The following is a 72089-nucleotide window of genomic DNA, read 5'->3' as shown; positions in this document are numbered from 1 at the left end:
TCCGGGACTTGGAGGTGACGATCGAAGGTCATGCTTTTCGAATTTCTGTGGTAGTCCTCCAGTTGAACGCTCAAGGGGCATACCCACTACTGCTAGGATGACCATGGCTAAGGACTGCCCATATCAAATAGAACTGGCAGAAAAACAATATTACGTTCCGAAGAGGGAAAACAAGAGTAAGAGTACCCACACAACCGCAAGCAGGCCCCGGCAAAGACGTAACCCCACTATATGCCGAAAGCGTGAACCTGTTGGCAGGACTGGCCGATGAGGAGGTGGATCGCCACCTTGAAGAGATCCCGAGGATAGTCCCTCTGTTCAAAGTGGACGTAGTAGAAGTGGTATCTCCATACATTGTGCAAACGGAAGAGGCCATGGAGGAACCGGATAAGGATGCACTCCAGGAACTGCGACAAGCACAAGAGACCTTGGAACGGGAAATGGCGGTATCCCAACGAGTAAAGGCGTCCCAACTAGAAGAAGTAAATTTGGGTGCTAGAGAGGAAGCGCGTCCGATACACGTGGCCAAGGAGATGTCACCGGAAGACAAATCGGCAATGATAGCATTATTAAGAGAATTCTGGGACGTATTCGCCTAGTCCTATGAAGATATGCGGGGAGTTGACCCCCATCTCTATCAACACCAGATTCACCTCAGCAAGGACGCTAAGCCGGTGGCACAACGACGCTATCGGATGAACCCAAACTACACGGCAAGAGTAAAGGAGGAAATTGACATGCTACTCAGGGTTGGCTTTATTCGGCCGGTGAAGAAAGCCACTTGGGTAAGTCCAATTGTCATAGTGCTGAAGAAGAACGACAAGATCCGTGTCTGCGTGGATTACCGGAAATTGAACGCGGCAATGGTTACCGACGCATTTCCGCTTCCGTTTACGGATGGAGTTTTAGATGCGATAGCCAGGCACGAGGTTTATAGCTTCCTCTATCAAGAAAAGACGGCGTTCGTGACAAAATGGGGAGTCTTCGTAGTAGTTGTAATGATGTTCGAACTCAAGATCGTGCCAACAACCTTTCAGAGGATTATTATGGAAGTATTTGGAGAATTCATACCATCATTTATGCAGGTATTCCTGGATGACTTCGCGGTATATAGCCGAAAAGGGGAACACCTCGACCATCTCAGGTTATGCTTGGAAAAGTGCAGAGGATACCGGTTAAGCTTAAACCTGACAAAATGTGTCTTCGGTGTGACCAGCGGCACAGTGTTGGGCCATATTGTTAGCAAGGAAGGGATTGTCGAGGACCCGGATAAGGTCAAGGCTATTTTGCAAGCACCGGCACCGTCAACCGCCAAGGCTTTAAGCCGGTTCTTAGGACAAATCCGGTGGCATAGCTGGATGCTCTGATACTTGGCAGACCTTGCCATGCCACTACACGCAGTTGTACACTGGACACCGTTTAAATGGACGGATCAAGAGGACAAGGCTTACCGCGCACTTAAGGTAATATTGTCGCAAGCACCAGTGGTACAACCCCCGGATTGGTCAAAAGAGTTCCATGTCTTCATGGATGCGTCGGATACCGCAATCGACAGCGTACTCATGCAACTTACTGAACCTAAGTGATACCGGCCGGTGTACTACACTAGCCAGAAGCTGTCAAAGGGAGAGTGAAATTATTCCACTACGGAAAGAGAAGCCCTAGGAATGATATACAGTGTCACCAAATACCACCATTATTTGTTGGGCCGCAAGTTTTCATTCCATGTAGACCATTCAGCGCTTTTATACGTGGTCTCAAAGGCATCACTCACCGGCAAGTTGGCCTAGTGGATATTATTATTACAAGAATTTGAATATGAGATCTATCACCGGCCGGGTATACAACATGCGGTTGCCGATTACTTGAGCCAGTTAGAATCCAGAAAGACCGGTGACAATGTTCAAGATGAATTTCTGGATGCCGCATTGTTTAAAATTACAGCAGAAACCGTGGTAGATGGGACAGTCGCGGACGAGGACAAATGGCTAATGAATATGCACCAGTTCTTAAGCACTGGACTACCCCCAGACGGGATGAACCGGGATGAACGTAAACGGTTGGCGGTGCAAAGCTGACACTTTTGTCTTGTGTAGGATACACTGTATCATAAAGCGACGGACGGCATATGGCGGCGAGCGGTCCGGAGTGATGAAAAGGACATCATTTTACGGGAAGCGCATTGTGGGGCCGTCGGAGGACATTATGCCAGAGAAGCTACGACAAGGAAAATATGGCACAACGGCTTATGGTGGCCAACGACACTAAAGGACTTGGTTCGATATACGAAGAAATGTGATCTGTGTCAAAGAATGGGCCAGCCAACGGAACAAGCACGCGTGCCGCACCAGCCAATACTACCGCTAGAGCCATTCTAGAAATGGGGGTTGGACTTCGTTGGACCATTCAAGCCACCGACAATGCGAACTGGCAACAGGTACATAATTGTCGACACAAATTACTGTACAAAATGGGTGGAAGCCAAGGCACTACGTGACAATACCGCAGCGTCGACGACAAAGTTCCTCTACGAGTACATCTGGTGCCGGTATGGATGTCCAATCGAATTCATCAACGACCAAGGTGGACACTTCCTCGGCCAAGTGGTGGAAAGCTGAACAACATTTTATGCAGTCGTACACAAGCGAAGCACCCCTTATTACCCGCAAACCAATGGATTGGCCCAATCCACCAATAAAACTCTCCAGAACATTCTCCGAAAGATTGTCAATGAGAACCGAAATGATTGGGATACAAAACTGCACCGCGCGTTATGGGCTTACCAGACGGCATACAAAACAAGTATCCGGACAACACCATTCCAGTTTGTGTTTGGTCTTGAAGAGGTGATGCCAATTGAATTCCAGATTCCAAGCTTACGGATAGCGGCTGAGCGAGAAGGAGTCGGAAAAAATCCAGTTAGCAGCACTATGCGAGCTAGAGGAGCATCAAATAGCGAGCCTAATACAGATGGAACTCAAGCAACAACGAAGGAAAGCATTCATCGACCGCCACTGGAAGGGTAACGAGAAGATGTTTGGAATCGGCAAGCCGGTACTAGTGTTCCAGACCCGGATGGGCAAGATGACGAGGAAGCTACGGTTCCGGTGGACCGGACCATATTGGATAACCAGAACTAGAAAAAAAAAAGAGAGAAAAAAAAAACGAAAAAAAGATCATCATGTGTCCCACAGTTGCTATTATAGTACATGACGTGCATGGGCGGGAATCGAGAAAGGCGCCAAGCATGGGAACACGAAACCTCCGCCTCGTAGAGTCTCTTTCATTTTGCGAACACAAAGCACTGAGCACACAAAGGACAATACAAGTAAGCAGACGGACGCAAGAAGAAAATACAAGCACATCGGCCCTACCCACCCCCGCAGAACTAGACGACGAGATGGAACCTATGGCACTTTCCGAAACAACCAAGAAATGGTACAACCAACATGGGTTAGGAGGTTTCCTAAGGATAGCAGAGGCACCGCCGCACGACGAATCAGAAGAAGTTGTGTAGAAAATTGACACGGAAGTCATAACGGAGGAAGCCATCTACGCTCTAATCGGACTGTCAGAAGGGCACATCTACTCCATCGAGAACCCTTCTCTTGAAACACTAACCAAGTTTTTTGACAAGTATTCCCTCGCTAGTAAGGCTCACTGGACACAGGGCGGCAAGGACCCCCTGTTTCAGAGAAGTGGCACGTTGTCGTGTGAATCTTCACACACTATATAAAAAAATAATTAAATAATTATTATAGATTAGATTAGTAGCTTACTATAGAAAGATGGATATACTCAAGAGCTTCAAAACATATTTTACTATATACAAAATGGAGAAATACATATCAAGTTATATGAAAATGAAGTTTGAGAAGATAGGGAAATTAGAACTATCCCACATAGATAGGAAACTTAAGGCCCTAGCTATATAAGCACCTTGAGCTCCCTCATTTTTCATTTGTGCTAAGAACACTTTGGCCACTTTGTCTCAATGGATGATGGTGGCCATGTTCCCAAAATCCAGAAACTGGCCGGTAAGCAAAATTCGGAAACCGGTCGGTATGCAAATCGGAAACCGGCCGGTAAGCAAATTCGGAAACTGGCCGATAAGCAAACTAGAAACCGGCTGGTTAGCAAATCCGGAAACCGGCTGGTAACCAAAATTGGAAACTGGAAACCGGCCGATAAGCAAAACCGAAAACTGACCGGTAAGCAAAACAGGAACCAGTCAGCAAGCAAACCGGAATCAGAACCGGTCGGCAATCAAACCGAAATCGGCCGACAAGCAAAATCGGAACCAGAACCAACCGGTGAGGGATTCGACGATTGGGCGGAACCGGCTACCGGACGAGGTTGGACACGGACGGACAGAAGATTGGATCATGCAACAAACTAAAATAAAGTGAAGAGAATTAAAGTAAAGGCCATGTGGACGCAAGCAACTAAAGTTGGAGTGCATGCAAAAAGTAAAGGTCATGTGGATAGTCGCATGCAACTAAAAATAGATACAACTAAAAGAAAAAGCTAAGCAACTAAAAGTAGAGGCCATGCAACAAAAAGTGGACATGTAGATGATCAAGGGAGAACTCCATATAAAATTCCATTTTTTTTCCTACACTCATCCTCTCTCCATATATTATTTTCTTTTCCTTCTTACCTCCCTTATCTTATCGAAGCCATAACACTCATAAACTATAATTTTCCCTAGGAAAGCCATAACACTAAAAAACCCTAAATTTCCTTACGGAACTCAAAACCCTAATTTCCTTACAGAAGCCATATCTCTCAAGTAAACCCTAATTTCCTAATCAAAGCCATACAACTCAAAAACCCTAATTTTTGAATTGAAGCTAAAAACCCTAATATTCTAATTAAATTCATATCTCATTTCTTCTAATCTATTACTCTAGCCATCTCCATTAGCAAACTTTTTGTAATCCCAATCTTGGGATTAATTGTAATCTTTCTTTCTACTTGTTAATGAAATTTGTTAATCTTTCTCATTTTGGTTAATTCTTAGTACATAAATACACAAATTTGATATCCTCTAGTCAAAGGCCCCGAGGTCTTGCCTCAACGTTCACGTATCCTCGTCGTATTTTCGCGACATCTTTGGTGAACCCGATGTGAAACGAGGCAGTAGGAAGATATCTTCCGGTCGGAGGCCCCGGGGTCTTGCCTCAAAGTTCACGTGTCCTTGTCGTATTTTCGCGACAACGTGTCCTCCACGAGTATGGGTTCGTGTACCCCCGACCCCCAGCAATGCCAAAGAACAAAGTCGGGTTCATCATTGCTACATACACAGGGGTGCAAGTGGATTGGTCGATTGCTTGCGAAGGGTGATAGAATTAGTGCAGAACAACAAGAAATTATGATGGTCGTGGCTCAATGGTTGACTCTTTTGGTGCCACCGGTGGAGCCGGTAAGGACTAAGAAGTGGGTTCGAGTAACCGAGACCACGCCCAACAAGATTTGGATGGAAATGAAACTAGACTTAGTATAAAGCCATTTCATTGTAGAACATGTTTGTTATTTTACTAGAACTATTTAGCTTAAGCTCTATTTTTATTTTATTTTATTTTTACTTTCGATGAATGGGTAAATATCCCATTTTGTTGTAAACCAATTGTCTCATGGGCCAATTCTGGCCTTAGAAGACGTTAATATTTCTTTCTTTCTTTCTTTCTTTCTCTCTCTCATTCTGTCTTCTTGATCTTGCCTTCACCTGCTAACTCGGTGATCTTCATCTCAATGTGTTGTTTATGTTTCCACATTGATGATCTTAGACTCCAACACATTCCAACCATGATGAGCTACAATTGCGCATATGCTACGAATAGTAGTCATATGGCAGGTTGGCGCAAAGGTCTCGTCAAAATCAATGCCATTTTCTTGGGCATAACCTTTCGCAACAAGCCTAGCCTTATACCTGTCAACTTTTCTATCATGTTTACGCTTCAACTTATATGCCCACTTAGTGCCAATAGCCTTCTTGCCAAGAGGCAAGTCACATAAAGACCATGTACCAATCTTCATAATAGCCTCATATTCTGATTGCATAACATCCATCCAATTTTTTGATTTTTGTGCTACATCAAAAGAAACTAGCTCATTCTCATCAAAAGATTAGACAAACATAACATAACAATCTGATGCAAAAGAAACATTATGAGAACGTCAACGAGTATGGTATGACAAAGGAATATCTAATTTGCTATCTTGCAAAAGTATGCAACAACCATTTAGTGCCTCCTCTACATCATCATGTAAGTCTGCATCAGAAATGTAATAATCTACATCATTATGAGTAGCTTCCAAAGGTTGAGAAGGTGCCTCAATTGGGCCAACACTTAACTATCCACTTGTAAAAAGAGGCAAAAAAGTGTCATACACATATCTGGAGATAACTAATGTCTCCTTAGTACATGAAAGCAATGGTTGAACTGCATCCTCCACAAAACAATGTCACAGCTAACCAGAATGCATTTAGTCTATAGATGATACAAACGATAGCCAAGTTTACTTTCAAAGCTGTATCCAACAAAAATACATTTCATTGCTTTATCATCCAATTTTTTGCGTTGTTGTTTAGCACTAATGCATATGCCAAACAACTAAAAACACGCAAATGAGCAACATATGGCTTGCGGCCATGCCAGGCCTCATATGGAGTGATAGAGTGCAATGATTTAGAGGACATTTGTTAAGTACATATGTTGCATACATGACAACCTTAAGCTAGAAACTATGTAGTAAAGCCTGACTTTTGATCATACACCTCGCCATTTCCATGAGTGACTTGTTCTTTCTTTCAGCAACTCCATTTTTTTGAGGTATATATGGCACTATACACTGATGTTTTATCCCATGTTCAGCTAGAAATGCATTAAAATCAAAATACATATATTCCCCCCCTCGATCAGAATTGAGGGTGCCCATTTTACATGTTGACAAATTTTCGGCCAAAGGTAGAAACTATTTGAAGCACAGAAACACTTCGGACGTTACCTTCAATGGATATACCCATGCATGACTACAAAATTCATCAATGAAAGTCAAGAAGTAAAGACAGTTCCCAAGAGAATGTGTTTGGATAGGACCACAGACATTACTATGAACAAGCTACAATTTCTACTAACTCTAACTGAACCATCTTGGCTAATGTTGAATCTCACAACAAACTTTAAATCTTGATCCCTGGCACAAACAAAGCATTTGACAAGGTGAAAGAAATACAATGAATAATAGTCAAAATGGTCTTACCAACACCCATAACTAGATACGATGGGTTGTTGGTGCGTGTGACAATATTCTCTATAGGGGCAGGCTCCAATGAAGTGAAGAAATTGCGTTGTGAGATAATATGTTTGGTTGCTCCACTGTTGACGTACCAAACATCTGATTTGACAACAGACATACATTGTTCAAGTGAAGATGGGTCAAAACTGCAAATAGTAGTAAATCCCCAATCTTCATTCTACACAAGATTTGCAAACTTTGTTTTCGGTGCAGAGACTTTTGCAACAACCAGTCCTGCTTGTTTTTCTTTGGCTCTTGTGCAGCCAATTTTGGATCATTTTCTTTATAGTATTTGCAAAACTATTTTTGTTTCTGCTCTTGTTTTTTTTCATTCACTTGTGAAGTATTAGCAAATCTCTGCTTGTTAGCAGATGAGTTCCATTTACCTTTGCCCTTCTAACTAGCTAGGAAAGCTTCATCTGCAACATGCATAATAGACCTATTTTGCCTAGACTGATCTTCCTATAACAAAACAGAAACTAACTCCTCGAACGATAAGGCATTGGGATTACCTTTCATCATTAAACAAAGGGTATCTAGAAGCAAAACTCTTATATGAATCAGGACGACCATTTAGAACTGTCTACAAAAGTGAATTATCTGGTATCATTTCATCAACAAAAATTAATTGTTCCTTTAAATCTTTGATTTTTGTAAGAAAATTGTCCATAGAATCACCTTCGTTCATGTGCTCACTCTCCAACTGTATTTGGAGATAAGCAACACAAGCCTCATTTCTTGTCTGGTACAAAGTGGTAAGAGTATCGCAAGCATCCTTTGCTGTCTTGCAAGAGCGAATATGGGGAATAGTGGCATGTTTCACAAACAAAGCTATCAAAGCATGTGCTTGAGCATCTTTGTGATCCCAACGAAGTTGCTCTGCATTTGGTACAATAGAAATTGCATCATGAGCATGAGTAGGATGATCAACATCCTCAACAGAATCAATACCATTAGTGTTTGTGTTCACAACAACAGGACATTTTTCAACCCCATAAACCACATCCCAGAACCCTTTTGCTACTAATACATGACACATCATATAAGCCCAAAGAGGGTAATTTGTTCCATCCAATTTATCGTCGACAACAAGCATCCGAAATACATCATTGCCCTTAGCCATGGCCATTGACTAAACATGTTTTGATGCAAAAAATGGACTACGGAATGAATAAAAAGGAATAATGTACCTCTTTGACTTGGAAAATGAACCAATGAAGAGAAAAGGAAGCAAATCTAATTTTTGTGCAGCAACCGCACATAAGAGGGTTGTAGGAAGGTCGTAGAAAACTCAAGGAGACTTATAGTAGGATTAAATCGGTGTGAAGCAAAAAAACGCATCTGAAACCACACACAAAGGAAGAAAACATGTAGAAACTTGTTTTACAGCAGCAGAAAAATGCCACCACATATGGCACACACGGACTGCAAATGGGGGTCGTCACCTTGTTGTTCACTCATTGCGTTGCTGCTCAAACGTCGGTTAGTTGCTATGATACCATTGTTGGGTTCTCGTTTTGAATCACAAAAACTTCCCCACTTTAGGGTTATGCGAGTATCTATAGACAAGGGGAAAAAACATCCTAAAGAGAGAAAAAATACCCCTATAGTCCTAAGTGTGTTCGCACACATCACTACCGAAATATATCAACAAAATCCCCCTTGGGAGTGATGCGGTGAACAAGGAGCTAGCACTCATTGTTAAGGAAGTGCCAAGTTATGTGGACAGAGATCAATCCACAAATGGAAGTAGGTTGAGGCCTAGCCCTTGTACATATGATATCTCATGTATTTCTTCCTAACTAATGGATAGCATATTTTTTTGGAAAAAAAAACAAGTTAGCCCTCTATAAACTTGGAGTCTCCAATATAGTATGCATCATTCACTATTTACTCGGAAAAATACTTAGCTTTGTAACTTTTGATCTATGCATTTCTGTTTTACATATCTTTGTATCTTTTGCTTTCGTCATAAGTTCTAATTACAAATTAAATTTGACTTCATTTTGTTTCTTATTACTATGGGAGACTATATATAAAGTGAGGAATCGAATTGGAAAAAACGTGTTCACAATGTGCATATCAATACTGATAGAAATTTTCCTTATATCTATATTATTTTATGTGCTTAAAATGTCTGAATACAATCTTATGCTTTGGTTCTTAGAATCATGGTAAAGGTATGATAACTAATTTTCTACGTCTTTCACGTAATTACAAAAGTATTTTTTTTTGTGAAAGACGCAAGTTCGAAAACCTTAAAGTACTCAGCTTCCAATTTCAACCCCTTTTGTGCTCGATCTTGTGTGATTTGAAACCAACATGGGCCAAAAGTGACCATTTTAACAAAATTGGTAATAAGTGCGCAATCTTTTTGTAGCCTAAGAACAAATCGCCTCTACCACCCAAATGATGACCTTTGCATAAACCATCTAAAACTAGAAATTACCTCATGGTCATTTAACTATAAAAGACAAAAATTAGGGATTTGTTTTGGGGGCTAGAATTTTTTTGGTACCCTTCAATTTTCTATGAAAGAAATTAAAGAGTTCCTTTACTAATCTAAGTAGTTAAAGAGTTGTTAGTTAAGTGAAATTTCTATTAATTGTGCTTCTTGATCAATTAGGGTTTTTGTATAATTAGATCAACAATTTCTTTTGACAAATCTCAAAACAAATCATCTTGAGACGAATCATCCATATAAAGATGAATCAAAAGGTGAAGAATAAATATAAAGGGACAAGAATAGAAAGCATACAAGACTCTTCACTATTGCTATCTTTTGTCCTCCTATCTTAATTGGATAAAGTGTCTTTGATAATAGAACAACAAAGATCATAGGTTTTAGGTAACTTGGGCTGAAAGTGATCATTTTTGCAAAAGTATTCATTTTCCTACCTTAAGAATGAATCATCTATAACATTCTAAAGGTGATTTGACTTTAGTGCAGCCTAAGGATGAATGTGTCTAGCATCCCAAAGACAAATGTAAAGGTGAAAAGTATAAGGAAACGGACAAGCAAGATGGAAATATACAAGTTGTCTATCTTGCAAATAACACTAATGTCTTAGGCTTGAGGACCAGAAGTAAAATCTCTTGTAAAATTGGTAAAGTTTTTATTTTTTCACCTTAAAGATGAACAATTTGTTTAGCACCCTAGCAATGAATCATCTCCAACATGTAAAGATAAAGTGCCCATAAACGGGTGAAATATTTAAAGCTTGGGCCAATGATAATTCGTTTAGATGGTCAACTTCGTTTAGATGGTCGACACCATGGTCATACCTTATGGATTTCTAATAAATGAATTAACTAGTAGTAACAAGGGAAGACCTTTCAAACCAAGTGGAGAGTATCGAGAATTGAGGAATGAGATAATGTTGTTGGTGTGCAAATTCTACCTTGAAGATATGATCTACAAATATAGTTGCATTAAGAAAATGGAAACACTTCGGCTCAAGGTATACATGACATTAAGTAGACATTGTCATGTCATGGCATGTGCACAAAGAAAAACACACAAGATAGTTAGTTTCACACTCAATCAAAAAAACTAGAGAATGGTGGGTGTAGCTTAAGAGGGAATGGGTGGTAAATCCACTAGGAGCAAGTTGAACAAGGAAAAGGGGGATGCCGCCAATGCTTCAAACACACTTTTATTGATGTACCAACTGGAGCACCTCTCATCAATATGATCCACCCAATCTTTCTTATATGCCTACACATAACAATGAATGTAGTCCTTATTACCATGGCTTACCCTTTCCACTTGACCATCTATTTGGGGATAATCCATGGACTCGAAAATTCAGAGTTGTGTGCCTAGCAATTTGTGAATCCCTATCCAACGCGATAATTATAGGCATGCCAAGATATTTAAATACATTTTTGAAGAACAATTTGGCAACTTAGAGTGTTGTGAGAGGTGGTTTTGCTCATATGAAGTGAGCTTGTTTAGAGATTGGATGATCACCATGATATCCATGCTTACCACATCCCATGGTTGAGTAGGTATTGATATGGGTTGTAGTAAGCCATACGGTCATCCACACTGAGCTTTGACTCGTTGACATGTCAAACATGATTGGATGCAACCTTTTACATCCAACTCCATATGGGGTAAAAAAAAGTTGTCAAATCTTCATAAGTGTCTTGTGGATACTGCCATGCCCTGCCATATTGTTAGGAATGTGTCCCTCCTAATGGGAGAAGTCGGTAGTCGAATTGGAGGAGTCAACAAGTTGAATTCAGGATGATTGATCGGATCGACCAATGAGTCGACTCGATAGTCCACTTACTAGAGAAAATGGAGAGTTGACTAGGTAGTTGACTGTATTGGTTGAATGAACCAAGTAAGGGATACGTTGTCGTGAAGATCTGTCACTAGGCGCGGATCGTGAGGCGGAACCGCCGGGGTTCTAGACCGGAAGGATTCGAAGTTTATGCTAGTTTTAGCGAGAAAGTATTTAAGATAGATTGAGAGAGATTGATATGGAAGGAGAGAGATACTGAAATAAAGATTTAACTTTTGATTTTAGATTTGAGAGAGACGATACATCAACAATAGGGTTACAAGTCTCTTATTTGATCATCCAAAAATTTTACATTAGTCCTTTTATCTTTTTCCCTCCTCTCTTTTATAGATGCCCTCATGCATGTGAGGGTACAAGACATGCATAAAATGCATGTTTGCCATTTGGTGCTCATGTATTACATGTGGTGCATGATAACCATATCACTCATTTTAGCTCTCATGTATGAGAATTTACATGTAAAGTTACAATGATAAAAATATATGTCCAAGAAAATGTGTTGGCTTAGTTGTAAGCCTATTGACTCTCAACTTGGAGTTGCAAGGTTCAAATCTTTACTTTCCCTCCTTGTGTATATCTAGTTGTCGGTCACCGTTGCCGGATGCGGTTATCGTTCGATCGCCGGATGTATATATGTTTATTTATTTATTTATCCATCTAGTTGTCGGTTGTCGTCGCCGGATGACGTCGGTTGCCGTATGCGGTTACCGTCCGATCGCCAGATGCCGGTTACGTTGCCAAATGCCGATTACCGCCCAGTCGCCGAATGCCGGTTACGTTGCCGGTTGCCACCGGCTCTATCGCCAGTCCGGTTTTGGTTGGCCAAAACCTTTGCAAGTAGCCATGCCACACCCATTCATCCAATAGCTTAGTTCAAGTCACCTTGAACTCTTTATGCTCCACACATAGACACAAAGATAATAGCTTTTGCTCTTAGACCTTATATATGGTGAGATCCTTATTTATCCTATCTATGTGGGATATCTCACAATTTTATTTTCTCTTTGTCTTTGCAAACTTCCTACCCACATAAATTGACACTTAGATGTCTGTTTCTTATGTAATAAACTGCATTCGAAAGCTCTTCAAGACCTCCATCTTTTTGTAGATTTAGGTGATTTTCACACCATTGCCGAAAATCTTCACGACATCCACCCCCACCAAACCGCACGTCCTCTGGTACGTGCCAAGAAGAGAGAGTGTGAGATTTCGGCTACGGTGATCAATCAGATTCCTCCACGTCCTCATTCACATCCATCGTACTATCTTCATCGTCGAGGTGATCGAGGTCAGGATCCTCGTCTTGTCTTTTCTTGAAAACTTTACTCTTTTTCTCGCAATGGGTATGGCCAACCTTGATCCATCTAGCTTTGCAAGGTGGTCTGTGGCATTGTCGTTGGCAGTTATCACCACATACGGTCTGAACCATCTTCTTGCGAACTTTCTTATTGTGTTGTGTTGATTGTCAAGGTTGCTGTCATAGACCAATACCCAATCTCCTTCTTCGATTTTCTTGGGATGTAGTCGATGCGTCTTGTCGAACCGAATTTTGTTCTTCACTCAGGCTGCCTCCATCATTTTTCGCGCATGTTCTAGATCTTCAAGTCTCCTTTCAAGTTGCCTTATCCGTGCCGTTAATAATTCTTCTCTACTCATCTCGTTCTCCCATGGTATCACTACCCATGAGGTGATCGTCCTTTCGATGGGCATCACCAGCTTTTGTCCATACATAAGCTCCATTGGCATATACCCTATCACCGAGTTGTGTGTCGTTTTGTCGGCCCACAAGGCATAGGGCAATAGTCGTGGCCAATTCCCGACTCGACCGTTGCATGCTTGTACGATGGCTTTGACGATGGGTCCATGCCCTCGCTCGATCTTCCCATTCGCTTATGGATTGTAGGTAGTCATGAGGGAGAGCTTCACGCCTAGTCGTTCGAAAAGCTTTGTTGCTTCGTGTGCATCCAACTCCACTCGGTCGACGACTATCTTCCCCACACATCCGTATCGACAGACAACCTCTTCAAGTAGAAATTTGCAAACAGCTGACGTCGTCTTATTTGTCAAGTCTTCTCTTGCTAGAGCTATGTACTTCATTTGTCCCACTCCCATTGGCATTGAGACCAGATCCACCATCCATTTGAAGTGTATAGTGAGCGGGTATGTCGATCGTAGCTCATCATGATGACGTATATTCGAATGTACTTGGCATGTTTCGCATGTGGACACAAAATGGAGTACATCTTTGTACATGCTTGGCTACCAATACTTCTCCTTCAACTTCTCGAACGCCGCCCATGTTCCTCTATGACCTGCCCAGGCACTCCTGTGGAATTCGATCATTAACGTCACTTACTCTTCTTTCTTCACCACCACTCAACGTGGTATTCCTGTCCTTCTTTTTGGGTGTCGTCAAAGGAAGCCTCCCTTCAAGGAGTATTCGTAAGCTTTCTTCTGGATTTGTAGGGCCTCCTCCTTCGTCAACGAAGCATCCACCAACATTGTTTTTAGGAATCGGCCGATCAGTAACCACTCTCCTTCGTACTCGTCCTTGTTGAAGGCGTGGAGGGTTAGTGTGTCCTTGTCTTCCTCCGATAGTCGAGCCATCTTGAAGAAGTCGAGGGTAACGTCTTCATCTTCCGAAACCATGTCACTTTCATTCTCAAATCTTGCCCTCGACAGCATATCAGCCATGGCGTTCTTCTTGCCTGCAATATGGCGGATCTCTGGGCTTAAAGACTTGATATAGGCGATCCACCTTAGCATAGCTAAATCTGGGGTCGCACATCCCAATATCATTCCGAGTATTGGGAGACAATTTGTCTCTATTATCACTTCCGACCCGATCAGGTAATCTTTGTCCGTCTTCACTGCCGACACAATACCCCAAAGTTCCCACTTGACATGGGCGTATCTTTGTTGTTGTTCGCTGAGAACTTTTGCTCCGAATCGGATGGCATACCGCACATTATCTTTTCCTTCTTGGTTGATGACCCACCCGATTCCGGTTGCGCTCGTATCTACAATCACATAAATCGGCTTTCCATTGGTATAGTCAGCCTTTCTTAGTGTTGGAGCTTCAAGAAGTAGTTTCTTCAATCTTCGCATCGTGTTCATGTGCTCGTCTCACCATTCGAACTTCATTCTTTTCTTTAGCAATCCATATAAAGGCTCGGCAACATGGGCGTAGTGCGGAATCCAAAAATGGTAAAATGTGCATGCTCCAAGGAACCTTCGAACCTCTGTTTGGTTTACACATTCTTCTTTCATGTCCTAGATTGCATTCACCTTTGATGGCGAAGGCTTCCAGCCATATGCTCCACATAAGTGACCTACCACCAAGATCTCTGGTTGCCCGAATGCGGATTTCTCTCCCGAAAATGTCAAATTCACGTCTTCGAGCCTTTGGAGCACCTTCTTGCAATCTTTCATATGATCCGCGACGAACTTTCTACACCCTTCCTTATCTTCTGATTCATTCTTCTCTTCATCCGAACATCCTTTTATTGGAATATCATCCAAGAATGGCATCGTGATGTCCGGGATGCAATCCTTCAAGACCTTATTCATGGCATTCACCATATGAGCCACCGAGTTCGTTGCACCTTGAGGTAAGGTACACATCCGCACGAGCCCGATTGGAGTCCTCATGGTTGTAATGTCACTATTGTCAATCGCCAATTGGAATTGGTCATATCCGGAGTAGAGATCACCAATGGAGTAGATGGACTGGCCCGCAAACGCCTCGGCAAATTCGTTCACGCTTGGACCGATTCCAGAATTTCAAATTGTCACCTTGTTGACAGGTTGAAGATCTTGGATGAATCGCAATGATCCATTCTTCTTCGGCACCATGAACCACCTATTAGAGTAAGGAGCATTCAACGGTTCTAGAATACCCATATTCACTTTCTCCTTTAAGAGCTTGATCAGCTTCGGAAGGTGCGCTCTTGGAACTGGTATCGGTTTCAAATTCCAAGGCACATGCGGCACCATGAAGATCACCATCGGCTCTATCATCCTTGGATCAGCACATCCGATTTCTTGTGGGAAAAATGCGAAAGCCTTTCCATGTCTCTCAAGCATGTTGCGAAACATTCACTCTTCTTCAGGGAGGAGGAAATCCTCCCTTCCAACTCATAGCTTTCCCTTCGTCTCTTCGGTGAAGACATGACCTATTGTCTTCGGATCCCTTAAGCTTGGATAATTCACGACTTCCTTCATCTTTTGCCAGCTATCTTCCGGTAGTGGAACCACAACTGGCTTGATCTTCTTATCCACCGTTTTATATTTTGTGTTAACTTCAGCTTCCTCCATCAAGATGCCACAATGGTATTCATCGATGATAGCATACATGTTGATGGAGTTAACCGAAACCACGCATTCATCATGAAGATAGCTCAAATCCACAACTTCCTCGATTTCGCCGATGGTGTCGTTAAATGAGGCTTCTTCCATAATATGAGTCACAAACTCTTCTTCTTCTATTATGTTTTCTTCTTTAAGCATCTTCTCGAAGTCTTGTATCCGATGGTTGTCCTTCTTCTCGGGTAGTACTGGTTTACATGCGCCACTAGGTGTGACACATGTTGCTTCTCCTCGCAATCCACGCACTCTACTCCTTTGTGGGGACTTGTGATCGCTCAAACTATTTGTGCCCCGTGCTTCAATAGTCCGCTCTAAAAATCCGGGGATTCGCCTCCAAGACTATCTCGATTTCTTTCATGATTAGCTCGCACCGTTAGGAATTGAATAGATCTTTGATTGTTAAGACTCTTGATTCACGCGAAGGCTGCTCCATTATCGAACACATTGGTCTCCATCCGGGATGATGTGATATACGATTGTCCTAGGATGACAGGATGCGACGCCGATTCTTGCACGAAGAAGTGTTGATCCATCTCCACATCCCCAATCGCGACTTTAACATTGGGACAAGCTCCTTACAAGTCCTCCGTAGTCTTTGTTGCCGCGTGAATCTTCCATCCATGATTTGTATTGATTGGCCATCTTCCTTTTTTGTAGAAGTCGGTTGACATGAGGTTGATCTCCGAGCCGTGGTCGATTAAGGCTACCACGGTCTCTTTCTTCTCCCCGATCTTCACTGACGTCTCTGTTGTCGCTCGTGCCCAATGAGGTCGAGTATAGTGGTTGTTCACCATTTCTTCATCGACTTCGTCTCTTGCCATCGTTATGGCATTTGCTTTTGCTCTTTGTGGCTTCTCTTCTTCCTCGTCCGATTGTTGCCTCTTTCTTTTTACAAGGTCCACGATTTTGTCATGGAACTCCTTCTTCGTAATGCCAAGTAGTTCCCTCAAGGACAAAGTCACGTGGCTATCAAGAACACGTTGTCGCATTGTTATGCTTGTGTGTGTAGAAGGGGCACGATCATAGGGGTCTCAGACGAGGGAGAACGAGATGCCAAGAAAATCGACTCCGGACATGACCCGGAGGCAACCGAACACGAGAGAGAGAGAGAGAGAGAGAGAGAGAGAGAGAGAGAGAGAGAGAGAGAGAGAGAGAGAGAGAGAGAGAGAAAGAGAAAGAGGAAGGGAGAGAGAGAACATGCACGCGCGACACCGACTCTTATGCACAAACAGATATGAGTGTATATATTACAAAGAGGGAAGATACAACCCCGGCCTCGAGCTGGCTACGCTCAGAAGAAAAGAACTTAACCCTAATAGCTTTGCCGCCATGGTTGCGGCGCCCAACTTCTCAAGAAGGAGAAGAAGAAGAAGAAGAATACAAGAAAGTTACTAACCCTAGAAAAATTCCTAACAAAAATTCCGTCTCCACGTTTGCCTCCCCGTAGGCTCGTTCGACCCGTCGATAGGTCGTTTGCCGCGATCCCTCCTACGCGTGCTCCCTTGTTGGCCCTTCTCTTGACCGCCTGCACGCTTCCTATTCCTCCGGATACATGGTGTCCCTCGTCCGAGGAGCACCCATAATGGCCCGCTTGGCCTCCGTCGACCTTCGCGTCGTCCCGGTTCTTGTCCCACGCTGATCTCCATCGCCTTCGTCCCCTCGTCACCACCTACCTTCTCCTTGGTCTTACATAGCCATGGCGGTCGAACTACCAAGGTCTCTGGAACCAGTGTGGAGGATCCCTCTCTGGCCTTCTACGCAAGATCACTTGAACCAGCGGCCACCCTTTGCATCTGTACTCCCGTTCCTGGCACCATCGTGTGCCGTCTTTCGTTGCCCTTGTTCGGCACCGCCGTGCCAACTCCGGTGACCCTTTTCGCATGTGTTGTCAGCCCTTGCCCGGCCAGATCGTGCATCACCTTCCTCTCCGCATACCGGTGTCCTCCGTGTCCAAGGAACACCCCGTAGTAGCCCGCTTGGCTCCCTTTCGTCTCGCGCTGCTGCGACCGGTCTGGAGCCTTTTGCTTGCCGTCGTCCCCTCGCCCCAACCAACTTGTCATCTCAGGCTTGGCTTGCCACGCCATTCGTTGCCACTTTGACTAGGCCGTTGAGATCTCCGAAGCGGGTGTGGAGGATCCTTCTCCGGCCCATGATATCATTTCCGGTCTCTGACCCGTGTAGTCCATTGTGTGCCTATTACCTCGTTCCTGGCACTGCCATGTGCCGAACACCATCCCGTACTCATGCTTCCTTCGGCCCTTAATGACCACATGCACGTCTCTCGATCCACTCCCGGTTGTGCCCATCCGTCTTGGCACACCGCTCCTTGCTCACCCTTTACCGGCTCCCTTCCGAACCCATAACCGGTCGGTAAGGGTTTCGCCCTTGTCAACTCTGGCCTTGCCAGCTCCTGTCTTGTCGGCTCCTGATCCACTCTTTCGTGTTGTCGGGTCCTGTTTCCTGCAGCCACCATCCTTCTCACTTGGTCTCATGTTGCCACGTCGGCTTGAACTGTTGGTGTCTCCGGATCGGTGTGAGGATCCCATATGAACGTCTCTCTTCCCTTCTCCCGACTTCCGCATTGTCTTCCGGTCGGGTCGGTTCCCGACTCACCCCTTTGTTTCTTTGCCGGAAGGCCCGAGTTCAGTTAGTGGCCGTCGTGCCGGCCCGATACCCCCTTGCCACTCCACCTTCGCCCCTCCTGCTTGATCCCGTTCACTGCCGCCACCATCCTTCTCACTCGGTCTCACGTTGCCACATCGGCTTGAACTGTCGGTGTCTCCAGATTGGTGTGAGGATCGCCATAGGATCGCCCATCCACGTTGCCCGCATCGCCGATTCCCGTTTCCTGCTGCCACTATCCTTCACACTCGGGCTCACGTTGCCACGTCGGCTTGAACTACCGATGTCTCTAGATCGGTGTGAGGATCCCATAGGACCGGTCTTTCGCTGCCTTTGCCCTCGTCCCTCGCTGTCACCGTCAGTCTCTTGGTCTTACGTCGGCTCTGCTGTTGACGGCCGAAGTCTCTAGATCCGGTGTGAAGGATTCTCCTTGGGCTTTCGTATATCAGACCCTTGTCCTGGGTCGTCTTTCTCTGCAAGTCGAGAGGGTGGCTCGCTCCACACCCTCTCCCGTGGTATTGACGTACCGTGTTCCTAGCTTCTCTATAGGCCTGCTCTCTCCTCCCTCCTGAATTGGTTATCTGGAAGTCCGCTCCGCCCGGTTCTCGTCCAGGTCCATCCGTCACTCTCTGGATTGCCGGTTCCCGTTCTCCTGCCGCCATCGTCAGTATCTTGGTCTTACGTCGGATCCGATGCCGACCGCCGAAGTCTCTAGCCCGGTGTGAGGTGACCCATAGGACCGGTCTTCGTTCTTTGCTTCCGGATCAGTTGTATTGGTCGTGACCTCCGCGCCCTCGCCACCACTTTCTGTCTCTTAGGTCTTTCGTTGGTTCTCAGACGCAACTGCCTAAGTCTCGGGAATCAGTGTGGAGGACCCATACTTTAGTCAACCGCGTCTTTCATTTTTCCCCGTCGTCGTTGATCCCTTCCTTACACTCCCCTACCATCTCCCTTCTCTTTCGGACTCACGTTGCCTTGTTGGCTTGAACTGCCGAAGTCTCCGGTCAAGATGTGGGGTAACCGATTTCGTAACGTCCTCCGGCGACTCGTCCCAGGCCACCGACCCTTTTAGTGGTGTCGGTGGATAACATCCGCACTGTGATCAACCAAGCCCCGCCTAGGCTTGATTCTCCAATGTCTGGAGTTTCAGGCTGACGTGCCCGAAACCGCCGGTCGTTCTGAACCCTTGATCACCTTCCTTTCGATTCCCGACCTTAGCCCGGTCGGTCTTTCTCCCCATTTAAAATAGGGCGGTTCGTTCCGCACCCTCTCCCGTATCAGCACCCTCAAGCCGATTTTGGCCCCGGTCGAACAATCCACGACCGGATCGCGCTCCACCCGAATCGGAATGCCGCGTGGTTCAGTCCCCGTTCGGGTCGTGTCCCGGTTCCTCCATCGACCTCCCTGCGGGCCATTTCCCATCCATCTTCACTGGCATCGTGCCAAGAATCCTCGATACTGTCATCCATCTCCTTGGTCTCACATGGGCATAAGAGCCTGAATGCCAAGTTCTCCGGAATCGGTTCCGAGGGCTTTTGTTCGCTCCTTCCTTGTATAATCTCGCCGACGACTCTAGGTCTCACACCACCGCCTTCCTCCTCTTGGGACTCACGTGGGCACTCGGGCCCGATTGCCATCGTCTTGGGAGCAAGTGTGGGAAGACGCATAGAATCGCTCGTCCTATTTGCGCCCTTGTATATAGGCACTGGCTCCTCATAGTTGGTGGCCGTCTTCTTACCGATCGCGCAAGCCCCACCTAGGCTTGCTTCTCCAATGTCCGGAGTTTCGGGCTAACATGCCCGAAACCACCGGTCCCAACGTTCCGATTCTACGATCGGTATCTCAGCCTTGTCCTTGGTCGTTCCGTCTCCGCAAGCCGAGAGGGCGTTTTGTTCTGCACCCTCTCTTGTGGTACCGTCGTACCAATCTTCTGCCATCTCGTGGGGCAAGACCGTCTCCTCGACGTCGGCTTGCGGCCTCATTCTTTCCTCTGCCTCAAGGATTGCCGTGAGAGCTGCATACGCCTTTGCAAACCTGGCCCCGAAGCCGAGCCTTGCTGACTCTCTTTGCCATTCGGCTTCTTCCCGCTATGATGGCACGCCGTCGCGCGCCTTCCTCCTAGCCTTCTCGGCCCGCTCGTCATCTAGCCATTGGCATACCCTTTCGACCTTCGACCAGTCCTCCGTAAGGCCATTCGCTCTGTCCTCATCTTCGAGCTCAATCCCGATGGCCTCCCGTTCCGCTCAGTCGATCGACTTAACGAACAACATGACTCTGTCCACCCCCACCAAACCTTGTTCCCGCTCCGGGAGCTGAGCAAGTCGTCGCTTGAACTCTCGGAACGCCTTCGTTGCGCCCTGGTGGGTCTTCGCCGATGTCACCCACTGGTCGAAGTCGCGTCGTCCCCGATTATTCTGAAGTCCTCCATATGCCTGCAGGAGCGCCTCTTCGAAGGCCTCCCACGAACTATGAGCTTCTCAGAGCTCCTTCACTTCCTCGTGCATACGGACGACGACGACCCGACAGAAGAACTCCAGCCTCAACGCCTCGTCTACGTCTCACTCCTCCATTTCCGCGTTGTAGGCTTCCAAGTAGAATGGGACCTTGTCCCCGTTGAAACAGCCGACTCTTTCAACCACTCGCTCATTAGCTTGTTGCGCCGTCTCTCTTCTTGTTGTTGCTTGTCCAAACTCCCTCACCGCTTCAACAAAAAGTTGTGCGAAGTCGTCTTCTTTCAACTCCATTCTCCCTTGCCGCCCTTTCACGTCGGGTTCACCAAAGATGTCGCGTTGTTACGCGCGTGCGTGTAGAAGGGGTGGGACCACGAGGGTCTCGGGCGAGGGAGAACGAGACGCCAAGAAAACCGACTCCGGACATGATTCGGAGGCAACCGAACACGAGAGAGAGAGAGAGAGAGCATGCACACGCGACACCGACTCTTATGCACAAATAGATATGAGTGTATATATTACAAAGAGGGAAGATACAACCCCAACCTCGAGCTGGCTACGCTTAGAAGAAAAGAAGTTAACCCTAACAGCTTTACCGCCATGGCTACGACGCCCAACTTCTCAAGAAGGAGAAGAAGAAGAAGAAGAATACAAGAAAGTTACTAACCCTAGAAAAATTCCTAACAAAATGAACCCGACTCTTATTTTGGCCGTTGCAACATAGTGCATCACATCCATATGAGTCGCCTCAGCATCTTCCATAGATTTCTTCATTCCCCCTCTTCTGAAATTCACCCGTAGGGGTCTTCGAGTTTCAGTCAAACAAATCATGTTGTCATCTATGTATATGATATTTTGTCAGATCGCCTCTCGAAGGCTCGCGCAATCCCTTCTCATGTGATCCATGCTATTGCACCACACACATCTAAAGGGTTCTTTTCCTTTGGGGCCCCGATGATTCATGTTGGCTAGCGTGACCATCTTGAACTTCTTCGCTAGCTCTTCAATGATGTCGTCATCAATCTTCTTTTCTTCCGGGTTGCTTTGTTTGGGCGGCTCAACTACTTTCGGTTGTCTAGTTTTCTCCGCGACAATCGATCCCACCAAGTCGGTGTCATCAACCCACTGACGACGCTTGTCGAGCCTATTGCATGCTCACTTCACCGCGACCCAGTCCGCCACAAGCCCATTTGCTTGGGTATCATCTTCGAGGAGAGTACCCAGTTCTCGTCTATCCTTTATACCCACAACCTTTAGGAAGTACAAAGTTTTGTCCTCCTCAAGTAGCACTTGGTCTATGGCGGGGAAACGACGAAACATTTGGTCGAATTCGTCGTACACCCTCGAGGCGCGCATCTTCTTATTTTTCTTCTCTATCCACTTCATGAGGGCATGTCGAGTCATCCTCGTTGAGTCTTCAATCACGAACTCCGCTAATATCGCTTTCTCAAACTTGGACCATGTTATCTTACCTTCTTGAAGCTCGATGACGCGTCTTTGGATGTTGTGGGAGACCACCCTCTTGAAACTCGTGATTTTCCGTGCTTCAGACACATCTCTTTGATTCATCTCCCTTCGTATGCGTCAAGGAACTTCGCAACATTCCTTCCATCAAATTGACCCTCGACCTCTACGACACGATTGATGGCCTTCTCCACACTCGCATCGTTGTCTCGAGATCTCATCATTTGTTCGACGATTATCATCATCATTTCAAATTCTCCCGCTTGATTACTTGAGGATGCCATCTCCAAGTATTGGTTGATCCTCGACTTGATCCTTCCTACCGCCTCTTTCACGTTGGGTTCACCACTTAATTATGTCGTGAAGATCCGTCACTAGGCGCGGATCGTGAGGCGGAACCGCCGGGGTTCTAGACCGGAAGGATTCGAAGTTTATGCTAGTTTTAGCGAGAAAGTATTTAAGATAGATTGAGAGAGATTGATATGGAAGGAGAGAGATACTGAAATAAAGATTTAACTCTTGATTTTAGATTTGAGAGAGACGATACATCAACAATAGGGTTACAAGTCTCTTATTTGATCATCCAAAAATTTTACATTAGTCCTTTTATCTTTTTCCCTCCTCTCTTTTATAGATGCCCTCATGCATGTGAGGGTACAAGACATTCATAAAATGCATGTTTGCCATTTGGCGCTCATGTATACCATTTGGTGCATGATAACCATGTCACTCATTTTAGCTCTCATGTATGAGAATTTACATGTAAAGTTACAATGATAAAAATATATGTCCAAGAAAATGTGTTGGCTTAGTGGTAAGCCTATTGACCCTCAACTTGGAGGTGCAAGGTTCAAATCCTTACTTTCCCTCCTTGTGTATATGTATATATATTGATTTATCCATCTAGATGCCGATTACTGTTTGGGCTGGATGTCGGATGTTGATTATTGTCAGATTCCGTCGCTAGATGTCGGTTACCGTCCGGTCGTCAGATGTTGGTTGCCATCGGTTCTGTCGCTGGATGCCGGATGCTGATTATTGTCAGATTCCGTCGCCAGATGTCGGTTACCGTCCGGTCGTCAAATGTTGGTTGCCATCGGCTCCGTCGCCAGTTCCCCAAAACCTTTGCAAGTAGCCAAGCCACACCCATTCATCCAATAGCTTAGTTCAAGTCACCTTGAACTCTCTATGCTCCACAAATAGACACAAGAGATAATAGCTTTTGCTCTTAGACCTTATATATGGTGAGATCCTTATTTATCTTGTCTATGTGGGATATCTCACAATTTTATTTTCTCTTTGTCTTTGCAAATTTCCTACCCACATAAGTTGACACTTAGATGTCCATTTCTTATGTGATAAAATGCATCCGAAAGCTCTTCAAGACCTCCATCTTTTTGTAGTTTTATGTGATTTTCACACCATTGCAGAAAATCTTCATGACAACGTTGACTGGATGGTCAATGAAAAGGTCTGCTAGTCGGGTTGACTGGATAGTTGACATAGGAGTCGGCTAATCGAGTCGACCTGTCCGCCAATTAACTGTTATTATTATAATATAATAATAACTTATTCCTTCTATAAATATGTAGAACTAGGGCAAACTACACGTGGTCTATTGTAGCAGTAGTTGTGTAGCGAAGAAGGCGTTGAACATAATATACATAGAGAGTAGCAAGGAGACAAGAGAGAGAAAGAGAGAGTGAGTGATACTCATTATGCGAATCCTAAGTGGTGACCCTCTAATTCTCAGAGACTTGTAATCTATTGTATCTCTGTCACATAGTAAAGATCTATTGCCCTGTGGTTTTCCCCTTTGTTTAGGGTTTCCATGTAAATCTTGTGTATTGTGTATTTTGTTTTTTGTTCTTGTTCATTTCAGTCTATCTTTCTTGTTTGTCTACGATACATTTCTCTACACATATTACATCCTTTACTACATCCAAAATCATAAGACATCTTCAAGCATCATGGAATTCCTTATTAAACTATTTTTTCTTTGAACTACATTTCTTGATGCCTTTCCAAGGTTTGTGCTTGATAGAAAAGCATTCGTTTGGGCATGAGAAAACATCTTTCTTGAAAGCTTCCCATTTACATTCAAGAGTTGAACCACATTGTGTCTTTGTCATTTGTAATATATCCTCAACCATTTTGGAAGATAAATATGCGTAAATATGTTTATTTGATACCTTCAATTACATTCTCAGACTCAAAAAACCATTTAATACATTTGGGGTCAATATATGAAGTCATGCAATCAAATTTCGGTGTCCATTCACCAAGTGAGAATTTGAGTATGCAATCCAAAATACCATTTAATACCATTCGAGGTCAATACATGAATGTCTTGTGATCAAATTACATTCATGTGATCAAATTCCGGTGTCCATTCACCAAGTGAGAATTTGAGTATACAATCCAAAATACCTTTGAAAATACCATTTGTGGGCTGATGCGGTAGTACCTTGGGTCCTGCGAGGATCGCGTGTGCTTAAGGTTAACAAGGGTCATAGCCACATTGTCATGGAGGCTGAGCGGGATGTGATGTACCTAGGAGTGTGCACTCATGAAGCCCAAGGAATGGTTGGGTGTACACTTACATTACATTCCCATAGCTTCACACAACATACATACATACATGGACACCCACGCAAAGTGTCACCCAAGGAAAAGTGGACACAAAGCCCATACGAGAGAGAGAGAGAGAGAGAGAGAGAATTGTCTTCCTGATGTTCTTCTGCTGCCTGTCTTCAGTCATATCTCTCAGTCTCCACCACCATCGCCATCGCCATCGCCATCTCCTTCGCATTCCTCAGTCCTGCAATCGGTTGTTCGCAACTCTTCTCCAGAATGAGGAGGAGAAGAAGGTTGAAGAAACGGCGAAGCTTCCATGGCTCTTTGTGGGCGTTGGTAACCCTGGCCTCAAGTTTCGGGGAACGCGTCACAATGTAAGCTATGTCCATCCCATGCTTCTCCTTTTCTCGTATGTTTTGCTTTCAATATGTACTTGTAAAATCTTTGAAGGGCATAAAAACTTTGTTTTCCTTCTTCCACTTTCTAGAAACACTAAGACTGAGGGAGAGGGTTTTAGTTTACAAGAGACCAAAATTGGCCCATGAACAAATTGTACATCACGTTATCCATGACAAAAGAAAATGTCAAGATCTAAATTATAATGATAAACAATAGATGAAATTGAGTAGTTTTAATTCTAGAGTATGTGTGATGAAAGTTATATATCCAGAGAATCATATGCAACCTGTATACTTCAATTCTACTGGTGTATAACTGTGTGAAAATGGGGAAAAATACCAAAGTTTTAGAGTTTAGTTTAAAACGTATATACTTCTTTTAGGATTTGCTTCTTTTAAAGAAAATTTCTGTCTTATTTTGGCAGATGGAGTTAAGCAGTTTGCTAAGTTAGCTGGAAAAGGCAAGATTGATTGAACTGAGGAAAACTGAACCTGTTAGAAAAATGTGTGGGTCAACTGTGTAGAGGTCAAGCCCACTAAGTAAATATTGAGAGTCGACTAGATAGTCATATAGGTTACATTGACAGAGATGTATAGGTGTCAACACAAACTTTCTATTACATATGAGAGTAGCTTAATTATGGTAGTTCTCCCATGGGCACACACCTTAGAGTTCAGAGGGATCTGGACTAGTCAACTATAGAGTTAGTTGACACAGATAATAGTACATCAGCTAAGCATAAGAGAAAGAGGGTGGATAACTATGTTTTGTGCAAGTTAATTGATAATAGTGGGGCTATTCTTATTTTGTCAACCGACTTGTCATTTAATATGACCTAAGTCCCTAGATACAAGCTAGTGCTAAATAGTACTTATTTTAAAGTCAATAGCACATACTTCAAGGCTAAGTACATTTAAAACTGCCAGCAAAGAATATTCTTCTAGGCGGCTTGACTAGTCAATCCCATTACCCTACGTCCCTCTTTCGTAAATACACTCTGTTTGACTTATCTGCAGTTTCCCACATTGACACCCTATCAAACCATATGGTCAGGTCACACAATAGGTGCTTCTCTTTTGGGATGTTATCACAAAATGTGCACTCTAAGAATGCATGTGCAGATGACAACTGGGGGTGATCATTGACTATATCTAACAGATCCTTGGATATTTTTTCTTTGGGCTATTGGAGTCTTCGGTGTTGCCTAGTTATTTGGTTTTTCAAAGTGCATATGACTTATGTTTGTTATTCTTTAAGTTTGAATAGCTATGATAAAAGATCTCATAATGTGAATTAAGATAAACTCTAAGTAACATGAAAATCTCCCCCTGATTCTTTATGATATAATTTGTAATAGATTGGATTTGAGATGATAGATGCCTTGTCAATGGCTGAGGGGATTTCATTCAGCACAAATTTCCATAATGCTTATATAGGAGAAGGTATTTTTTGAGAAACATTTAATATTCATAATATATTTGTACTATAAAAGGAGTCTATGTTGATGAAATTTGTCTTGCAGGAACTATCAAAGGAGTTCCCGTTGTGTTAGCTAAACCACAAACATACGCGAATTTGATAGGAGAATCGGTGAGTTTGTCACCAACTTGTCTGATTTTTTAATTAGAAAAGGTTTCAGAGCATGGGCAATTAAACAGTGTGTCAGCCTTCAGGGAGCTTATTTATGCCTGCTGCTACATTTAATTTGTTTTGTTTTTCACTCGAGTCTGTACGTATCTTTGTGATTCTATGTTATATTATGTACACAATATGCTCTCTATGAGAGGCACTTTCATAATGTGCTAGATTTCTTCCTCGTTGCTATCATGTGCCGAACTGTGCAGGATGCACACAAGGTGCAAAGGTATGTCCTAATTTGGATGTGTAGACTTAACCTTAGGGTGTGGGCCCTTGGTTTTCTATGTAATGACCTGACACACAATATATAAGGCTAGGGTTGGGTGGGTAGCTATATGTTCTCCCGAATTCAACTGCCTTCATGCCAAATTTTCATTGAGATCCTCATGCTACTCAAGTTTGTTGAGTGCCACCACGTTGAATGTTGTTGGATTGTCAGGTGCCCAGCTGCTGCTTGTCTCCGGGGATATACTTTGTTGATGCTCACTGCCATGGTTCTCTACCACTCGTTTGACTCAATGTCAACAGATGTCCGCTGTAGTCAGCTAACTGTAGTCAAATTATCTTTTCCTGTTGACATAAATCCATAGAAGGCAGCTACACAATGCCACAATTTGTATCTTAGTGAGCACTTTCATTGTCCAGAGTTGTAGAACATGCATAAGTAGCACTATCTTGGCCCCATTGGCTTCTGATGATGTTGAGAGGATACACATGCAGAGTAAAAGTAATATCTAGTTGTGATCTTGTTTGTTCTTGTTTTCTTTCTCTATTGTGCATTTTTCTTGGCATGATGTCAGCTTAGTTCAGATGGTAGAGAACCTGTTGCTCTTAGATCCTCATGCTACTCAAGTTTGTTGAGTGCCACCACGTTGAATGTTGGATTGTTAGGTGCCCAGCTGCTGCTTGTCTCCGGGGATATACTTTGTTGATGCTCACTGCCATGGTTCTCTACCACTCGTTTGATTCAATGTCAACAGATGTCCGCTGTAGTCAGCTAACTGAAGTCAAATTATCTTTTCCTGTTGACATAAATCCATAGAAGACAGCTACACAATGCCACAATTTGTATCTTAGTGAGCACTTTCATTGTCCAGAGTTGTAGAACATGCATAAGTAGCACTATCTTGGCCCCATTGGCTTCTGATGATGTTGAGAGGATACACATGCAGAGTAAAAGTAATGTCTAGTTGTGATCTTGTTTGTTCTTGTTTTCTTTCTCTATTGTGCATTTTTCTTGGCATGATGTCAGCTTAGTTCAGATGGTAGAGAACCTGTTGCTCTTAGACTATGATAGTTTTTATACATGGCGTGATTGGTGTGTGTTTATGAACAAGCACCTGGCCTCTATCTGCAAGTGGTGAGAAGGGGCCGTGGTTTTGTTGATGGATCTCATGACAATTTAATACTTAATTAAATGTAAATAACATAGCTGGTAGGTAGTGCAACAAAATCATACAAGTAAAATGAACTGAGAGAAAAGAAAAGAAATTAACCAAGCTTCGTATTAATCAAGTGAAAAGAATTTGTGAGCCACGTTGCTGTTGTATTCTTCTCTTGTAAAAATTCCCCCTTTAAGTTCCCATTTAGGGCTTTACATAGGTTCACCATCCTAGGATGGGCAACCAAATGAGGTGGCTTGACCCTTATGTTTTAGGCTTACTCATATGCATAACTTTATATCTTATCTATGTCCTAAGAAAGGAAGGAGGAAAAAAGAAGAAAGCAGTCAAGCAAGAACTAAAAATATATTAACATCTTTTAAGAAGCCAAAGTGGTGAATAAGACCAAACAAGAGACTACATTTAAAAATATTGTCTCATCTTTGAGAACAACAAACCAAAATAAATGTAAATAAAAATAGAAATTAGTAAAGAATCCTTTTGTCTACACATGTGAGATTATCAATTTAGATAGATTGTAATTTGTCTTCGGAACATATCTGGCATAAGTCAATGCAGAATGGAGAAATCTCCAAAGCAAGGGAAGCACCTATGATGGTAGGAAATAAGGGCTTTCATATCTCGATGACAAGGGTGGTGAGATCAACAATTTGTGGAGGATTGTTCTTTGTTGATGAGCTTGTGTGATTGTATTCTTGTACATCAACAACTTGTCCTTGGTTCTCTTGAGTTCTTGCAAGAATAGTCCCAACCACTGTTTCTCCTCATATTGTATTACCTTTTAGGTGTAAAGGCCCGTAGTTCACAAATTAGGTATTATTCGTATATGTGAACACATTGTTCACCTGGACAGGACACCTCCTTTTGTAATGTGAACACACCTCTTTCTTTGTAGGGTTAACTAATGTAATATCCTTTTTTTCTTGTGTACCAATCAAGGCGGTTGGGTACACCCAAAAATCTGTCTCTACTCTCATCTCTACTATAGTCTTGTTTGTTGAATGTCATCAATCAATAGCTGCTCCCTCAAACATCCCTCTTTACCTTTAACTGGTATCAGAGCCAAATCTCTTTCCTCTGCTTTGCTGTGTTTTTTAGATTCAGAATCAGCAAAAAACACAGTTTAAATATATATATATATATATATATATATATATCTGTCAGACCCTTTCCTATTGATATTCTGCTCAATTTTTTGCTGTGTTTTTTAGATTCAGAATCAGCAAAAAAAAACACAGTTTAAATATATATATATATATATATATATATATATATCTGTCAGACCCTTTCCTATTGGTATTCTGCTCAATTTTTTGAAGGCATCTGTCATAAATCTTGGGAGCAATGGCCTCCACTTCAACTGAAATGAAAAACCTCTTTGAAATCAAGAGATTTGATGGAAAAGGTTTCGAATTATGGAAAGAGCGTATGCTGGGCATCCTCTTTCTGAGAGATTGTGAAGATGCTCTCGTGGAAAAGAAACCTGAGAGCATGGAAAATGATGCTTGGAACACTCTGAATAAGAAAGCCATTACATATATTAAAATGGCTATTTCTAATGAAATTCTTGTAGATATAAAGGGCTTAATTACTGCCCATCAAGTTTGGGAGAAACTTAAGACAACTGAATCAGGTGCATTTGATGAGAAAACTTGTCAGTATGAGGCTTGATGAGTCGAAAGGTGCAACAGAGCATCTATTGTTATTCACATGTACTCTCTCCCAACTACAAGATTCAGGATTACCAGCTTTTGATGACAAGCTCAAAGCTATCTTCCTACTTATGACTTTACCCGATTCGTGGGAAACATTAGTTGTTTCACTATCTAATAGCCCCACCTTGACCTTCGATGGTGTGCGGGGCTCTATTCTCAGTGAAGAGATTAGAAGACAATCTAGTGGAGAAGGTAGTGGTTCAACATACAATATTAGGGGGAGATATGATAAGAGGAACCCAAATGTGGGACAAAGAAATAGAAGTAAGAGTAGAGGGAAAGGAAAGCAACAAGATATCACATGCTATTAGTGTGGCCGTAAAGGTCATAAGAAACCTGATTGTAGATATTTGAAGATGGAACTAGAAAGGAAGAAGAATGTAGGAGAGAAGAAAAATAAAGATGATAAATTTAATAAAACAGAGAAAGCTAATATGACTTCAAATGTTATCATCGAAGACCTATCTGGTGAAGATGGTGATGTACTTTGTATTACAGGTGATGCCCTCATAGCTCATGTTCAAGACATGCAAATCACCAAAACAGATGTTATTGATGCTTTATTGTCAATTGATGATGGATTGACACAGACATGGATAGTAGACTCTGGGGCTTCTTTTCATGTTACTCCATGTTTGGAATGCTTTACCACATTTGACGTAGGCAGTTATGGAAAAGTTTATCTTGGTAACAATAGTGCTTGCAATATTGATGGTATTGGAACCATACACTTGTCTTTGGATAATGGTCAAGAGCTCGTGCTCAAAGATGTTAGGTATGTACCTGGCATTAAGAAAAGTTTGCTATCTGTAGGACAGATGGATTTGCATGGTTACACCACATTATTCGGTGGTGGATTGTGGAAACTAAAGAAATGATCTATGGTTATTGTGAAAGGTTGCAAAAAGGGCACTTTGTACTGTTTGCAATGTAAAGCTTTACCTAGAAGGTTTCTTGCTATTGCTGAATTTGACTCTTGTTTAGAGCTTTGGCATAAGAGATTAGGACATATGAGCCAAAAAGGACTTGAAGTCCTTTCTGCTCTGAAAAGATTTGATGTTAAAGGATCAAAGCTGATTTTTTGTAATGATTGTCTATTTGGCAAACAAATGAGAAATTCTTATTATTCTGGTATCTCTTGTAAACCAAATGTGCTAGATTTGGTGCATTCTGATGTATGTAGCATGCTTGTAAAATCCTTGGGCGGTGCTGCATATTTTATTTCCTTTATCGATGATTATTCTAGGAAGATTTGGGTGTACTTGATGAAAAAGAAAGGTGATGCATTTAATGCATTTAAATCTTTTCATGCATTTGTGACTACCCAAAAAGGGATAAAACTGAAATGTCTCAGAACAGATAATGGGGTTGAGTTTACATTTGCAGAATTTAAGTCCTATTGTGACTTACATGGTATTAAAAGAGAACTTACAGCTCCTTATAACCCTTCATCCAATGGGGTGGCAGAAAGATATAATAGGACCTTGTGTGAGCGAGTACGGTGCATGCTGTCCACAGCTAATCTCCCTCATGAATTTTGGGGAGAAGCATTAAAAACCGCGGTTCATATATGTAATCGTTCTCCCAACAAGTCCTTAAAGAATGGAATCCCTGAGGAGGTTTGGTCTGGCAAACCAGCCTCATATGACCATTTACGAATTTTCGGTTGTGATGCATTTGTACACATTAGAAGTGAGCTGAGAAATAAGCTCGATGCTAAGTCCACCATGGGCATTTTTATGGGCTATGGTGATGAAGGTGAAATGGGCCATAGGATTTGGTTACCTCAGTCCAGAAAAATTGTACGCAGCCGGGATGTTGTTTTTAATGAAGAAAAATTGCTGAAAAATGCGTGTTCCTCTGTTGGGAACTCTAAGAGCGTTACATTTCAGCAATTACAGACACCCACAAAATCTGAAAATAAACCTCATGATGCTATACCAAAGGTTGAATATGATGATCGACCGGTTATCTTTGAGCCAGAAGAAGTTGGACAGCAAAGAGATGCCCATGAAGGTATTGGTCAACGAAATGAAGGTACTGAAGAACAAAATATAGATGTCGAACAACATGTTGGACATGGTTTGCAACAGCCAGAAAGTGCTGAAACTAATTTTCCTCCAGATTTAGAACCAATCCCAGAAAATACTGATCATTGGGTACATAGGTCTAATCGTTCAAGGAGGCAGGTATATAGATATGACCAGTAAATGGGAGCTTGCAATGCAAGAAGAAATAAAATCTTTGTATGCAAATGATACTTGGGATCTTGTGTCCTTACCTGAAGGAAGGAAAACTCTTCCAAATAAGTGGGTTTATAAGGTAAAGGAAATTGAAGGGAAACCAAAATACAAGGCAAGATTAGTTGCCAAGGGTTATGCACAGAAGGAAGGTATTGACTTCCAAGAGGTCTTCTCTCCTGTTGTGAAGATGACCACACTCCGTGTGCTATTTGCTCTCACTGCAATGCTTAATTTGGAGTTGTACCAAATGGATGTAAAGACCGCTTTTTTGCATGGTGATATTGACGAAGAGATCTACATGAAACAACTTGAGGGTTTTGTAGTCCCTAACAAGGAGCATTTGGTATGCAAACTAAAACGTAGCTTGTATGGCCTTAAACAAGCACCACGACAATGGTATAAGAAGTTTGATACTTTTATGCTTTCTCAAGGCTTTGATCGTAGCTATGCAGATAATTGTTTATACACGAAAAAGGATATCGATGATAGTCCCATCATACTTGTTCTATATGTGGATGATATGTTGCTAGCTGGGAAAAGAAAGACTAGTCTTGATGCTCTAAAAGATCAATTGAAATCGGTCTTCTCTATGAAAGATTTGGGAAATGCAGAGCATATTTTGGGCATGAGAATTAGTAGAAACAGAAAGGACAATTTGTTGTATTGGTCACAAGAAAAGTACATTGAAAAAGTGCTTAACATGTTTAATATGGCAGAAGCAAAGTCTCTTGGAGTTCCTTTACTGCCATAGCTTAAACTTAGCAAGGCTGATTGTCCAAAGGATGAGATGGAAATCAATGCTATGAAGGGAATTCCTTATGCATCATCATGTGGTTCTCTAATGTATGCCATGGTAGCTACTCGTCCAGATATTGCTTATGCAGTGGGAGTTGTCATTCACTATATGTCTAATCCCGGCAAAGCACATTGGGAGGCTGTAAAGTGTGTTTTCAGGTATCCTAAAGGTACATAGAGAAAATGTTTATGCTATGGGAAGGGTGCATTAAGTTTGCAGGGATATTGTGATGCAGACATGGCAGGTGTCTTGGATACACGTAAGTCTACTAGCAGGTATATATTTATGGTTGCTGGTGGAGCAGTGTCTTGGTGCTCCAAATTGCAAAAGATTGTAGCATTGAGTACTACTGAAGCTGAATATATTTCAGCTACAGAAGCTTCAAAGGAAGCTATATGGCTCAGCAGACTTGCTGAAGATCTTGGCATGTCTGTTAGTACTCCTGTGTTAGGATGTGATAGCCAGAGTGCTGTGTATCTGGCTAAGAATGCCATGTTTCATTCGCGCACTAAACAAATTGATGTGCGACATCACTTTATCAAACAAGTTTTGGAGGATGGTCTAGTCACATTGACCAAGATCAAAACACAGGATAATCCTGCAGATATTCTCACCAAAAGTCTTGGCAAAGCTCAACATGAGCATTGCATACAGTTAGTGGGAGTTACTTGAATGTTCACATCGGACCTTTAAGTGGGAGGTTGGCGCCGTCTGTGGGAAACGAACCCACGGTGTCGGGTTAAAGAGGCAATGGCATCTCCCTTGTTTATAAAAGACTGTACAATGACAAACATAGTGTTCTTCAAAGTCCACCCCAAAGTCTTTCTTCTAGAGGTGTGCGTGCATATCTGCCTATATCCATCTCTAACTGATGTGAAGAGGTCTGCTGCTGAACTATCCTACTGCACAGCAAATGCGATAGATGTGCGTTCATATAAGAGAGTATGATGGTGAATTCATCCTCTGATGCATGTAAAATGCTGAACTATCCCACTGCACAGCAAATGCGATAGATGTACGTTCATATAAGAGAGTATGATGGTGAATCCATCCTCTGATGCATGTAAAATGTGTCTAATTGTGGCCCATCTTCTTACCAAGAGATGTTGTGGCGCTGTTCCATGTTCTTCTGTTATCTAATCCAATAATATCAGTTCAGATCACTCTATTCTTTTCTGCTTTGGTTGTGTTTAGGTGGGGCTGACGGGGGATATCATATAGTACTTTTGCATATTTATGCCACACTTGAGGTGATGTCAACTGTGTGGTAACTTGCCACATTAAACATTTTCCATGCTCTTTTACTTTCTTTCCCTAGGAACAAACAATACACATGTGCTTCAAATTTAGCCACATATGCTCTTCTCTTCTTCCTCACAAGGTGTTCGAAGGTTCCTCTTTCTTGTTTGTGTGTACGAATTCCCCAAGTTACTTCATGTTGCAAGCTTTCTCCTTGTATTATAACATTCTTCATCATACCATCTATTTTGTATAACTTGTCCAGGTTTGGGTGCATTACCTGTTGTGTGGGGAAAGGCATTTGTGGCAGCTCTATGCAATGGCTTTGAAAATCCTTGTGTGACATCCTCTAGGGGTGCAAAAGGATCCAAATCTCGCATGCCACTGTATATTTCACAACTATACACATGAATAATCTCCAGAGTAAATTGGTATTTAGCCAGTCCACTTCATTCTGAGAATATACATCCTTTCTGCATCCTTCCTTCACCTCAAAGTGTTGGTATGTGTGATCTGCTGCCAAACCACTAAGTCTACTAGAGTTAGAGAACTCTATTATTTCTGGTATAAGAGATGGATCCAGCTATAAAATGCATCGACATCCTTATGCGCAACACACACTCTATCATGGAGATTGTTCTGTAGAATACATGTGAGAAAACTGTTATGAATAATTTTAAGGTGCCAAAGAGGTTAGCTGCAACTTAAAAATAGATTAAACAAGAATTATATTTCTTAGTGAGACAAAGCCTTCGAATACAAAAAAGATGGTGGGTTTTGTAACATGTGCATTTATGAAAGGGAATAAAATATGCGTAGGTGCATTTATCTACCGCTGTTCCTTTTTGCTTTTTCACCACCTTTATACAAGGAGCATTTGCGTTAATTTCTTTTTGAGCATGCTCAGCTTGAGCTTTGGCATCTTTGGCCATCTTGATCCATGATAGATTTCCTTATTTACATTGTCTTTAACTATAGAGATGCATGTTTTGATGACCTCTTTTCGTTTTTGTAAATGAACTTTTATAATTACTATTTCAACCTTGTTTGAGGATAATTCATCCTTTAGGTATGGTGCCATGTCATCAACAAATGATAACATGAGTATAACCACCTGAATAAGCAGTGATAGGAATGACAAACATACTGGGTAACACAACTTGATTAGGAATTTCACAGGGAATAATGCTTGTAAAACACAATAACCTTTCCTGCTTTTCTATTCAGGTGGTTGTATTCTTGTTATTATTTCCTTCACCTGTATATCTGAGTGGATCTCAGTACCCAGATGAAAGGCTTTGATCCCTTTCATCACATGAGTCAAAGTCCTATTGATTATTCCCTAACACACAAGAGGTCAAACCTGAGTATGATTGTCGGTGATATGCCCTTTATAGGTTGCAGTAGGTTGCCATCTTTATGAGAATAGGTGGCACCTAGGACTTTCACCTAACACAATCTCTCCATCCAATCATCATCATCATCATCATCATCATCATCATCATCATCATCATCTCTCTTTTTTGTCTTTAAGAATGTAATAATATCTTCATTCCTACCCCTTGCATACAAACATGTGCACAAGTAAACTCTATATAAATATAGAAATCACCATGCTATCATCGATGGAAAAGTGGTTACACGGGGATAAACATTAATATAAACATATTTGGAATGGAGTATTCCACGATCAAGAACCTCCTGCACTGAGACTGTCATGATAGTCCTTACACGACACCTGGGAATCATGCAAACTTCAGAGTTAATGTACATGGTCTACATGTGGTCATATATGAAACAGGATGTAATTTGTTATTATTGCTGTGATTTGCTTTTCAGAGCTTGAACTAAGAGAGCTAAGTATCCTAGATAATTGCTGCATTTGCTCATTCTTGATTTTTTGGTGGTAAAATGTTTCCATGAACTTCATTGTGGTCCTTCAGATTACTCAACAGATGATACTCTGTGTGATTGACTGGCTTACGAAGCTGGCTCATTTTGTGCCTTTGTTCAGCCGCATCGCAATCTCTACGTGTAGAACCTGCTTCCCTTACATGGGTCCTCCAAGACTATTATCGCAAATGGGGATATGTGGCATTTCGTGGTTGATTCTTGTCCTAGTTGGGAATGGAAGCGCCACCAATTTGATAGAGGAGAACTTGAGCCTTGGGTTAGCATTATCAACAAGGGGCACATTTTGCTTGATAAGATTCTAGGTCACTACGGCTGTATCTCTATACCTAAAGTGCTAATTTTCACCTAACGCATCAGGGTATGCATGTGGATTACTCGAGTAGCATCAGTGTGCATTATAATCTTAAGTTATGTTCTTTTATTATATGCCTAATCAGCTGGCAAATATATTTTTTGTTATGTATATTTTCAATTATTTAGTCATAGAATATGGTAGGGTTTTCAGGAACTGTGCAGTGTTCGATTGTTCAAGTCAATATCGACTTTGCAGGCTACAATCTGTTGAAAATATCTGTTTATTAGCATAAATAAACTTATATAAAGTAGTATTTGTAATTTGCATATTACGTGTGCTACAAATAGATTTTTCTGGTATCAATTTGTTATATTTCAAGATTAAGTACTTAATTTGATTTGACAGTGATTGTCTTGAAATACAATGCTGATTCATAATAACGGCTAAGCATTAAAACACTATTATTAGCTCAGGGTCTTCATTTCATAGGAAGTTTGTTTGTGATTGCAGGTTGCACCACTTATGGAGCATTATGGTCTGCCCTCTGAACGTATAGTCGTGGTATTATCTGTATAACAACATGAGATTTGCTTTTCTATAGTTATTGCAGTTCAAATGATTAATTTTGTAATTGTCTTTGACTTTAGTTTTTGATTTGTGGTGGTGTTGGCTATTGTTTGGCTTCTGTAAAAACCATGGTTTCTTTGTTCTTGTTGAGATGGGTACCTTATATTAAAGGCATGGCAAGGCCCATTTGTGGTGTTATTGACTACATTTTTGGTTTTTGTAAAAATCATGGTTTCTTTGTTCTTGTAAAGATGAGTGGCCTTGCATTAGAGGCATGGCAAGGGGATTTTTGACTCATATAGCTAGAAACAGTGCACTTGTTTTTGACATAACTTAAAATTGTATAGGTGGCTGTTTTGTAGATATACTATAAGATTCAATGGACTTGCCTATTTCTCATTATAAGTTTACTTGTGTTCGTACAATTATTCCATCAATAGTTTTAGTTACATTTCAGATGTTTGACGATATGGAAACCAGACTTGCAAAGCTATGGTTGCTGCCACATGGTGGACATGGAAACCATAAAGGGTGAATTGCTTCATACAGATCTTTCATACCTAGTATATGATTTTCCATCATTGATAACAAGTTCACATAGTATTTTCTAAAGAGATTAATATAATTTCTCGTTGTATGCATTGGCCATGTTTTGGTACTGAATACCAATTTCAACAGGTTAATAAACTTGATTGCTCATCTCAACGGGAATCGTAACTTTCCACGCATGCGCATTGGTTTGCTCCTTAACATTTCTTTTCATGTGATGCAATACTTGTGAAAAGCAGAAGCATTTACTTAGATGTTTTTAAACTGTGACAGTGCATCTTCAGAGATGAAATAAACCTCCATTGTAAATTCTAAATTTAAAATTGGGAATTAAGCAAAATATCACTATTTTCTCAAAATTTCCATTTGTATTTAAAAAACTCCCAGAATACTCCGTAGCCTTCGAATTTCTCAAAAATACTCTTACCATCTCTCTGGTATATGTATCTCTCTAAAAATTGTAGCAAAATTGCACATGGGTGAGGTATGGTGCAAAGGTGGTTTGTGGTTTGCATGAGTGTCTCCACAGGGTGTGCAGTTCATATGGGCTCTCCTCCCATCAGCATTAGGTGTAATGTTTTTGGGTATTATCTTCTCAATCTACTTACAATGGGTTCTTGGGGCCATCTGTCTAGATGCTTGTGGTTGTCTGCTGTTACCTGTTCTAGAGTGACTCCCCCCCCCTTTCACATGTGTCCATCTTTAAAACAAAACTATTAGACATGGCTGTCGTCTCCCCACTTGGTATATATTGATGCCTCTCTATCGTGAGCAAGAGATGACCAAACTGAGCCTCTGATCGCTCCCATGATCTGGCGAAGTTTAGGCTCTCCAAAGAAAAGAATACATCCTTGTATCTAATGTCTGCATATATGTGCATCCATAAACGAAATGCTCCTCACCTTACACCTGTCATTGCAATCCAACAGATCCTCTCACATGTGCCGAAAACCAGATTCTTTAGTCTCTTTTTATCTTGTTTACTTTTATATTTACTGAGTAATATTTATTTTATTTTGATTTGTTGTTCTCAAAGATGAGGCAACACTTAAGATTTAATCTTTTGTTTGGGCTTATAGGCAATTTTTGCCTCTTAAAAGACGTTAATATATCTTTCTTTCTTCTTTCTTTCTGTTATGGGAATTCTGATATCTTAAAATCTGTCTCAATTTCTATACACACCCCATCCCCCATGATGATAATCTGAGCTGCCCCACTCTACATGGAGCATTGTAGGGCATAGATTGGTCACTATGGAGATGGATCGCAGAATGGCTCATCTGCTTGAAGTGTCAGAAACTGGTCTTGATAGTAATACATCTTTAGGATGAAGGGGCTTGAGATTTGATCCAAAATACCAAAGCTACCCTTTGACTTGGCAAGAATGATTGTATGCCAGGCCACTTGAGCCCAAGTGTCTCAGAATAATTTTGATCTGATCCAAATTGAATATAATTCTAACTTTCTAGTACTACCTTTCTGTAATAAACGAAGTACTGCTGCTATGTAATGATCCGCAGGAGTTAGGCTACTGAGCTGTAGTGTGTAAGACTTGGTCTAGTGATAAATGCATAGAGGACCAGCACACAAGATTCATCTGCCAAACAGACTGATAACTAGCTGAATCTGCATTAGAAGGCAGAGGATCAGGACTTACCTGAGAGCGACGATACTGGCAACCTGAAATACTCCATTACTATCAACACCAACTGGGAATTATGAAAAATGAGGGTTATTTGAGATAGGGTAGTGAGAAATTAGGGTATTTAATAATACTCCATTTAAAATTTAACTGGATGGTTAAATAAATTACCTATATCCCATAGAAAGTTTGGGAATTTACCAAAAAAGCATCCAAAATTTCAAATCACCAAATCATTGTTCTTTTTTCATAAGCTAATTTAATATTGATTTAGGTAGCAATTGATGTGTTGATACTTCGTACAAATATTCTAGTTAATAATCAAAATTAGTCTAATAAACCTCTCATTAATGAACAAAACTTCTTACAGTTTCGTGGCAAATTGTTATCTCAAAATTATTTGTGGTTTACCCAGAAGAGAAACCATGGCATCAAATTAACTCTAATATGATGCTACCCACCTACAGGCATAGGGTCACCACCTGTCAAAATGGACCCAAAAGCTTATGTTTTACAAAAATTTTGCAAGGAGGAAATTGAAATGGTATTTAACTTTAACCTGATGGTGATACTCATAAATATTTTTGGTCGCTTTTACTAGTGACTTTTTTTTTTTTGATACTTTGAAATGCAGATGAGCAAAACTATTGTCAAAGGGATTGAAGTCCTTCGGCAAGTTGCTACAATGGGTGTTGAAAATGCTATTGATAAAATGTCGAGACCTAAACTTTCTGTGTGAAAGACCTGTATATTTAGCTTGAGTCCAACGGTCAATACTGTGAATCTTTTAATAACCTACTGTATGTTAATATAATTGAGAATCTTTCTTTTTGTCCAGGTTATAACTTACTGGTGTTTTATGGCATAGTTCTATATGTCTACGTTTTGTCATAATTTCTAAGAAAAGCTGTTTTTTGGTATATGTCTATGTTTTGTCATAATTTCTAAGAAAAGCTGTTTTTTGGTACTCCGATTGTTTTGGAATTGGTTGAGATTTTTTATCTGAGAATAGTTTTTTCAGTGTTCAAACTACCATCTTCACAACAGAATTCTCTTTATGGAGAGTTTAGCGATATGGGCTCATTGGAGATCGGAGGTGGTTCTAGCATGGGAATTTGTCAACATGTCAACCTTTCCTATGAATAAGATAGAAAACTGTAATGTTTTCTTGTATAAACCTCATGCAGAAAATTTCATGATTGTTGTCAACCGTGATAGTTGATTTCAAGTAGAACTTCCTTCTAATGAATGGATGAGATATGATTGAAGAATCAAGAAAGTGTGGAATCAGATTTATGTACTCTGTAGTAGCAATGTGAAGATGAAGTAAATTGAAATCTGTTAAGATGTTTGATCCAATGCTATAACAGTTTGAATGATGTTTCCATTGAAGATTATGTTGATTGTGGCAACTGGATCCCTAAAGAAAAATGAGAAGGCACATCTGTTCAGTAAAATACATTGGTATGTCACAACTAGAGGGAGAAAAATACAGAGATCGCTTATCGTTACATGAGGAGAAAGTTCCTCTTTATAAAGGCCAAGATATGGCTGTTGGGCTAACTAGCTGTTCGAAATAATTAGTCGTTGGGCTAGCTGTTATAACTTTTAAACATTCTCAACACTCCCCCTAAAGATGGGCGAAAAATATCCACGAAGCCCATCTTGTCACACAATCTAGTAAGACTTACTGGCACAAGTCCCTACTTGATATTCAATAGAAACATGACTCAATTTTAATATTCCATTATCAAGCTTTTCCTTGATAAAGAATCTGTCGATTTCGATTTGCTTGTTGCTATCGTGTTGTACTAGATTGTTGGCAATGCTCATTGCTGACTTATTGTCACACAACATCATCTAATTTTCTTGATTCACCTTTATTTCTACTAGGAGAGTTCTCAGCCATAACATCTCTGCAACTCCTATAGCAATAGCTCTATACTTTGCTTTGGCTGTTGACCTTGCTACTGCTAACTGTTTCTTACTCTTCCAAGAGACCAGATTGCCTCCAACAAACATGCAATATCTTGATGTGGATTTCCTGTCATCAGCACAACTGGCCCAATCAAAATCACAATAGACCTCAATGTTAAAATGACCATGTTTTCCAAAGATTAATCCCTTCCCTAGGGCACCTTTGAGATATCTCAGAATATGGTACACTGCATCCATATGATCTTTCCTCGAATCATGCATGTAGCGACTTACCACACTTACTGCAAATGAAATATCTGGACGGGTGTGAGTCAAATAAATCAGCCGACCTACCAATCTTTGATACCTTTCACGATCAACTTTCTCTCTTGCAAGTTCAATTAGCTTGATCTTTTGGTCGATTGGAGAAGCTATGTGCCTACAACCCAACATTCCAGTTTCTGTGAAAAGATCTAATACATATTTTCGCTGACATAGAACAACTCCTGCTCCATGAGCTACCTCAATTCCAAGAAAGTATCGTAACAATCCTAGATTCTTCACCTCAAACTCTTTACCCAATTGCACCTTCAGTTGGGCAATTTCCCCTTCATCGTTACCCGTGATAATTATATCATCCACATACACAGCAAGTAATGTAGTATGCTCCTTATGTTGTTGAAAAAACACTGTATGGTATGCATTTGTCTGTTGGTATCCCATACCCACCATAGCCCTTCTTAACCTGTCGAACCAGGCTCGAGGAGATTGCTTTAGTCCATAAAGCGACTTCCTTAGTCTACAAACCTTACCTATTGTTTGAATTGTACCAAAACTTGGGGGGACATCCATGTACACTTCCTCCATCAACTCTCCATGAAGGAATGCATTTTTTACATCTAATTGATGTAATTTACAATCCCTATTCATTGCTAAGGAAATAAGTGTTCTAACAGTGCTCATCTTCACCACAGGTGCAAAAGTCTCATCATAGTCAATGCCATATGTCTGACTATATCCTTTAGCCACCAATCGTGCCTTGTATCGATCTATTTTTCCCTTTGGGTCTGTTTTATTGTAAACACCCATTTGCACCCAACTGCCTTCTTTCTTTGTGGTAGTGATACAATCTCCCAAGTTTTGTTCTTCTCAAGAGCTCCGAGTTCTTCTTGCATGGTGGCTTTCCATTTTGGATCTTCTTTACCAACCTGCCAACACTTGGGTAAAGTGACATAGTCTAATGATGCAGTGAATGCTCTATGTGTAGCTGATATGTTAGAATAAGAGATAAACTGAGCAATATCATGAGGAAAACCATAACGATCAGGAGGGACTCCTGCATTACTGCGAGAGGTCCTCCTAATCTCTATAGGAGAAGGAGAGGAAATCATATCACTTGTGATTTCTGGGTTTGGGAGTTCTGTAGGTATTTTAGAAGTCGAGGTAGGTCGAGACATGGAACTTGATGGCACATGTGGCACTGAAGATGTGTTCCTATTTCCTTCTTTCTGCCTCCTCTTCCTTGTATACACCTTTAGCTCCCCCTTAGCTCGAGTTCCAACGCATATAGGCTCCTCGTCTTCGTTTCCTTCTTCTTCCGTACCGCCTACGCTCACTTGTTTCTTAGCTGATGTAGGGATCAGTAAAGGAATTGATCCTATTTTTAGCAACTTCTCACCATTATCTCCTTCCCTCATATTGTCAGTCTCAATTAAGTCATCAAAGAGTGAAGTTACCCCTTGTTTATAATATGGCTCTAGCTCTCTGAAATGCACATCCATGCTCACAAATAATCTCTTCTCTACTAGACTCAACAAACATAGCCTTTTTGTGTGGCAAAGTATCCCACAAATACACATTTTACAACTTTAGGATCAAGTTTTCCTATAGATGGTCTACTGTCCTTTACAAAACACACACATCCAAACACCTTCAAAGGAAGGATTCTAGAGTTATTGCCTTGAAACAACTCACATGGAGACTTCCAATCCAATACTCTAGAGGGCATTCTATTGATCAATGTGGCAGCCGTCAAAACTACCAGTCCCCACAACTGCTTTGGGACATTCATAGAAATCATCATGCTTCTCGTTACCTCTAGAAGATGTCTATTCTTCCGCTCTGCTACTCCATTTTGTTTTGGTGTTTATGGGCATGTAGTTTGATGTTGTATTCCTTGATTTGAGAGGTATGCCCTAAATCGCATGTTAGCATACTCTGTTCCATTATCAGACCTCAACACTTTTACTACTGCACCATATTGAGTTTGAACTGCTCTTTGAAAATCTTTAAAACAAGCAAATACTTCATTCTTTTTCCTCATCAAATATAACCAAATCACATGAGAGAAGCAGTCAATGAAAGAGACAAAATATCGATATCCATTAATAGAACTTGTGGAACATGGTTCCCAAACATCGGAGTGTATTACATCAAATGCATGGGAACTCCTATGACTTGAACTAGCATATGAGCTTTTAGTAAGCTTACCGAATTCACATGCATCACAAACAAGTTTTGTTTTATCAACCTTTTTCAAAAAGGTGTGGATACACCCGACTCAAAACGCCATAAGATGTATGTCCCATATGTTAGTGGTAAAGTATCAACAACTCCTCATAACTCATTTTAGATTCCCTTACATCTGTTCCCTCTACCATAGATGCTAATGTTGAATCCAACCCTTCACGATCCAAATACCATAGTCCACTATGCCATGTCCCAAGTCTCCGACCTGTCCCTTTCTCCTGGAATATCACCTTGGGAATATCAAAAGAAACAACACAGTTTAGTTGGTGTATGCTAGAACTTATGGATAATAAGTTTACTGGGAAAGAAGGAGCATGCAACACATTAGACAATGTCACAGAGTCGGTACATTTTACTGTACCTATACCCACTACAGTTTGTGTTGTACCGTCAACAATTTGAATGCTTTCTGGCATTGATAAGTCAGTATACGAGGAGAATTCACTAGTATTACCTGTAACATGCCTAGATGCACCATAATCAATTATCCATTCTGGTGTAGAGGCAAGAGTATTTGTGTTACTAGTACTTGTGGCTGAATAAGCATAGGTGGCAATGTTACCTATTGACATGAACGAAGTATCATCTGCGGCTCTTTGCTTCCACCTAAGTATTTCTAAGAGAGCTTGATCCTCTTGGTGAACACCTTAGTTCCTTCCTCTTCTTTTGTTACCATCAAGTTTGCTTGGTGACCTCTTGCACCTCTTTGCCCCCCACGACCACGATCTCTAGTTTGTCCACGTCCTCCATATTCTCTCTCCTTCGATGGTTTAGGGCAAGCATTCTTTAAATGACCAGCTTCACCACAATTGTAGCATTTTCGATTTTCACTTCCGCTTGAATTTGACACCATTAGCGCTGATCGTACCCCTGGAAGTCTAGTAGTGTCAGAGAGTAGCTTCATTCTACTCTCCTCTTGTATCATAGTCGCAATTGCCTCATCAAGTGTGGGAATTTCAGCCTTGGCTAGAAGAACTGCCCTTCTTTGATTAAATGACGGGTTGAGATGTTTCAAAAATTCCATGGTTCTTCTTTGAGCAGAAATTTCCTCGCTCTTACATTTAGGATCATTGCACACTGTCACAAGCGAGAAATGATCGTATTCTGCCCATAGACACTCTAGCTCTATGGCATATTCATGAATCATCCTATCTCCCTGCCAAACAACATCTATCTCTTTCTCGATTTGAAATACTCTCATGTTGTTTCCCCTCCCAACATACGTCTTTTGCAATTTCTCCCATATCTCCTTTAGACTTAAAATTCCATCAACTGTTGTGGCGATTGATGGAACCATGGAGTTGAGAAGGCACATGTACAAAGACATGTGGGTAGCTCTCCATGCTTTCCATTCATTGCTCGTTATGACAAGAGGTTCTTTCTCTTCTCCTGTTAAGTATCCGTCAAGGCTTCTCCTTGCCAAGACACCTATAATTCGACGCGACCAACTCAAGTATGTGGCTGGTCCATCGATTTTGAACTCAACTGGGAGGAGTTCAAGTCGGGGTGGTGGTTGTGTTCTTTTCACACCTCCAGATGCTACAATCTCAGCCTGCTTCATGTATTTCACCAATGTTTTCACCTCATCCTCGTTCAATTTTGAGAACACCTCATCCGTCTTCTCACCTTGGCCTATCTCTACACTCAATCACATAGCAATGTCATCCCAAATGGAAAAAAAATCCCTCTTCCCTCTCGTGGATGCTAGGACAATGTTGTTCCAATCGCTGTCATACCAGTAGAAGGGTGGATCTAGGGTTTTGCAGAGTGGCGGACACCTCATCCATGTTGTCAACTTGGCCTATCTTTGCTCTCAATCACATAGCAATGTCATCCCAAATGGAAAAAAAATCCCCCTTCCCTCTTGTGGATGCTAGGACAGTGCTGTTCCAATCGCTGTCATACCAGTAGAAGGGTGGATCTAGGGTTTTGCAAAGGGGCAGGTCTATGCTCTGATACCATAAGGAAAAATGAGAAGGCACATCTGTTCAGTAATATACATTGGTATGTCACAGCTAGAGGGAGAAAAATACAAAGATAGTTTATTGTTACATGAGGAGAAAGTTCCTCTTTATAAAGGCCAAGATATGGTCGTTGGGCTAACTAGCTGTTGGAAATAACTAGCCATTGGGCTAGCCGTTCTTTTAAACATTCTGAAGGAAATTGAAATTTGTTAAGATGTTTGATCCAATGCTATAACAGTTTGAACGATGTTTCCACTGAAGATTATGTTGATTGTGGCAACTGGATTCTTAATTGGGTGATTGTAGAGAGCTATTTAAGGGCATTGATGGTACTTGGCAAAAGCATAACTTAACGAGCACATCTCACTAATTATTTCACATGATTGACAAAATAAAACACTAGTATGAACTTCCAAAGGCCAAGCCATGGATAATATGCTTGTCAAGCAATCAAAGACAACTAAGAATTAACTAGTTATAGGTGACCTGCAGGCTCATCAATATAATTGACAATGTTTCATTTGTGATGAAAATCCATGTGATGGATACCTGACTGTGTCGATGACTGTTGGTTTTAGATGACAAATGTCTTATGTGTCATTAGATTTATGCGTTCCAGTCTATTGACTTTCCTAAATGGCATGACATGAACAAAGAGCAGGAGTGACAATAATTTGCAGGTGTAGATGTTACGAATGACACCAGGCTAATTATGTCATTGGAAATGGGCTAATAACAATGATCTCATATCAAATTGCATCTTAAAGAGTATATTAACTGTTGACAATCACCTGGAAGGTTTACTTGCAAAATATTATGCATGAAAAGAATGTGAATGGTTGTAGTGGTTGTAGGGTTTGTTCTGCATTTAAACTGTATTTAAACTGTTTGTTAATCTAGTTAAAGAGATGAATTTGGGAAAGCATAGATGTAACCCTTTCTATTTCATAGCAGATATAATGCAAACACTGTATGCTATCAAGTTTATAAAGGTAAGCATAGTACTACTTTAGGTCAATACTACAAAATTGCAAATGTTGGGTATCAATGGCTCTCCCAGAATACATGGTGATTAATAAATCTACAATGGTTGAAGAAGCCCAAATTTTCCATTCACTTCAAAAAATGCCTATCATTGATGAGCAATTATGTTAGGAAGCTGCAATTCAATATACAATGGTTGAGAGAGATGGTTGTCCACTGTCTGGTTATGATGCAGAATTGCTTTTTGATTACTCTTTTCTCAAAACATTTGAAAAGTTGATGCTATAACTATTAACCACTATATATACATGCCTATCCTGTTTATTATTTGCCCCTTCTCTTATCATCCCATCTTCAAAGAAATCGTATGTTCATATTAAGTTATTCTACAACTCTTCAATTAAAGTAACGTGTTGACAAACGACTAGAATAGTGAGATTTTGCCATTGTAGTCCATGAAAGCATTTATACACTGAAATGCGATATTTCTTTGCTTGCTGATAGACAAGCTAACAAATTTTCCCCCATGAAAACAATGTCAATCAACCACTAGGATAATAGGTTCTTATCATAGCTAAACCTTGAAAGCGAATTATATTCGACAATGTCACATATCCTAGACAACTAATGGGGTTTCTTGGGAGCAATATGCATACATGACAATAAATGTTGTTTTGGTCATCCCAAGACGATACTTGAGAAATTTTGATATTTTCATCATATTTTTTACATTTATGGAAGGACATTGGAGACAAGAAAGAGCAACATTTATCCACTACACCAATGTTCTTAAACCAATTCTCAAGGTATCACATATTTTCTTTTATCATGCCAATACTTGGATAGAGATTATGATGTAGGATCACTTCCATTTTTGGCATTAGAACTTTGCCCCACCATCACTTCTATATCTGGTTTCATAAACCTAGCAAATTCTTGTTGTTTCATCTCACCTCCATGAATAGGATCAAAAGCACACCTATAGAAGCTGTGCATCACATAACCAAATGCTAATCAATGAAAAAAAAACTTAGGATAAAATGATAGTAAACAGAGAATATATTCTCAAAGACATCTTTTACCTTCCATCAAGTCCAACAATTACCACTGTAGTCTTATCAGGTCCAAATCCTACTAGAGTCTTTATGTCTTCAGGAAGCCGGAATTGTGCAAATGACCATTCTGAACTGAAATATTTTGGAAGCACACCTGCAATGAACCAAGAGATGGCAAATCCTCTAAATCATCCCAAAGCTATGCCATAGTTCACCAAAAGGGGTTCTGTGTAAGTTTCAATATAGAACTAATAGCCACAAACAAAAGGTTCAAGTGTTGCCATACATTCAGTTTTTATATCATACTTATAAGAAAATTTGTTTGATTTCACCATTCCTATCCAGGAAAGTGTTCACAAAGATGTTCATGTGAATCTGAAATCTGAAAGTCTTCCATCAATATCTACACCATTCTAACCATAAAGTTTCTATAAGTACTTGTGATGGATAATCTCAAAATTCTGCAACTCAGAAATCTGTTAAAAACTCAAAAAAGCTTGGTATCTGCGCTTCATTGATGAGGAAATCAATGATTTGTAAGGGGGAAAGTATGTTATATCCGTATGTAGAGGATCAAGCTTATGAAAAATAGTCTGGATTTGTGGGTTCTGTACCTGGGGGAACGAGGATGAACACAGACAGTTATATAAGGAAACTCAAACCTAGTTTGTGACATGATGACCACAGCTAGCAGAGAGCCATACCTTGTCATTTCCATACCTTGTCCCTTGTGGGTAGGATGCTAGTTCGAGCATATGGGGAATCCACCCATCACGGCTAGTGTGGGGTAGAGTTTGCTTGATTTATGTTGCTAGGTTGTCATATAGCTAGGGGATCCTTTGGTGTTAGTTTCAATGAACCAGTTAGCGTGTCTGTATAGCTGGTGACATCTAATCAAACAAACATGATGTAGCAGAATATGGACATGGGATAGGCGATAGCAAACAATGGATGGGAAGCTAAAAATTGCATTTCAGAGTTCTCTCCAATTTTACCTCATGCATTTCCAGCAAAAATAGTACTTGCAACAATCCTGTGCATTCTAGTCAAGTGAAACACCAGAGCAATATCAACCAACTGTTTTATTATCTTGATCAGACACAAACTAGCATCGATTATGAGAAACTGCATTCTTGTTGAATTAGTAAACATCAATATTAAAGGAGGCTATTATCTTTGCAAGGTTAACCTTAGTTGTTGAATTTGCATGAGGATTACATCTGGACCCTTTTTAAGAATAACGAATTGATTCACCTCGAGGAAGCCATATGAAAAGCTCACCCATTTCATTTTATCAATGCAATCAAAATGTGGGGAAGAAAAGAAATGGTATGAAGAGTCTTCTTTAAAGAAGAGAAGTTGTTATGCCCAAAACATTCAAACTTGTGTCAGGATCTTTTAACATCAAATTCTAACGTAGCAAGAGAATACTGCCAAAATTACTATTATAACACGTGGATTATTTGGAACTCTAGTAAAAGAATGGTAAACAAAAGAAAATGTAGTATAAATTTCGTACACACATTCACTGCTATCAAACAACTCTGATATTATTGAATATTGCCATAAAAGTCCAATTATTGCTTAATAGATGTTCTCATAATATACAAATTGGTCAATCTGATAGATATTCATGGTCTTGTTCTACGTCTACAGCTCCACCAATTTTACACAGAAAAGATTCTGACGTTTCCATAGTCCAAAATCAGAATAACATCATGACCACTATTCTTCTTAATGAAACAGATAAGGTCATGCCATTGATTATTTGTATATTAAATTGACAAGTTGCACTAAATGTTATTATCATAAACAAAACTATGATAGTTATGTATTATATCTCATGAATATGTAAAGCCGGGTTTTTTTGAAAGTTCTTTGACTGCTTTCAAGCAGAAACTTTCAATGTCCAATATTTCCACATGCAAAAATATCAGCTTTTATGACTGCTAAATAATCATAGCATACCTATCCACTTTTTCTTAGAGCCCTTGGAGTTCTAGCATTATGGGAATATTTCAAACACAAATTAGGACACTTTGAGCCCAACGAGTGTTTAAGTTTCCAAAGAACCTTGTCCAAGTGATTGGTTCGAATCTCTTCGATTGCTTTGTAGTCTTTTAATGACTCAATTTTTCCACATGAAAAAATTTAGCTTTCAAGCCCACTAAATAATAATCTTATCATATCTAGCCCATTTGGAAATGAACAGAAATGAGGACACGTTTTGCATTCATCTGCTTTATTTCCATATCCCTTCAGCAAAATGTGTCCTCCCCTTCAGCAACACCGGGATCAAGCATGACTCTCTAGTTCTCAACATCCGGCTTACCTACAGTTTGCTTTTTCTCTACACCAATCTGGGCATCAATACCAATCATAATCTACAAGTTCTCACCTGATATCTCGTTTCTCTGTTCAGTGAGTCAGTAAATGTTACCCTTCCTATTTCCTCTCTGGCATGCCTTTAATACATCTTCTCCTAGTAGATGATTATGTCATTACTCCAAGTCACCATTTGGGAAGTTGGATCCCACAACCAGTACCCATACTTGGCATTGGGTCCATATCAAAGAAAAATACATTTTCTCAATTTTGGGTCTAATTTCTCGTATAGATCCTTGGGCAAACGAGCAGATGTGTCACAGGCAAATGTTTGTAGATGCTCATAATGCAGGGACTTTCCAATCTAGAGCTCTTGTCCTATTCTTAAGCCCTTGGGTTTGCTTAGAGAGAATTTATTGCATGGACAACAGTCAGCACATCTTATGCCGAGAACTCTTGGTTCAGATTTGTGTGTTGTAAAATCAAGACAGCCCAAACTTGGATGCTCCATTCATCCTTTCCACAATGCAATTCTGAAGAGGTGTAAGTATGCTTAATGCAATGCTGTTCTGAACTGGAGTGTAAGGATCTGTCAGTTCTAGTTGGATTCCCACATTGTCCAATCTGAGGGCTTCAGCTTCACTCAATTCTACATCTCTACTGCAGCCAGCGAATCACATCTCATCCTTGCTCTTCAAGGAAAACATCCAAACATTCCTTGTAGCATCAACAAAAGTCATGAAGAATCACGCTCCACATAACCATTCATCCCTTCCCATCTCTGACAAAGACAATCACAGAGTGGAGCAATAGTACAACTTACAGGGAGCTAACTAATGGTTTCAGCCACAATGCTGAAACCTAGAGAGGACGAAAACTCATAATTGCACATTGTTCTTGAGAGGGAATGGGAGAGACAGTACAATACACTAAATATGGTCATCAAATTCTTTACAAGCTAACCACTCAACCTTTACAAGCCCTACTTTTTATATAGTTAGGTTTGGAGGTTTGAGGGTTCACACTAGTTCAGCACTGGCCGTTTACCTTAGTTTGACCTATTTACAGCAGTGAAGTGTTATAAAAAACATGGTAATAAAAATTACAAAAGAAAAGTAACTCAATGAATTCTAACTAACAAGACAAAAAATATGAGGAAATTAGTAATGCCAGCACATAGTCAAATCATTACATTTTGATGTTTTCCACTTACAAATCAATCATAAATAAATTAGACCATACCTTTCATGAAGGACAAGGTAGAACTTGGATTGTTGGCACTAGTGCTAGGTGGGCTACCACTAATACTTGTTCCACTTCCATTATGAAGACCTGACAAGGATCTACCATCATGCTTCAGCTCATTACCACTTGCAGGAGCTTTTAAGCTAAATACATGCACTGTTCCCTTGTCACTTGATAAAGCAAGCCATTGAGCATTCGATGAAAATGAGACACTATAAATCTTTGCACTGTCTGCGCCACGTCTGACCTGTTTGATGAGCATAAATTTTATGGCATGTTTAATTCAGAATATAAGTTTTTCCTAGGGTATTTTCCTACAATGACTCCAATTTCTGGCATTCTGGGGAAATGGTGTTTCTGTAGGCCAGTGGGAGCAGATCTAGCTAGGTAGGTGTGGAAGCGTAGCCTGCAAAAGCTCATACAGTTGAACAATAGAAAACATGGGCCAACACATGCTACATGTCTCACAAAAGACCATCGTTGTATTGTTCTTTTGATACCTAATAATGTGCAGAATTGGCAGTTCAATATATTTGACTTTTATCCAAGAACATAATGTTTTATATTTTTGTCTACATAAAACTAGATCTTTGCATGACATATATAACTAAGCTACCAACATTTTTGGGTAATGATGCCCTCCATTCACTAGAACACGAGTCAAAGTTTTGAGCTTTTGATTGAAAATGTTTAGAAGAAGAGTAAAATCAGACAGAGGTATACAAAATTTTCTACTAACTTCTGATAGCCTCTCATAATTTTCTATTTCTTCATACATGAAAAGGAAATTCATACGATTAGTATAAAAATCCAAAACATCGATAACTTGCAACTGGTTGATGAAAATTAGCTCTCTGATATTGTCTTGTTTCCCTCACAGGAAAATGCCTAAAAACTTCTCATCTGAATTTACAATTTCATCTTAAGCTTAATGAATTTATGGTATCTCTAATCAACTCCTACAATCTGACTTAAACTTCTTGTGACATGTATTTAATACATTTTATTGAAATATCTGACAGGCATTCTAATAGTTTTTTGAAACCTGAGGGGTATTCTAAAAGCTTTTAAGAACCGATGGGTATTCTGATCATTTCTGGAAGCTGAGAGGTATTCTAATACCTTTTCGAAACCGAGGGTGTTATAATTATTTATTGGACCAAGCAATATTCAAATTGTTTTTGGATACCAAGGGGTATTGTAATCAGTTTTTCCAAGGATATTCTAATCCGTTTCTGGAAACTGAGAAGTATTCTAATAATTTTGAGAATCATGAGAAATCTTGTAAATGTGGAAATTGCTAATTTAATATTTTGAGGAGTATTCTAATTATATTTAGAACAAAGGGTGGTAGTCTAAATCATTTTTGAAAACAAACTGAGGGCTTATATTGCATTGAAAAGTAAGCTTCCTACCTCACGGAGTTTTGTTCCATCCATAGAGTTGAAGATCCGAACAAGCGTTCCTTTGGAGCTAGCAGTGGCAAGAAGGAAGCCATCAAGTGTAAGAGCCAGGCAAGCAATATGTGTGTCATGTGCTAATACAAATTTAGTCTTCTTCAATCCATAATGTTCTACTCTCACTTGACCTCGATGCAACCCAACACAGGCAAGAACAATTGAATCTGAGGCCGAGGAGAGTGCACAAATACCTTTTGGATTTGGAATCGTCTCAATTTGATGAAGCAATTTGAGGTCTGAGAAGTTGTATATATAGATCTTATGTTCAAGAACTACCACGATCCGATCTCGTCGAAGACGAACCGATCGAACTTCAGATCGGAATGAGAGTTCTCCGATACATCGATTTTGATGATCATCCCATATCATCACTTTGTTAGGTGGAAACAGAGGTTTCTCTCCTCCTCCTACTAACGCAAGTATATTACATCTAAATAGCATCTCAACCATAGATATACCTCCATCGTTGAAATCCCTTTGAAATGTTCTCTTAAAAGGGTCACAATTGTATATTCTGAATCCTGTCTTTGTTGCACAAGCGAAACATCCATGGTCTTGGTTGAATGAAACTGACAAGAGATCTCGGTTCGATTCCTGATCTGAAGAAGTAGAAGTAGACGAAGAAGAAGAAGCAGCTTGATGGGCGATTTGGTTTCTTGGTAATGGCGATGGAAGGTCGAGGTCTGACATTTGTTAGTACAAGAAGGAAGGGAAAAGAACCCAAATGCTCGCTTCTTCGGCAGGATGATCTATGTGAAGAAGATATCACCTACGTACCAACATACATACATACATATAGCAATGGGCCCAGTTTCGGCTCAAACTGAACCAAACTTAAAAACCGCGGCTTAACGGTTTATAGGCTCAAAGATAAATAAACGGTTTGGTTTGGTTAAAAATGTTACTAATCGGTTTTGAATTTACCGGTTTATCGGTTTATTGGCTTATCGGTTTCTGTTTATGTGGTTCGGTTTAAAGGTTTATAGGTTAAAAAATACTTAAAAATATTCTCTATAGGCTCTAACTTTCAACTTTTAATTTTAAACTCTTGTTTTAATTTATTGAAATTTATATAGAGTCTCCTTTTCATTTATAATGATCAATTATGATAAGTATGATGATCAATTTTATGATAAGTATAATGATCAATTATAATAAGTATGATGATCAATTTTATGATAAGTATAATGATCAATTATGATAAGTATGATGATCAATTTTATGATAAGTATGATGATCAATTTTATGATAAGTATAATGATCAAATTTATGGTCAGTATGATGACCAAATTTATGATGACAAATTGATCATCATACTTATCATATGATGACAAATCTTATGATAAGTATGATGACAAATCTTATGATGATTTTCTCACACAAATTTATCATAAGTATGATGATTAATATCAATAAAAAATGGATTGGTTTGGTTTTAAATTTTTCGTAAACGGTTTGGTTTCTCCTATTCATAAAACGGTTTGGTTTAAATGGCTTCATAAATTTTAAAACAGTTTGGTTCGGTTTTTATTATTAATAAATGGTTTGGTTTGGTTTCAAGGCCAAGAAACCGAACCGGGCCCGGCTACATATATACATACATACATACATACATATATATAATACATGTGAAGAAGGTGACCAACAAAGCATACGATTATTTCAAGAAATACTCATCACTTGCTATCACCCTTTGCTTACATTGAACTTTGTCTTCCATAAAGTTAGAAAAACCTTGTCGCTTGATCGACCATTTTTGTACATGCGTTGTTATTAGCATATGTTGTATAATCATACATTAAATGTAGCTAATAAGACATTAATGTCTTGTTTAAGGTTCATGTTAATGCCATGTGTCGCCATTGTTTATTGAAATCTCCCAATCTTCGTCCACTTACACCCATAGTTCCTAATATTCGCGTACGTCCAATTTACTGGACGTATGAACGTTTGCAAACGTACGTATATGATACACGATATTCGTTTGGCTTTTTTTTTTGGCTTTTTTAAATTTTTGATATTCATAATTCTTTGTGAATAGAAGTGACGTCTGACACACACACACACACTCTCTCTCTCTCTCAAGAGAACTGACAGATCTTCTCTCTCTACAAAATCTAGATATTTAATATACATATTACACACTCCCTCACACACACAAAACCCATAGCTCCTCTCTCTCTCTCTCTCTCTCTAGAGTCTAGATATACACTCAACCACTGTCTCCTCACACATGCAAAACAGGGCTTCTCTCTCTAGACCACGAACGCTTCCTCTCTCTCTCTCTCTCTCTCTCCCTCACACACACACACACTATGTACACCATATACACCATATGTATATATCTATGTACCGCGTATGGATTTCAATCATACTTGGAGCCTTTTCACGCATGAGTATAATATGAATATTAGCGTTTGAGTATGACACGAATGGGACGTATGGCTAGAACTATGCTTACACCTTGATTAGGGGATGTCTTACATCATCACAATCTTCATTAAACGAGAATATTCTGTGTATTCCACATCCTATTTGCATGGTTGTACACACTATATAGATTACATAGTAGGAAGTACATCGAGTACTGTGCATTTGCTTGTCTCATGCAATGCATATACTTATTAGTCATTGGGCCTCCTGAATAAAGATCCTTTTCTAGCCTAGGTATTTGATGAGCTTATTTACAAGATTGGCCTTGATTTGGTAGAATTACAATTTGCCACTAGACAACAAACACCATGGCATGTACGTGGAACAAACGCGAACAAATCCTAAAACTAAACAGTAAGGATTGGTGTTGGCCTCACATTTATGGGTTAGTAAGAGGTGGTGGTTGGGGTTGGTCAAATGCAAACGACATTGAAGCAAGTTTGATGTTTGTATCCCCATCATTAGGTGGTCTTGGGATATCACTTATGAAATAACAAGCTACATCACACACTCCTTGGGGCATGTGTGTGTTGAATTCCATCATTGACTTAATGAATGGGAGATGCATTTGTATTCAATGAAGTGGATACTTTAGACACCCTATCAATGGTTCGATCAATAAAGAAAAATTATCATAACAAGAGAAATATTTTCATCATTCTCCAATTCATATTGTTGATAGAAGGAAATCATGTATGATTCAAGAGCATGACCTTAGAAATCCAAGTGCTCTACTTGCATTTGGATGCCTTTCTCAACTACAAAAGAGGAAGAAAATTAGGATGCACTCACAAAACATAGACTCTCGACCTCAAAACAAAACGAGTAAGAAAGATAATTGTCGAAGAAGGGTAGTTTTGTTGGTGGAACAAACTATCAAGAGAGATGGTCACTCATGAGTGGTGTGAATCACATGGAGATACATTGTAATAAATGTCAGTAGTGGACTTGGATTTCTAAGTGTGTGAATCATAATATTCAATTCCACAGTGTGGGATATCTATTAAGTGTGTTGTCACTTGACAACTTCAAATAAAGTAGTAAAGTGTGAACACACTAGGGCATCGAGTTTCTGCCTATATAAGGAGGCTAGCTACCTTCTTTTCAGAAGGAAGGCTTGACTTATGTTGAGACTATGACAATGTGGCTATGGCTCTTGTTAGCTAAGCACGTGCATTCCTCATAGAACCCAAGGTATGACCCACATCAATCCTCGATGGTATGGGACATCCAGGAGGTAGGGGTCCATCTCATGTTGTTGCTAGGGGTGGTCGGGTGGTTTGGCACCCCTCTTTGCTTTGTTATTGGTCTCTAGTAACATGGCTCGGATATTTAATCCCTAACTACCCTGATCAATTTCTTGTGGTCAGAGGGATGGGTAACACATACTGAATAGGTTGCACTACTTATGGTGCACTCTTAACACAGATTTAGGTAGAGGTAAATTCACATAGAAGGTACCTGCTCAATTGTTTAACACACTTTGAACTCGCCCTAACTCGGCTACAACTGATTGACTTACATAATATTCAGTGTATATGGAAATAAACTAAATGTTATTCTCTGACCGGACAAGGCCTAACACAAGGTGTCACGGAGACACTTCACCAAAGGGTGATTACAGCATAGGATTATGACTCAATGATTACACCGACCTAAGTAGGTTACACGATTAGAGCGCTTTTGTTAATTACACGCGTAAGATATAACAGTAAGTACAGAACGGAAATCAACACAGAAGTATAAACACCATACGCTCTATTAATTATCCGCTGCGATTACAATGGGGTCCGGGCCTTTAAATAGGTTTCCGGCCCGTAGTACAAAACGGTGCCTATCGCACCTATTCGGGATCCGTCCGGATCTGGAACGGCATACCGTTTCCAGTCCGTCCGTCCACACTATGCTTATTTACAACCATACTTAATTAATTCCTTCACTCCGTATTTTGGACTCCTTGCCGGCCGGTAACACATGGCACGCCCGTGGGACAGTACCTTGTACGTCGAACCCTTCTCGGCCCCTTCATTGTTCACCCAAATTGTCCAAAATACTTTGTTCCAGAGTTCCCAATTGTTCTTCCGGTTGTGGTTGTTGCGGCTGTGCTTGCTGCTGCTGCTGTGGTTGCGGTTGGGACTGAGACTGCTCCGGCTGCTCTATAGGCGGCTGCTCCGTTTGTTTCTCTGACTCCGGCATCCCCGTTTGACTGCTTCCGGTCCGGTCTCCTTCCAGTAACGGTTCCTCATCACTGAGGTTGACCGTTACTGGTTCTCGTGCTTTCTCTTCCCGGATCCGGGACCTCTCGTAGCTTTCAAACTGGATCTACGCCTCTAGCCTGTCGTCGTCCAGCTGAGCTACAAGTTGCCGGACTTGCCCTAGTTGGTCCTCTGCCAAGGCTTGAAAGTCTTCGGCCAGCTCATCTCTTATGCCGGTGAAGTCTTCGGAAGTCAGCATATAGCAATCATCTCCCTCCTTCCGCCGGTTCTCTACGTCGGCCCGGAGCAATTGGAGTTCCACCGCGTTCGGGGCCCACTTGGTCCACCATTTGACGGAACCGTTGTCAATCAAGCTCTTGGTTTGGTTCAACCAGGCCCGCATGATATCCTGGATGCGACTTGCTCCCATTTGCGCTCTACTTTCCACAACTTGTCGTTCCTCCTTCAACTGCTTGATGAGATTAGCCGTATCCTCCGCCTGCTCTCTGTAGCGCGTCAGCTGCCCTTGATATGTTGTTTGCAACCTCTGCAGTACCTCCGCCGCTCTTTCTTTTTCCGCCTGCTGTTGCCTGAGGAGCTCTGTCCGAACCTTCTCCGCCTCTTCCAACCGTCTTCTGGTTTCCGCTTGTTCATTAGCGTATGCTGTTGCGGTCCGATCAACTGCTTGCCGGAGCTCATCCGTCCGTTCCTTGTGCTCCATTTGCAACCGTTTATACTCTCGGTGCAAGTGCTCAAATTCCTCCGTTTTTTGTTTGAGCTTGCCGTTGATCTGGCGATGGTTCCGGTCCTCCCGGTCCTTTAGCTGCCGGAGTTCCTCTTTCAGGCGTTCTACTTCTGTTTCGGCGTTTCTCCGGAGCCTGTCCTTCTCTTGCAGCATTTTCTCCTTCTCCTCCTTGAGCCGGTCGTACGCTTGGTGGCCTTTTCGTAAGCTCTCCTCGGCCCGGCGTAGATTTTCAGCAGTCTTTTTGAGTTCTGCCTCCGCTGCCGTCTTCAACTCTCTTTCGCGGCTCCTCAACGCTTCTTGGGCAGCTAGCTCATCCTTTAAGTTCGCAAGCTCTTGGGCTTGTGCCGCATTTCTCTCCGGAACGGTTTCCGTTGCCGGGGTCTGATTGCTATGTACAGGTTGATCTGACGCTTTATTCTGTACATTGCCCGGAGTCACCAGTGCTTGGACTTGTGGTGTCAAAGCCAATTGAGCCATTTCCCTTGTGACCCTGTCCAAGTCTTGTTCAAGGCTCCGGATTCTGGACCGGGCCGTCTCTAGATCTACGGTTGTGACGAGCAACCGTTCGTGGTGCGCTCTCTCCTCCGCCTCTATGTACTCGACCGCTCCGGCGATTTGCTCGCCTACCCACCGTAGCCACATGCTACTGGTGCCTTGCTGCTGTACTGGTCGAGTCGGCTCGTTCACTGTGGAATTGTCTGGCCTGAGTGCCTGTATCTGCCGTTCTGGTCCTACTCCTTGGCCGCCGTGTGTGCTGGCTGGGCTCGCCGGCTATTGAGTTCCGGTTCTCGCCGTCTCCGGAGCCGTTGGAATGACTTCTTGTATAGAAGTCGACAAGGCCGGTTCTATACGCACCGGTTCCGGTTCCTCCCTTGTGGTTTGCTCAGGTTGAGTTGGGGGCGTTTCTTCCTTTTGCGGGTCCGAACGCTCCCCCGCTGTCCCGGCGGTCCTACTTCTTGACCGTCGTTGGAGGTGCTCTATTGGCTCCTCCGTTTCCTCTTCCTGGGTAACGGCATGTATCTGTGCCGTCAAGGGTTCCGGTTCCTTCTGTCCCGGTCGCCGTATGGTTATCTTAACGGGTGGGACCGGTGACACCTCCTCCGGTTCTGGGAGCCGTTTCTTCCCTTTCGTCGCCTTCGACGCCAGCAGCTGCTGTCGTTTGGACGCCGGCTTCGAGGTGCTTCCTTCCGATAATCTTGGCCGCTTCTTTGGCTGAACGGTCTCGACCGGCGGCACGAGCAATGTTATCCACTAAGCTACGGCATGCCACAGCTTCCGGCCCTCCTTGCCATCCTTTCCTCGTACCATGTCGATTGCCGCGCACAAACCGTCTGCAATCAACACCGGCCAGTCCACCTTGATCCCTTCATAGGTGGCTATGATCATCCCTGCCCGATTTTTTGGCATGACAGGGGGTCGGGGGTACATGTGGCCGTACTCATGGAGCACTCGAGCTATCTCCCTGAATAGCGGATCTTCGCCGCCCTGCGTTCGATAGCCTTTGCCGGCTAGAGAGTACTCACCGAAATATCGGATGAGTTGCTCCGAGGTTGGGTTATCGATCTGAAAAATACCTCCCTCCGGAAGGCCTGTTAGCGCACGGATCGCTTCCTCGGTGATGACTTCTGTGTCGAGCTCCTTGATGACCCGGTCGGCTTCTTTGTGCGGTGGTGCCTCCATGATGGTCAAGAACCCCTCCAGTCCGTGTTGCCTGAGCCATTTCCTGGCCGCTTCCGACAGCGTTTGTGGGTCCATGTCTGCTTCGAGGTCGAGGAAAGATGGCGAGGTAGAGTGGTGATGAGAGTGAGAGCGAGAGAGAGAGAGAGTTCCGAACGTGGGGGTTCTCTGAGTGCAGGTTCGCGTTTGCTAAGCTTCCACTGCCTTGGTGCTTCTGTGCTTCTTGGCTCGCGAAATGAAAAGGTCTCCATGCGTTCTGCTTTTTCTCTGTGCGTCTTGGCGCCTTTTCCGAGCATGCGCACGTCGTGTACCAATTTAGTATTAAGTAATGTGGCGGCTCTTAAATGCCCACTACGTACCTTTTCGCTCCTTGCTTTCACGTCCGTTCATACCTCGATTTTTAATGATTTTTATTTTTATTTATTTTTATTTATTTTATTTATTATTTTTATATTTTTTTAATGACGGTATGTGATCTTACACATCCGTAGGTCCCTTCGGACCCTTACCGTTTTCCTTACGGGTTGCCGTGTCTTCCTTCGCCTCTGCTACGGGTTCCCCGTCGTCTTTTTCTTCCATCCGTACCGTTCCCGGTATAGTGCCGGTGGGCTGCATAAACGGGTTATTTGGCATCGGTCCTTTATAGGGCTTTAGTCTAAATCCGTTGACCCACTTGCCTAGCACTTCACCGGCAAGTGTCCCTAACTGATAGGACCCGTTGTATTCCCGTGTCAGCCAATACGGGCCTGTCCATCTAAACCGGAGTTTACCCGGCATCTTGCCCATCCTCGTTTGGAATACTAGCACCGGCTTTCCAATTTCGAACATCTTTTCATTACCTTTCCGGTGACGGTCAACGAACGCTTTCTGTCGTCGTTGCTCCAGTTCCATGTGTAGGATGCTGGCCAACCGTTGCTCCTCCAGTTCGCATAGTGCTGCTACCCGCATTTCCTCCGACTCCTTTTCATTCAGCCGTTCCCGTAGTTGGATCCGTAAGCTTGGTACCTGAAATTCCACCGGCATGACCGCCTCTAAGCCGAACGCTAACCGGAACGGCGTTGTCTGGATACTTGTTTTGTATGCCGTTCGGTACGCCCATAGCGCGCTATGGAGCTTTGTATCCCAGTCCGTTCGGTTTTCATTGACGATTTTGCGGAGAATGTTCTGGTGCGTTTTGTTGGTTGACTCTGCTAACCCGTTCGCTTGTGGGTAGTACGGTGTGCTCCGTTTATGGACCACGGCATAGAACGTTGTTAAGCTTTCAACTACCTGGCCGAGGAAGTGCCCTCCTTGGTCGTTGATTAATTCAATCAGACATCCATATCGGCACCAAATGTTCTCGTACAGGAATTTTGCTGTGGATGACGCGGTGTTGTCTCTCAAGGCCTTAGCCTCCACCCATTTAGTGCAATAATCTGTTGCCACGATGACATAACAATTACCCGTTCTCATTGCCGGTGGCTTGAACGGTCCGACAAAATCCAACCCCCACTTTTGGAATGGCTCTAGTGGAAGTACCGGTTGGTGTGGCATCCGTGCTTGCTCCGTAGGTTGGCCCATTCGTTGGCATAGGTCACATTCCTTAGCGTACTTGACGGCGTCTTTTAACGTCGTGGGCCACCATAAGCCGCTCTGCCATACTTTCCTTGCCGTCGCTTCCCCAGCATAGTGTCCTCCGGCAACCCCACAGTGTGCTTCCCGTAAGATTACTTGTTTCTCGTCACTACGGACTGCCCGTCTCCATATTCCATCTGCTCCCTTGTGGTAGAGAGTGTCCCGTAACAGACAGAAATTGCGGCCCTGCACCGCCAGTCGTTTCCTCTCGTCCCGGTTCATTTCCTCCGGTGGCAGGCCTGTGCTTAGGAATTGGTGCATGTTTGTCAGCCACCTATCTTCTGATGCCACCGTGTCGTCCGCTGCCGTTTCCGGGGTGATACGGAATAACTCTGCGTCCGGGAATTCATCCGATACTTCATCGCCTGATTCTCCGGACTCTAACCGGCTCAAGTAGTCTGCTACGGCATGCTGGATACCGGGCCGGTGGAAGATCTCGAATTCGAACTCCTGCAACAGCAAGGTCCAACAGGCCAACTTACCGGTCAGGGACGCCTTGGACACTAAGTACAGGAGCGCCGAGTGATCCACATGAAAGGAGAACTTCCTTCCCAATAGGTAATGACGAAACTTTGTGACACTGTAGATCATGCCCAGGGCCTCCCGTTCCGTCGTCGAATAGTTCTTCTCTGCTTGGGACAGCTTCCGGCTAGCGTAATATACCGGCCGGTACCATTTAGGCTCCGTAAGTTGCATTAAGGCGCTGCCGATAGCGATGTCGGAAGCGTCAACGAACACATGAAATTCCTTGCTCCAATCCGGAGGCTGCACGACGGGTGCTTGCGACAAAAGTACCTTCAGGGCATTGTATGCCTTATCCTCCGTATCCGTCCATTGGAACGGTGTCCGATGTACCGCGGTGTGTAATGGTGTAGCCAAGTCAGCCAAGTGACGGAGCATCCGGCTGTGCCACCGGATCTGTCCTAAGAATCGGCTTAGTGCTTTGGCCGTTTTCGGCGCCGGTGCCCCTAGTATCGCGTTTACTTTGTCCGGGTCGACCGCAATGCCCTCCTTACTTACAATGTGTCCCAGTAATATTCCACTTGAAACCCCAAAGATGCATTTTGCTGGGTTTAAGCTTAGCCGGTATAACCTACACTTTTCAAGGCATAACCGTAGGTGCTGCAAATGGTCTTTTTCCCGGCTATAGACTGCAAAGTCATCCAGGAAAACCTGCATGAAGGCTGGAATGTATTCGCCGAAGATCTCCATGATGATTCGCTGGAAAGTTGCTGGTGCCGTTTTTAGTCCGAACATCATTACTACGGCCACAAACACCCCCCATTCGGTGACGAACGCTGTCTTCTCCTGGTCGTCAGGGTGCATCCGGATTTGATTGTATCCGCTGAACCCGTCTAAAAAGCTATAAACTTCATGGCCGGCGACGGCATCCAGTACTCCATCCGTGAACGGAAGAGGGAATGCATCCGTAATTGTGGCTGCATTTAGTTTCCTGTAATCTACACACACGCGGATTTTACCGTTCTTCTTTGGGACGACGACGATGGGGCTCAGCCACGTCGCTTTCTTTACCGGCCGGATGAAGCCCACTCTTAGGAGTTTGTCGATTTCCTCCTTCACTTTGGCGGCGTAGTTGGGGTTCATTCGGTAACGTCTTTGCGCCACTGGTTTCGCGTCCTTGCCTAAGTGGATCTGATGCTGATATAATTGAGGTTCCAGCCCTCGCATGTCTTCGTATGACCAGGCGAATATGTCGCGAAACTCCGTGAGAAGTTTGATCATCGCCGCTTTATCTTCCAGCTTCATTTCTTTGGCGATGTGTACCGGCTTTGATTCGTCCTTGCTTCCTAGGTTCACTTCGTCGAGCTGGGATGTTTTTACCCGTTGGGAAACGGCCATTTCCCGTTCCAACGCTTCCTGTGCTTGCCGTAATTCCCGAATCGAATCTTTGTCTGGTTCGGCTTCGGTTTCGTCCTGCTGCGGCAAGTATGGCGCTACGGCTTCAGCTACATCAATCTCGAAGAGTGGTACGATCTTCGGGTGTTCCTCCAAGTACTGGGCTTCTTCGTCGTCTGCCAACCCTTCAAGCATGTTAACGCATTCCGCATACAGCGGTGTGCATTCCTTACCGTTGCTCGTCCGTGGTTGTGTCGGTACCCGGACCTTGGCTTTTCCGCGCCGGAAGGTAATCATATTTTTCCGCCAATTTTGCTTGATGTGTGTTGTTTTCAACCATGGTCTGCCCAGCAATAGAGGGTACGCGCCTTGCGCCTGTAGCTGCAGCACTACAACCGAGATGTGAAATGTGTGACCTCCTATGGTGACTTCCAATTTCCGTATTAAGCCCGTCGGCCGTACAGAGCTCGTATCCGCCATCCGTAGCCAGAACGGACATGGCTCCCATTCATGTATACCCAAGGCATCACACGTGCGGAGGCTTATTACGTTCACCCCGGAACCTCCATCGATTACTGTGCCGGGAAGTTCGTGCCCTTTGACAATAGCTGTAATCACCAGACTACTAGTGTCCACCACCGTCGGTCCCTCCTCCGGATTCGAGAAGAGGACTGGTGCCGGTGGGGCTATACCGTCTGTCATGACCGTTTTTAGTCCTTCCGTAAATCGCGGCACGAGCTGCAAGAGTCTTCCTAATGGCAACGTGATCTGACATTCTTGCAGTGCTTGCCATGTCTCGTTTTCCGCGTGGCTACCGCCGGCACTTCCTATGGTATTCGCCTTTTGCCGTTCCGCGTCCGCGACGTTCCTTTCATTGGCTTCCTTCACCCATTCCGTCGCCTGTTTTTGTATGGCCTCTTGTGTTTCCCACTCTTTGGCCATGCCTTTCGATCGTGTGGTTACTTGCTGTACATCCGCCACTTCCGGAACCACCATATTAACTGCAGGTCGTTTATCGTAGCTCTTTGCCGGGCACTGGTTACTGTAGTGGCCTTCCTGCCTACAGTAATAGCAGTACTCTTTACGGGTATTGTTGGATTCGGCATTGCTGGTAGCCGGAGTCGGTCCCGTAGTGAGTGGTGCGTTCTGTGCCGGTTGGCTCCTTGGGGTTCCATGTTCCGGGTCCCTAGGGTGACTACCTTTCTTGAAATTACGTTTCTTATTATTCTTATTTTTATTTCTGTAGTCCTGTCGTGGTGGATTGTAACATCGGTCGTAGTCCTCCTGGTGCCTTCGGTAACCAGGGGAATGGTCTCTGTCGTATTGCTCGTGTCGTCTGTTGGACTCCCGATAACGGTCCGATCGCTCATACCGGTCGTAGTTATCATGCCGATCCCCGTACCGGCCATCATTCTCTTGTCTGTCTCCGTACCGGACATCCTGTGCCGGTCGGTACCGGTTCATTCTTTGCCAACGATCGTCATCTTCGTCTCGGCTGCTTCTTGGCTCGATCCGTCGGACGGGTGGTGCTTGTCGGTTTAACAGGTTATACTCGCACCGGTCCGTTGTATGACTCTTGGATTGACAAATCACACACTGGGTTCGCATGGTGCACTCCACTGTCGAGTGTCCGGCATTCAAGCAGATTGTGCATTGAATTGCCTGCCGGAACCGGAGATCTTCATCGGTGGGTAACGCCCGTTGCAGTGTTCCCAGTGTAAGCCATGAGCTTGACTTTTCCATTTCTCTGACCCGGTCAATGACCTGGTCAATGGTGCTTCCTCGAAAGTCGATTACCGTACACACCGTGCGTAACGGTTCCCGGAGTGCGTTTAAAAATATCGTCCGTAATTCCTCCTCCGGGGGTGCACGGGCAAGCTGGCTATGCATTTGTTGGAAACGGATGACGAATTGGGGAATGCTTTCCCCTGCCTCCTGTCGGATCGTATAAAACAGGCCCACCATTGTCGTCTGGTCGACCTCCTTGTGGAAAAAATGCAAGAATTTTGCTTTTAATTCTGCAAAGGTTGTGATGGTCGCCGGGTCCTGCGTCCGCCGCCATCGTGCCGCTGGTCCTTCCAACGTGACCCCGAATTCCGCTATCTTCGAGCGTTCTTCTTCCTCCGGTGTCATTCGCTGGGACGCGTGATTTGCTTCCCATGTCTGCTCGAAGGCATGAACATGCGCTTCCGCGTCCGGATCATCGCGATACTTTGAGTATTGGAACGGCATGTCGTCGTCCAGTATTAGGCCGCGGTTTAGTGGCGTTTGTTGATATCTTTCCGGTTTTCTCTCCGGTTCCACTTCCGGTTCTTTTGCCGGTGCTTTTTCCGGTTCCTCTTCCGGTTCTTTTTCCGGTTCCTTCACCGGCTCTTCTTCCGGTACCTTCGCCGGCTCTTTCGTTGGTGTCGGTGGCTTTGCTTCTTCCACTTCCGGTGTTGGTGGGTTGACGGCTTCCGTTTGCGGTTCCGGATAGCCCTGGTCGAACGGTTCCGGTTCTGGAGTCGGCACGGTATCCGACCCGTCGTCCTCCGGGCCGCCGGGGGTATCGTTGCTGCTCCGGTAATTCGTGTGCACGCTGTATCCCCCTTCGGAATCCGATTCGTAGGTTGAAAAGGCTTCTGCCTCGTTTTCTCCGCTTGCCAGCGCCTCGAGGAGGCGTTCGGTTTCCCGGAGACTACTTAGACTGCTTCCGTCGTCCTGGTCGCGAGTTTGCTGTAACCGAAGAGATTCCTCCGCGACTCTCCGGATCTCGTTGGAGAACGAACGATCCGAGCGAATTTCGTGCGCTGCTTGCTGGAAAGTCTCACGCCGTCTTTGTCGTTCGGCGAGCCGTCGAGCTCGGTCTGTAACCAGGTCTTGCGTTGGTCTCGTCATCCATTAAGCCGTCGTTCGCTGCGAGAAAGCAGGAATCGTGGTCGCCAAAACTGTGTTATTCTCTGACCGGACAAGGCCTAACACAAGGTGTCACGGAGACACTTCACCAAAGGATGATTACGGCATAGGATTATGACTCAACGATTACACCGACCTAAGTAGGTTACACGATTAGAGCGCTTTTGTTAATTACACGCGTAAGATATAACAGTAATACAGAACGGAAATCAACACAGAAGTATAAACACCATACGCTCTATTAATTATCCGCTGCGATTACAATGGGGTCCGGGCCTTTAAATAGGTTTCCGGCCCGTAGTACAAAACGGTGCCTATCGCACCTATTCGGGATCCGTCCGGATCTGGAACGGCATACCGTTTCCAGTCCGTCCGTCCACACTATGCTTATTTACAACCATACTTAATTAATTCCTTCACTCCGTATTTTGGACTCCTTGCCGGCCGGTAACACTAAACAAAGTCTAGACATAGAGATACTCAATTCAAGATTTGTGTTATCACGACTAACTCATACAAGCCCACCTATTTACAAGGTTGCATGCCCCTTTTTATAGGAAGCATGATCAGTTACAAAAAGAACGTAAAACTGTTGTCGTGAAGTAGGAAAACTTTACCTTAAAAGTATACAATAAGATAAATATATAACTAAAATAAAAATAATCTTGATAGGGTTAGGAATATGTCCCTCCTATGGGAGCAACCGACTGGGTGGGCCGAGTGCCGACAGTCAAAGACAAGGAGCAGTCGACTGGTCTGGCTGAGAGTTGACAGTCGAAGACATGGAGAGTTGACTGGGGGGGGCGACAGTAGGAGAGTCCAAGTTGAGGACACGGCCGACTAGTTGGGCCAACTAGTTGGTCGAAGACGAGGCCGATTAGATAGTCGACATTGGAGTCGACTAATTAACTATTATTGTTATAATAGGAACGCAATAGCAGTGACTACATTTGTTAATAGCCCATACAGTGTATAAGTATAATACACTTAGGGCAAACATAGATAGTGAGTGTAGAACAGAAAGAATAGAAAGTGCAGAGTTGTTTTTGTAGAGAGGGAGTTACAGAGGAAGAGAGATAGAGATAGAGAGAGTGGCGCCATAACTGTGTGAGCTTAGACGCCAAGAGCCCTGCATGGTTGATATACTATGTGCAGAGAAAATGGTGTATACTGTCTCCCTTGTATTTTCATTGTATAGTGGATCTCTGTTCCCATGGTTTTTCCTAGTTTAGGGTTTCCACGTTAAACACTGTGTACTGTGCATTTGCTGTTTTCTATCTTCCACATTGTTGTGTATTTCCTAGTCGGTTTTTCTCACAAATGAAAGGGATCGAATCCCTACAAACTAGTATCAGAGCACTGACGTGAAAGATGGAAGGAGGTGTGAGTGGCTTCTTAGGCATTATAGCTCTAAACTCTCAAAACTGTGTAGATCTAAAGATAAAGATGGAATACCTTCTCATAGTCAAAGACCTGTATGAGCCCATTGACAGAGCAGAAATACCCACGGGGGTATTAGAGTCTGAATGGAAACTTCTGAACAGAAAGGCGATGGCCACCAGCAGACAATGTGTCAATGTAAGTTTCCTTCAACATGTGGCAAACGACACATCCGATTTTTCTTCTTCGATAAGTTCAGTTTCTTGTCAAAATCTAGCCGGTTCTTCGAGTGTCATCCGACTTCTGGCTGGATGGGTCCTTGTATCTTTGGACTGATCTCTGTCGGTCGACCCGGAGTCAACTATCTTCTTCTCCGAATCCCAGTCGACAATGTTCTTGTGTTCCATGAAGACTATGTCACGACTCTGAAAAACCTTCTTGTCGACCAAGTCCCACACTTGGTAGCTGAACTCATCATCACTGTATCCAATGAATATGCATGGCCGGGACTTATGAACCAATTTCACCCTCTTGTCCTTTGCAACATGCACATAGGCAAGATAGCCGAACACCTTCAGATGCTGGTAAGATACTTCTTTACTGGTACATTCTCTCTATGGTGTGTCTCCGTCCAAGGGCGCTAAGGGTGATCTGTTTATCACATATGTCGCTGTCATCAGCGCCTTAGCCCAAAACGTCTTGGGCAACTTAGCATCTGCCAACATACTCTGGACTTTCTCCATTATGCTCCGGTTCATCCTTTCGGCCAATCCATTAAGCTCCGGCTTCTTCAGCATGGTAAATTCAAGCCAGATTCCCTTCTACTGACAATACTCCTCGAATTGCCCCCCGTATTCTCCTCCGTTGTTTGCACGAATCGGCTACAGCTTCCAGCCGGTTTCCCTTTTCACCCTTGAGTGGAATTCCTTGAAGACGGATAATACCTGATCCTTCATCTTTAGCGGTGAGACCCACAACTTCCGAATGTGGTCGTCTATGAACGTCACAAAGTACTGCGATCCGGCATGTGAATTCGTGTCCACTTGGCATACATCAGTATGCAGAAGTTCCAATGGTGCGTTCCATCTCATCAGTGGTCGGGTTAGGAAAGAGGTTTGGTTTTGCTTGCCGGCCAAGTAGTCGGTGCATCTCACAAGTTGCACATCTTTTAACTCCGGAATGAGGTTATCCTCGGCAAGTTTACGCATCCCTTTTGGGCTCATGTGGCATAACCTCTTGTGCCACGACTCACCGGCATTGTCAGATGCCATGTTCACTTCTTCCCGGAAAATCCGGGCATGCATCAAGTACAGTGTGTTGATCTTTTGGGCTCGGGCCACGATCAAGTTTCCTTTTCTGAACTTTATGACTCCATTCTGGATGCTACCAATGTAGCCTTCATCATCTAGCCGGCCGACTGATATCAGGTTCAACTGAACCTCCGGAACGTGTCAGACATCCTTCAGTAGCAACGTGTCGGACTCCAACTATCACTATGAGAGGAAGAGTACAATGTGAGACTCAGAGGCAATGACCTCGAGCTCTATGTCTTCGCCAACTGGCGGTTACAACAGAAAAGCTTTCTGTGTCACTCTTGCTCTCTCTCTCTCTCTATACAACAATAATAATTACAACAACCTTATGAACACTATCACCCTAGCTATATTTATACTAATATAACTTTAGGGTTATTTACAAATATGACCTCAACGGTCACCTCTAAACATATTTACTAATATGTTCCTACATGCTGGTTCATATCGGATTTGACCGGACTCCTTCCGGATCCATCCGATCTGGTATCCGAATATCTTCTAGCCCCATCCAGTCCGGTTCCTTCCTTCAGCTTGTCCGATCCGGCTCATCCGGAGCGACATGTTTCCCAATAGTTTGTTAAGAATATGTCCCTCCTATGGGAGTAGCCAACTGATCGGGTCAAGTGCCGACAATCGAAGACAAGAAGCAACCGATTGGTCACGCCGAGTGCTGATGGTCGAAGACAAGGAGCAGTTGGCTGGTCTGGCCAAGAGCCGACAATCGAATACATGGAGAGTCGACCGGGGGGAGTCGAAAGTAGGAGACCAGTCGGGTTAACCAGTTGGTCGAAGACGAGGCCGACTGGACAATCGGCACTGGAGTCGACTGATTAACTATTATTGCTATAATAGGAATGAGAGTAGTAGTGGCTACATTTGTAAATAGCCCATATAGTGTATAAGTGTAAATACAATTAGGGCAAACATAGATAGTGAGTGTAGATCAGAAAGAATAGAAAGTGTAGAGTTTTTTCTGTATCGAGGGAGTTATAGAGGAAGAGAGAGAGAGATAGAGAGAGCGGCGCCATAATTGTGTGAGCTTACATGCTAAGAGCCTTGCGTGGCTGATACACTCTGTGTAGAGAGAGTGGTGTATACTGTCTCCCTTGTATTTTCATTATATAGTGGATCTCTATTCTCGTGGTTTTTCCTAGTTTAGGGTTTCCACGTTAAACACTGTGTACTATGCATTTGCTGTTTTCTGTCTTCCGCATTGTTGTGTATTTCCTAGTCGTGTTTTCTCACGAATCGAAGGAATCAAATCCCTACAAACTAGTATCAGAGCACTGACATGAAAGATGGAAGGAGGTGTGAGTGGCTTCCCAGGCATGACAATTCTAAACTCTCAGAACTATGCAGACTAGAAGATAAAGATGGAAGACCTTCTCATAGTCAAAGACAAAGTGCAAAGGTTTATCGACGTTCGCAACTATTTTGTAACTCTTTCATGAAATAATTATAATTTTCTTATACTCCTTCAAATAGCATTCTACATCCTATCTTGTCATATCTTGTTGATCTCTGTTAATTCCATCTTTACTCTTTTCGTTTCTTCCATCCACAATCCCAGCGATTCCTTCCTCATTTTCACGTTATCTTCTGTCTGAACAACGTTATACTTTTGGGCAAGCCACTCCACGATACAATTTGGTGAACTCGATGTGAAACGAGGATCTGAAGTAGAAGAGACAATCGAAAGTGAAGAATACTCAACATGGCAAGTACAAGCACAATGGATCCGGTAAGGTTATTTATTGAAAAATGAAATCAAGATCAATTATTTCATGCCTTATGAGAAGTCCGAGAGAAGATTTATGTCTTTGATGGCACAAATATTTCAAAGTACTTGAATATATATTATGATGAAATGGAAATGTCTAGTGTGAATGATGTCAATATGATAGCAAACTTTTATAAATTAGTAGACATGGAATTAAGAGATAGAATTCGTGAAATACAAACATTTCATAGTTTGGATTGGAATGCATTCAAAGAAGCACTTGTGTCTGAATATGCTCGAGAAGATTTCTCTCGAGTTACTATGTGTTCATTCCATGAATGGGTCTTAAAAGAAGATAAAGGATTATCTGTGGCTGACACAAGAAAAGAGTTTGATAGATTGTATGGACACTTAAAGCCATAAGAAAGAAATTCTTTGTCTTGGCAAAAGGTTGGTTTATTTTTGTAGGTAGTTGACAAGAGATATAGAAAAGAGTTGGAAGTTATGCTTGAGGTACCAAATACCGAAGATGGTATAACTGCAGATTGGAATGAGGTAACAAATGCTTGTAATAAATTTATGAAGAGAATGCAAAGGAATGACGCAAAGCTACAAATACCACATGTGGGAATCACGAATCGGCTCGAGCAAAACATCAAAGTTCAAAGACTTGGCCAAGAACCATCACACGAAATGGTGCATCAACCACAAGAAATGAATGAAACTAAGAGTGAGTCTTGCTTGATGATTTAGTTCAAAGTATGATAGATTTAACAATTAAAGTGGCAAAGCTTGAGAATGGTCTGACTTTGAGGTCAATGGAACCATTTCGACCTCGATGCATTTGGTGTGATAGTCTCGAACATCGATTACATGATTGTGAGGAATATAAAGATAATATGGAAAATCGAGACTTGGTCTATTAACACCGGGTCATTTGAAACAGGTAATATGTCGCATTCCCTTTTTGATAATTACGTGTGATGTCAAGAATTACCTTTTTTGAACGAACTTTCAAGAACCTATCACTCATGTGTACACGATTTTGAAAGACACCACTCAAAAATGCAGTTAATATTTTGAAGATTAAAAATTTAATAGACTTAATCTCAATTCAAATACAAATTTATCCGATTCTTAAATAAGATGACGGGAATGCATCCAATTATAATTGTAATATGCTTCATTGTACATAATGTTAAATTCGAATCCAACTTAATAAATTTAGAAATGCAATTTTGTTACTATATTTGTCTCTAAAACTTATAAAGATTGTTATGTC

General features: G+C 42.3%; 2 protein-coding genes across 3 annotated transcripts; one reads left to right on the top strand and one right to left on the bottom strand.

Annotated features, from left to right (window-relative positions):
• The first annotated feature begins 25231 nt into the window (after positions 1 to 25231).
• Positions 25232 to 40328, top strand: LOC147861854 (peptidyl-tRNA hydrolase, mitochondrial-like). 2 transcript variants are annotated; one of them, XM_087322466.1, is made up of 9 exons: positions 25350 to 25470; positions 25920 to 25999; positions 26853 to 26937; positions 27018 to 27085; positions 37249 to 37299; positions 37763 to 37836; positions 37984 to 38042; positions 39964 to 40040; positions 40131 to 40328. In XM_087322466.1, the coding sequence occupies exons 3-9, from the start codon at positions 26865 to 26867 to the stop codon at positions 40233 to 40235; spliced, it is 507 nt and encodes a 168-aa protein (XP_087178592.1). In that variant the 5' UTR covers positions 25350 to 25470; positions 25920 to 25999; positions 26853 to 26864; the 3' UTR covers positions 40236 to 40328. The 2 variants fall into 2 exon arrangements, with proteins under 2 accessions (XP_087178591.1, XP_087178592.1); XM_087322465.1 differs by lacking the exon at positions 25920 to 25999 and having other exon boundaries at positions 25232 to 25470.
• Positions 40329 to 47303: 6975 nt separating this feature from the next.
• LOC147861853 (autophagy-related protein 18c-like) lies at positions 47304 to 53729 on the bottom strand. The gene is made up of 4 exons (XM_087322295.1): positions 52931 to 53729; positions 51513 to 51762; positions 47973 to 48099; positions 47304 to 47878 (listed from the first exon to the last, which is right to left on the bottom strand). The coding sequence occupies exons 1-4, from the start codon at positions 53663 to 53665 to the stop codon at positions 47740 to 47742; spliced, it is 1251 nt and encodes a 416-aa protein (XP_087178421.1). The 5' UTR covers positions 53666 to 53729; the 3' UTR covers positions 47304 to 47739.
• Positions 53730 to 72089: the final 18360 nt, after the last annotated feature.

This window comes from Azolla caroliniana, unplaced genomic scaffold (assembly GCF_043228905.1).
Source record: "Azolla caroliniana isolate FFs.n. ecotype wild unplaced genomic scaffold, voAzoCaro1.0.p SCAF_7, whole genome shotgun sequence".
NCBI lineage: Eukaryota > Viridiplantae > Streptophyta > Polypodiopsida > Salviniales > Salviniaceae > Azolla > Azolla caroliniana.
The sequence above is the reverse complement of the archived record's forward strand: the minus strand, read 5'-3'. Positions and strand labels throughout refer to the sequence as shown.

Coding starts and splice junctions, on each gene's coding strand:
- LOC147861854 (XM_087322465.1), top strand. CDS start 25,252: ATGTTCTTCTGCTGCCTGTCTTCAGTCATATCTCTCAGTCTCCACCAC. Junction 25,471..26,852: donor TTCGGGGAACGCGTCACAAT/GTAAGCTATGTC, acceptor AATTTGTAATAG/ATTGGATTTGAGATGATAGA. Junction 40,041..40,130: donor GCAAGGAGGAAATTGAAATG/GTATTTAACTTT, acceptor TTTGAAATGCAG/ATGAGCAAAACTATTGTCAA.
- LOC147861853 (XM_087322295.1), bottom strand. CDS start 53,665: ATGTCAGACCTCGACCTTCCATCGCCATTACCAAGAAACCAAATCGCC. Junction 51,763..52,930: donor ATGGAACAAAACTCCGTGAG/GTAGGAAGCTTA, acceptor CTCATCAAACAG/GTCAGACGTGGCGCAGACAG. Junction 47,879..47,972: donor ATTGTTGGACTTGATGGAAG/GTAAAAGATGTC, acceptor TGTGATGCACAG/CTTCTATAGGTGTGCTTTTG.